We start from the raw sequence: 72089 nt of genomic DNA, 5'->3' as shown, positions 1-72089 counted from the left end.
AATTTTCTAGGAAAACAATTTTCCAAAAGCCATCCCAGAAAACTAAGTGAATATAGAAGAAATAGAGAACATATAACACCATGGTAAGTAAATGAATATTTGTTATCATTTATGTGTCTTATTAGAATAAGAGTTAAATTTCGCAAATGCTTTTTCAGTGTGTATGAAGGTATAAATACAACTGTAATATCAATAGACCCCAATGTCTAAAACAATCTTGAAAATGAATGAGTTGGAGGACTCACACTTCCTTGTTTGAAAACATCAAAAAGATAGAGTTTTCAAAACATTTTGATACTGGTATAAAGATGGATGTGTAAATTATTGGAATAAAGTAGACAGTCCAGAAATAAATCCTTTTGAACAGTAGTGCCAAGATCAGTTAATGGGGGAAGAATGGTAACTTTAATAAGTGTTATTAGGAAAACTTGACATGTGTCTACAAAAGAATAATGTTGAATTCTTACCTTAGAACTTAAAAAATGATCTGAAAGTAGATTAAGATCTAAACATAGATCCAAAAGTTCAAAACAAAAAAGTTCATAAAAAGAAAAGATTGGGGAGGAATTGTGTGAAATATGTTCTTGGCCACAACTCTTAAGACATACTGAGTGAACAAAAGATAAAAAGTAGGAAAAGCAGGACACATCAAAGTTAACTTTTGCTTATTAGATGATATGATTAACAAAGTGAAAGGCAACCTACAAGGGGCAAATATTTGCAAATCATCATCCAATGAAAATGTAATATACAGAATGGTTACAACTCTACAACAGCAAATCAAATGACCCAAATTAACCTGGGCAACAGTTCTTGAATAAACATTTCTACAGGGCTGGGAATATGGCCTAGTGGCAAGAGTGCTTGCCTCCTACACATGAAGCTCTAGGTTCGATTCCCCAGCACCACATATATGGAAAACGGCCAGAAGGGGCACTGTGGCTCAGGTGGCAGAGTGCTAGCCTTGAGCAGGAAGAAGCCAGGGATGGTGCTCAGGCCCTGAGTCCGGGGGCCCAGGACTGGCCAAAAAAAAAAAAAGAAGAGAAACAATTGAAACAAGAGGAGTTAAAAAAAAAAAAATTCTACAAAAGGCCGAAATGCATAGGAAAAGATGCTTAATCATCACCAACCATAAGAGAATTGTAAACCCAAACCCCAATGAAGTTATCAGCCAACATCCAGTAGATGCTTAATATAAGAAAAAAAGAAAAGAAAATATCAGGTGTTCACAGAGATATGAAATAGCGGGAACCCATGTAAGTCAAAAACAGAGGCTGCTGCCACCACTACCAGAGATAAGTGAAACAAAGATGGCAGAGGAAATGAATAGACAGACTGAGCAATGGAACAATAAAGCAAGTCTACAAATAGATCCTTGAGATTTGTTCAGCTATCAAGGTAACATATCACTAGGGGGAAATGGCCCATTAAAAACAAATGTTGGGAGCCAGAAGGCCACTTAGTAAAATATAGCAATGGCAAAGCTTACACTATCCATCAGCACAAATTCCAAATTAATCAGTCTACAACTTTAAAAAGAAAGGTCATGAAATGTAGGTAAATTTGCATATAAACTGAGAATAGAGGAAATGCTCCTGAATATGACTAAAAACTTCCATGAAAAGACCAAGATGTAGTGACACTCTGTAGCAATGAGCACACTGAATCAGGGACACACATTAATTTCTGGGTATTATTTCTCTTCAGTGGATTCTGGCAATTTAGAGAAATGACTGTATCTTTGTCTGGGGCGGTGAATAGACAGAGAGGACATCTTGTTTGGGGGCTGAGAAGACAAGAAAGTTCTCCAAAGAGCCCAAACCAGAGCACTTACTTACCTTGGCACCTGCTCCAGACCACACCTCATGGCTAACTTAATTTAGGAAAATCTGTGCAGAAAAAGGAATAATCACTGTAAATGTTTACAAAATAATAAGTACATAAATTAAAATCTAGGAGTTTAGAGTGAGTTCTTTCACCCTATATCAAAATCACCATCTTTTCCACTTAGAAGTATTGGTTTCAATTGAGATTATGATTGTGCTTTCATCCTAAAACTCCACCATGGTTTCCATCTGGGACCTTTAATGTCTTCCAAGACCTGTTTCATATTTATTTACACCTTTATCTCCACTGTTCTCTGTCTTGCTCAGTGAACTCTAAAGGAACAGGCTTTCTTTGTATTCCCAGAACAAACCAAACCCCTGTGCTCCTTGGGAATTCCAGGCCTCATTTATTTCCTCTGTGACATGGTATAACAATATTCAATTTTCTGGTTGCTTCCTTTGTTTATTTATTTGTTATTTGACTGTCCCAGGGGAATGTACACCCTCAAAGGGCAGGAAAGTTTGCCTTTTTCAGGAAAGTTTTGCCTTTTCCAGCCAAGGATGGTGGACTGGCAAGTGGTACTGATTATTTCTGAATAAATCATTAATGACTGATGAATACATGAGTTGATTAGTTATTTTTGGCTTCTGGTTCCACTGTTCTTCCATAATATGTCTCAGTTGTTTCTTCTCCCTACTTAGCTCATCTCTGGATGGGTAAGGACCACCCTGCCTTTATGAATAAGATCCTTCTATGTAACTACCAATGAAATCACCATGTATTATTCCTGGGTTTTCCTCTAGAGGCTGATACTTGCTCCTGTATCTACAGATAAGAAAACTGACCCTTTCCAAGTTGTGGATATTGCCAAAAGTCATATAGCTAATTTGCCTTACACCTGAAAGTACAGCCCACATCTCCAAATTATCTAATATTTTTCTCTTCTTCATACTAGCTTATTCCTTTACCATAGGCTCCCTAATTCTCCCCAACACTCAGCTGGGAACAGGAGGAAATTATATGAGTGGGCATTTAAGTCCTGACAGTGTCTTAAAATCATCTGATGCCCCCAGGAGATAGAGTTTCATTGTGTTCCTAAGTATCATTAAACTCCTTACCAGCATTTTTGAAATCACTAGTGTGCCCTCCAAGTGAGATTGGCCTCGAATGACATTGTGTCTTAGGAGGCTAGATGCCAAGACATCCCCAGTGTAAGCATTTATTTCATCTGCGGTTCCCAAAGAACCATTCTGCCAACTGCAGAGATGGAAAAATCATACCCAAAATTCCATGGCAATTATTTCTGTATTTCCCATGTTTGTTCAAATGATAAATGTAAAACCATCATCTATTTTTAAGCTATGGAAGCCTATTGACTCAAACAAACAGGAAAGCCCTGTCAGAACATTTCTGTTAGATGAAATAGTATGGGTGGGGCTTTTTCTTTTTCTTTAAATAAGTAAAACGTTTAAGGATATTTTTCCACCCAAGATTTGTGTGGTGAATTGCAGTTGAATGGTCTTGCCTTGGTCCTCCGTGAAGCCCATTCTCAAGATAAAGGTGCTAATCCTAAGATTGGGAAGTCTCTGGGCCAATGATATGCAGTGAAGTATATATAAAATCAAAAATAGCAAAAATATGCTAGTCTGCCTGGGCACTGGTAGCTCATGTCTGTAATCCTAGCTACTCAGGAGGGTGAGATCTGAGGATAGTAGTTTGCCACCAGCCTTAGCAGACAAGTCAGGGGACTCTTTTCTCTACTTATGCACCAAACAGTCAGAAGCAGAGGTGTGGCTCAAGTGGTAGAGTGCCTTCCTTAAGTGAAAAAGCCAAGGGAGATCCTAAGGCCCTGAGTTCAAGACCCAGTACCAGGAAACAAACCAACAATCAAAATTCCAAAGGCATGGTACTCATCAAAGTAGCAAGACACTGTCTTCAAAAGGAAGTTTACTTTGTTATTCATCTACTGTCCTATTCTGGAATCCCTTATCTCACCCTCCATCTAAACTCAGCAATGCATTTATCAAGTCGTGTCCAGGATCATCTGTGCTGAGGGAAGTTCAGGCAAAAGCTTAAGACCTTATTTGGAAAACATGTAAAAGTAAAAGGAATATAGCATGGCCCAAGTGGTAAAGTGCTTGTCTGGAGAGTGTGAGGCCCTGAGTTCAATCCTCAATACTACCAAATAAATAAGTAAATGTTCTATTATAGTAAATATTGAATAAAATGAACTCTATAGACAGATTAACCAGTAATAGGCAAAGTCTTGGGCAAGGCCTTCTGCCTTAGCCGCACAATTTTTTGGAATTTTGTTTTGATTCTAGAGCCCTTCTTCAATCAAACAAATTGTAGACTACTTCAGACTTTCAGAGTCTTCTGACTGAGGATCACCCTACAAAGCTTAATCTATGGTCTTTCACAATTTTTATTTTTCACAAAAATATGTCCTTCTTGAACACAAAATATCCTATGTTTTATTCATTTTATTTAGAAAACAAATGAATTAGTGGAATGAGTGAATCAGTTGAATGAGTGAATAATTCCTAACTCTTTGGAGACTCCTCAAACTCAAATAGACTCCACTTCAAACTTTGGCTATATGTCTACAATTCTGGTTGACCTTCTACTCTCCTGCAGTTTCTGCTAATGACAAGATATTCTGCTCAATTAAAACACCTTTTTGGTTCAGTGATGGTTGGATTTGTTTTAGAGTCCTAACGCCTTAAAACTAATGGTCCTCAAATAATGATAGGTGAAAATTTTTAATATGCCTTTTGACTTTTTTAAAATTGTGGATGAGGTGATAAAGATGTAAAATTTCTAAACTATGGAAGTTCTTTCTTCATCAATTTCCAAAGTGATTTGATAACAATATAACACTTGCCTTTATAGCAGATTTTTAAAAGACAAGAAATGGAAGCCCAAGAAATAGATTTTTCTCCAACAACTAAACTACAAATATCTCAATATTTCATCTGCTATAAACTCATTATATTCTGATTAGAGCACTGACATTGGTCCTTAATGAATTACTTTCCAGTATATTGGCTTTTGGTTAGTTAAAATAAGTTCTGGCTGGATATTGTGGCATTTACACCTGTAAATCTTCACACTTGTAAATACTCACAAAGCTGAAATCAGAATTATTGTCCAAGATAGCCAGGAGGGTGGGGGGATCGCAACATCCCAACTCAGCCAACAAGAATTGGCACCCACATCCCAGCTACAGAGGAAGAATAAACAGAAGGATCACAGTTCAGGCTGGCTGGAACAATAAGAAATGCCTATTCAAAAGGTAAAAGCCAGAAGCAGTAAAATCATGGCTTAAGTGGGGAGAGCACCTGCCTAGTAGGCACAAAGCTCTGAATTCAAACCCCAACACCACCAAGATGTAAAGTAAGTCAGTGCCTACTATGTACAACATGATATTAATTATTACGGACAGTTTAAGTATGTGAATCAGAGATTTCTTCCTTAAAGTAGCTTATTAGTACATCAGGAAAGCCATTCCACTCATGCCAAAAAAGTAATAATACGAGTCAGTAATAAATGAGGGTTAGCTAGAGTACAGACAACAAGAGACCCTCGTGTTCATGCAAGAAGGCTTTCATGGTTGTGATAGCAACAGTTAGTGTCAAAGAAAGGAGATCATATCCCTAACAGGAAAATGACTCGATAAAAAAGAGTTCAAGTAGTATAATTATTTAGAAAGACTAAGTCAAAGCCAATCAAAATAAGTACCAGGGAATGGGTACTTTGCAAGTGGAGAGGTAGAGCCAAAGGGAGAGGGGTAGAGAAATGAAGGGGGGAAAGATGGGAGAATGTAGTGAAAATCCATTGTGTATACCACAAAATTAAGAAAAATAACAGAAGAGGTGGGGTAAAGGGAGGGTGAAAATGTTGCCTGGATGACACAGATCTAGATGAATTATATACATAAACTGCTTTGTTAAATGACAAAAATTCAATTTATATCTTAAACATTTAGAAAAATGAGTGAAGAGGTAGATTGGGAGTAGTGGATGAGAATGTTGAAAGAGGTGACATTGATCAAGATATGTTATATTCACAAAGTGCTTTGTTGAATGGCAACTCCTTAGTACAACTACTTAAAAGTAATAAAATATGTTTAATGAATAAAAGATCTCAATAGATAACCTTACCAAAGGTATACAGATGGACAAAAAGCAAAGGAAAGATGTCCAACATTGTATTTCAGTAGAGAAGTGCAAACTGCACAAGGATTATAGTGACTTAATTCAAAACACCTCCAACACCAAATGCTGGTGAGGATGTGGCACAAAAACTCTTGGTATTTCTTGAGGACACACAAAATGGTGTAGCCATTTGGAAAGACAGTATGGCAGTTTCTCACAAATCCAAACGTATTCTCAACATACAACCTTGAAGTCACATTTCTAGGTATCTATGTAAAAGAGTTGAAAATTTATATTTGCACAAAATCCTCCACGCAAATAGTTTATGGTTGCTTTCTTCACAATTTGCCAAACCTGGCAACAACCAATTTTCCCTTCAATAGGTGAAATGAAAAGTGAACTATGGGGGCTGGGAATATGGCCTACTGGTAAAGTGCTCGCCTCGTATACATGAAGCCCTGGATTTGATTCCTCAGCACCACATGTATAGAAAAAAGCTGGAAGTGGCGCTGTGGCTCAAGAGGTAGAGTGCTAGCCTTGAGCAAAAAGAAGTCAGGAACAGTGCTCAGGCCCTGAGTCCATGCCCCAGGACTGGCAACAAAAACAAAACAAATAAACGAAAAGTGAACTATGTATGTATGCTATAATGAAATGTTGCTCAGTAATAGTGGGAGTCTAAAATGAAGTGTACCATGAAAAGACATGAAGGAATCTTAAAACACAAATTTCCAGTGAAAGAAGCTAATCTGTAATGGTTACATTCTCTATAATTCCAACTTTATAACATTGTGGACTAGAAAAAACTATAAAGGTTGTTACAATGACCAGTAGTTGCCTGGAGTTATAATGGAGGAAGGGAAGGACAAATATGTATAGGATTGGATATTTATGACAGTCAAAAGCCTGCGCGACATGGTAATGGTGGATACAAATCACTATACATTTGTCAAAATCAGTAGAACGTACAACACGGATTGAACATTATTGTAAACTATAGACTTTAGTTGGTTATAATGTATCCATGTTGGCTCATCAGTTAACAAATGTGTCACATGAATAGAAGACCTAAATAGTAGAGACGTTGTCCATAGAACTCAAACTCTCTGTATTTTCTCATCAGTTTTTCTATAAAGCTTAGCTTCTATAACACTAGCATTGTTTTACATTGTAATTTGTAAAGTCTTCTTGGCCTACATGAGATGAATGTAGGACCAAGGGTTTGGGAGGAAGAATTAGGCCAGGGATGCAGCAGAGTCTAAAACTTCAAGCAAAGAGGCTGTTTTCACAGTGAGCCAGACAGCAAGAAACATCACCAGACAGCTTGGTCTGCTCACTCTATGTCTCTGTAGCTCTGAGTGTTTCAAACTTGCTGCTGCATTTGGGTTTTGGTTCCACTTTTTCTGGGATGATGTATGAACTTTATGAAACCTTTCATCTTTCTATCTTGCCAACAATGGAGAAAATAATATATACAGGACGATAGACAGGCTCAGGTGAGATAATGTATGCAGAATTTCATTTTCAGTTTTGAGTGCTGTAGAAATGCTTTATCATACAAGATGAGATTGCTTTCTCGGTGATTCTCTTTTGACTATCATGTGACAGAGAAGATTTATCCAGTTGGAATAGAATCACCTGTTTCATCTGTCTTACAGTGAAGTTTCTCCTCAAGATTGTCTTTGCTACCTCTCTTATATATGTATATTTGGCCCGTCTCTTGCTGGCACTCAATTTCCGGATGGCCTCAGATATCCCCAAAGTAATTTCAGGGAAATTAACTGGTAGAGACTTGGAAATGCTAGGAATAGGCTTTGAACTTGATCTTAATAATTGTTTTCTCACCACTTCCCAGTGCTTTCCCCACTACCATTCTCTGTACTCCTTCCTTCTGCTAACAGTTGTATAATGTTCTCTGCTCAAAACCTCTATTTGTGAAAGCATCAAAAGATAATTAGAGACAGGAATAGTTATTTTTACACAAACACACACACACAGTCTTTAGATTAAAAATGTCAGAGTAACACTTCTCTTTTACGATTGAGAAACATTATATCAGGTAAAAGAGTTCAAAATTGCCCTCGTGTAATCTCCACAAATGTGGCATACCCATTACCTGAGAAACGAAGTGATCTTGTGTCATTTTTGCAAATGTTGGGCCAAGTGTGCTTTACTTACCAACCAAATTCTACTGATGATCAAACAGCTTCAGAGCTTCTCTGTGACTCACCTTAAGTTTAGACTCATTCCAAAGAGAAGGAAACCCCACTCCATTTCTGCTGCCTGTAAGATCGTCCTGTCTTTTACAGTATCCCCCGCCACTCCTTTCCCTATAGACTTAGTGGTGTTTTTGGTTGTAACAGTCTCTCAAGCAAAAGAATTAAAAAAATTAAAAATCTAGGCAATTGAGTAGGATATGTCTGTAGCACAATATTTTCAATCAGCATACAACAAAACATTTAAAGTGGTCTACTTTGTACCAAACTTGTGATAAGGACTGTCATTTTAATGTTAAACAAGACATGCTTCCTAGCATCTTGAGACTTTCAAACATATTTCTCATAAGGTCACTTAACAGTACAGATTGGTGACAATGGAAGCCAAAGATTGTTGTTAAGAACAAGAGAGAGGGGTCAGAACTGATTTCATGTAGGAGTAGGAGCAGAATATGAGGACAAAGGAGATGGGTGAGTTGTCTAAGTATATGCTTATGGGGTTTTGATTTCTGAACCACACAAATATTGTACATGTTTAAAAATGAAATTGGCTTAAGAAAAAAAGAGCTCATCATAGAACTTCAAAGTCAATACTTTTGTTGTGTCATTTTTAAATTGATTTTCAGGCATTGTATCATAGTTTTAAAAGATAAGTTAATGACTGAATGGTGAAACTGCAGTCAGTACATTTTTCTCCAATCAGACAAAATATCTCTACAACCTTCTCAAACAGGAGATTGCACAAGGAAGAGCAGGGCTGAAAAAGATGTAAGAAGATGCTATCCTATGCTTTAAAGTGTGACTCCTGGAAAAACCTTTTCTCTCTCTCAGCAATACTTAACAATTGAGCACAACTTCCTAGGTAATCTTAACGACATATCATTTTCTATGCTAGGTGTCTACACTGAATTGCCCAAAACCTATTCCTTACCCTACAGTTATCACTTTAAAGAGTGACTCTTAAGTCAACAACTGGTTATCTTTCACAATTCGAATAAATACCTAGGTCTGAAATTTATGAATTGATCTTCACTGGTGTGGTATTTACCATAATATATTCACAACCTATGTCTTATAACCAACCCTTGGCCTTTCTTTCTCACAGGATGGAGAGAGAATTGCTTAGAAGAATAACCTTCCCATTTGGGTCAACAAGAGCTGCAACTGGTTCTAAGGAGGGTGTCTTATTGCTGTCAAATTGACCGGGGTTGTCACTTGTGAAGCCTGCTGTCACTGCATCTTGCTCACAACCAGCCCCTTAGCTGGCTGAGTCAAGCTGTGCTGACTACCGGTGATAGAATTTTAATGTGAGGGATGACAGAGGCCTTGGAGTTAATGTGTGCATGGAGGTGACAGTTTTGAATGTCAGCCAAAGCACAAAGACCTGTCGGAAATTAATTTTGGGGGAATGGCAGAAAGTCAGGGAAAGATGGAGAGAAATAGCATAGTGGAGAATTGAGATAGGTTGAGTCAAATCTACCACCATCTGCTACAATGAAAGCATCCTTCTGTGTTACAGTTACAGGGTAGCTGAGCTTGGGCAGTGAGTGAAGTGCCGGCCTCAGATAATTCTGTTGGTTGAAGTTTTTAATCGACCTAGTTCACAATTTGCCACTCTTGGAGGTCAGTGACCCCTTTATTAAGATAGAGTAACAGAGTGACTATGGATCTCCTGATAATATGATTCAGAAATTAATCATTTCAAGGGGAAATCTCACATTTCTGATGGAAAAAAGAAGTCAAACTGTACATTAGGTACCTCTAATTCCCTCTGTATGGTCACTGGTTAAAAAAATTGTCCCTACTATGAAGAGGAAGGCATTTAGGCCAAAATATGTACCTATCTGAGTCCCTACAACCTGTGAGTACATTATATTTCATCACCATTGCTCCATTTTGGTACCTATCTTTCTAGACTGACACTCTATTTCTGAAGTATTCATACACACACAAACACACACACAGATATGCACACACACAGACACTTGGCCTTCCTTATCTGTGGGTTCCACATCTCAGTATTAAACCAAGGTTCTGATGGAAAGTTATATTTGTACTGAGCATGTGCTGATCATTTTCTTCTTGTTCCTAAAACAATATAATAAGTGCTTACATGACACTTGCATTCTATTATTACAGTTAGAAGTAAATTTACTTCTAATTTCAAGTGTGTGGGAAGAAATGCACAAAATATTTCCTATAAGAGATTTGAATACTCCACAGACTTTGTATTGGGAGAGTGTCCTAAAACCAATGACAAGAGAAGAGAGTATATATATATGTAAATGTAGTTCATCTGTATTCTCTAAAATAAAAAATGTGGCACAAAATTGTACATAATAAAAATTTTTGTCAAGTTTACCATATGTTAGCTGAAATAAAAATTATTGGTCAATCATAATGCATATTCTTATATGCATTATATTCTTAAATATGCATTTTACCTGTACATGGTTTTTCAACACAGTCAATTGCAGATACTTTGAGGCAAAATAGAATAATTTTGTGTATATTTCCTCCTGCATTGATATCACACATAGTACATTGTACATTTCATAGGATAAATGAATATGCATTGGTTAACAGTTGTGCATTGAAAATGCTAGAAATGCTTCCTTCCATCGGATGGATAGTATTTACTATTGGTAGACTTCCAAATGTTAACAAGTAAACCCACCAATTATTTCTGTACAAAAAGAATCTTCTAAAACTTGACCATAGAGTCATTTTCATAGTGACTAGGTTATTATAAATCCAGAGATTTGTCAATTAGCATCAGAATTACTTGTTAAAATGGGAAAGGAGATAAACAGAGATAGAGTCCTTGTTAACTCATTAATATTCCCTATAATGAAAAATGTTGCAGGAAAGAAATGGCCACAGTAATACGTGTAATCAATCTAGCCAGAGAAAGTGATGCAATTTGTTATCTTTACAGAGTTGCTCTGTCCGCTAGTCAGCTTGCGGGCATATTTATCAAATGTCCGGTCGGTGCATAATAGTGTACTGCTTCTCAGACCTGCACATAACTTGTACTTCATTCATTCATTCATTCACATTTTACTCTTCATTTATTTACTTGTTACCCTGAATTTTTGTGTGTTATATGAAGTGCACTGTTACAAATGCTGGAAAAATAAAAGGCAAGACAGTATAGCTGGACTCATGTCTCTTCTGGAGCCATGGCTTATGTGGCAGAGTACCTGCCTAGCAAATGCAAGGTGGAGTTCACACCCCAGTAAGAGGGAGAGGGCAAGAGAGGGTGAAAAGAAGGGACAGGGAAGGGTAAGGAGAGCAAGGGGGAAAACAGGGAGAGAGGGAATGGGAGAGTGTTAGTGGGATGGAAAGTCTCAAAAACAGACAAAATGTGAAAATGTAGAAATGAGTATTATATGTGTGTTAATATTTTTATTGTTATTATAAAGGTGATGTACAGAGGGGTTACAGTTTTGTAAGTGAGGTAAAAAGTACATTTCTTTTGGGAAAATGTGGACATGAATTTTGATGAGACAAAGCAATCCAGCTCATTGTGACCCTCAGAGAGTTCAAAGCCGAGAAGCAGGATGCTACCCAATGTGGTCTTCTGCCTGCAAATCCAGGTTGAGATGAACTGATTTGGGCAACAACAGAATCCTGAAATGGGCTCGGTCCTTAGCGAAGACTGAACTTCAGTGGCCAGGCTTTGTGACTCAGAAGATGCCACAGAAGGCAGCAAAAGAGGCAAGGATTTATACAGAAATGTGTATGCATGCATGCATGCATAATGAAATATATGTCAGGCTGTATTCTGTGAGTGAACTGCTGTAGCTGGAATGGAGAGGATTTAGAGGTATACTGGAAAGATTGGGAATATAATCAGTTCTAAAGGTGATATTGTTTTACAGGCGAAATTTCCCTCTATAGGAAGAGAACCCAGATTATTGAGTAAGGTTGTCTTTAGGATGGTTTGTAATTTGCCTTTTGATAATCCTTAAAGTAGATCATCTCTTCCTTTAAATAATTCACCCTTCACTTTAGAGCCCATATTATACATTGTGGGTCTCTATTTTATCCTTATAGTGTAATTTTATTAAGAGATTCATTAAATTTTTGACCAGTATAGACCAAGTGTATATTTCAACATATTTTGGGAATCACTTGTCACACCTGAGTTTGCTTATATTGTATCTAATCAATATGTAAGGAATAATGGTCCACATTAGAGAAATCCCAGTAGGATTTCTCAAATATTAGCTATCCCTTTTACAGATGATTTGAGAATATCTCTTGACTTTTACTAGGAGAGCTACACATGAGGGAATCTGTCTTCACAGGAAATGACTGAGCTGCCACTTTTTCCATCTCCCTCTGAAGTCAGGTGAGAAAACTAGAAAGACTTCCCAGCCTCCCTCTGACAATCTTAGGCAACTGTCAATGCTCCCAATATCTTCTTCTTCAGCTTTCTCACGAGTTTCCTTGATCTGCCACCTTTCTGACATCCATTGCCTTAATGACTTTCCTTTGGGGAAGCCACTCATGAGCGGGCCTGGTTGTGTCTCTCTTCTCGAGTAGTTACTTCTCTGTCGGCCTTGCTGGTTGTCATCATGCTGGGCATTTCCAGCTTCCTAATCAAGATTTCTGTATTCAGTTGATGTTGTCTCATCAGGTCTTCTTTTAAATTAATGAAGGATCCTTTCTCTGCAACACTTGATATCATTACTACTTATCTTACGAACATGACTTGTAGTTTGTCTTTCAGGAAGCATTCTGTGAGATAGCTGTTGCTGACAAGTACACATAGTGAAGATGGAGAAGGAAAGATATTCCAGAACCAGGGGCTTCCTCATCAGACATTCCTTGTCTAGTGGTCTTTATCCAATAGGGTCTTCCATAGCATTCAGGAAGTAAATGGTGAAGTTCCTGATAAACTTGCCTCTAATTTTTCTATGGCTATTGCATGGATTCTCTTTATTTCATACTTTAAAAATAGATTGCAAGTGAGCTCTATACTGCATGCTTAGTTGGGGGTGTAATTAAGACAAAGGCATTCACAGGCAATTCTAGAGGCATCAAAATAGCAGAAATTTAGTGGCATATTTCTTCTCCTGCGTGTTTTATGAAGAGAGGAACCATTCATGGCTATCTGCTCTTGTATTCTCAAAACCTAACTGTAATACAACAATCTAAAACTCAGTCCATTTCTTTTCACTCCAGATTGTATAATAGATGTTACTAATGCACTCTAGTAGTATTTATGTAACAGAATGTGTGCTTGCCCTCACAACACTGCCCCAGGAAGCTTCTGCAAATTGATTGAAGCTGGCAACTTGAAACCTATTTACCATTCCCATACGTAGCACTCTATAAATATTTCTTAATGATTGGAAGAATATTTTCCCTTATGCACAGCCCCTTTAGCATCATCTTTGACGAATTACCATTCTACTTCTATTTAAACACCTCCACATGATGAAGAACATATTATTTCACAAGACAGGTTCTCCCACTGTGATATAAATTAAACACAAAGTTATTTATATTGAGCAAAATCTTACCTTTGTTAATGTATGAATCTAGCTTTACTAACACCAAGAGTAATCTGCTATAGTTAGTTTACCTTTTAGTTATGAAAAGATTAGCTATTACCAGATACCTTCTTGTAAGAGTTAGTCATCTCTGGCTATCCTGAGTAGCCCTTTAAAGTTTCAATCAACTTTATTTCCTTTTATTTAATAATTTTAAGTTGAAATTTTTCAGAGGCAGCCAAAAATCCAAAAAAAGTATATAAATATATGTTATATAAAATGGAAAAAACATTATGAGATAAAAAATTTATGAAATAAAATATGTAACCACTTAAAATACATAAGCATTTTAAAATATTGTACAGATATGCATGCTAGTGACTCCTGTAATTTTAACTACTCTGAAGGCTGGGATCTGAAGGTCTTGGGTCAAGACAGACTGGAGACTCCATCTTCAATTAACAAGTAAAAAGCAAGGTTGGAGGTGTGGCTCAAGTAGTGGAGCAGCACCTGAGCAAACCAACCCAGCACAAATGCAAGTCCCTGAGTTCAAACCCTGGTATTGGAAAGTAATTGAAAATAAAACTACATAGATATGAATGCCATGAACTTCTAGAGTTTACTATGCAAAATCTTCACTCGAGGTTTTGGTTAAGTATTCAGCCTAGGTTCTGGGAAAATCACCCCCTTTATCTCTCTCTTTCTTTTCTTTGTCTGCTTGATTCCTTCTATTGCTTAGTTGTTAATCTCTTAAAAATTACCAGTTCTGATGTCCAAAATGCTAAGTATGAGCAATAGTCATTCTGCTATGGTACCATGTTCTTTCTTGCCACATAGAATTCCTCAACAGTATTTCCAAGGATTGTGCATTCTCTAGATCTTCTTTGTATTGTTCCCACACATCTCTGCAAACTGCTGCTGCAATGAGAAGGGTTGTAGAGACCTCGCTGTGTCATATGAGAGAAAAGAAAGTATGGGAATATCTGTCTGGGAGACTCAAATATTAATCCAAGGGCTTTCTTTTTTCTCTTTTGCTTCACATAAATGACCAACTTGAAATGACCAAATGAAAACAACTACCTGTATTTAGGATTGAGGGCAGAGGGCATGAACAAGGCTGGAGTTTTCATATTCAAATCTGCTTCATCTCTACATGAAGAGGTTATATGTTCTTCCAGTGAAAGTGATTCTAATGATGACTTTTCTCTTTATCTACGTGACTTGGATGATAGGGAAGATTAGAGATTTCCCCTCCCTTTTTGTTACTGTGTTTAATAGTTGGTGAAAGAAATAGCCTAAGCCTTCTGTTGCTTAGCCTATTACTAGCCCACTATAATTACTAGTCACTCTTATGGAAAGTTAGGCAAACCTGTTTTCCCCTTTTATCTATAAGCATCCTAACTCCAGGGAAATTGAAAGTAGGACCTGCAACAAAGCATTCCTCATTTCCAAGCCTGGCAGAGGACACCCAATCAACAGTTGTGATATGAATGAGGCACAGTAAGTGTTTTACAGGCAAATGGCGAAAAGAATGGAACTATGTCTGAGCATCAGCAGTTGAACTCAGAACCTGTGAAGGCAGAGCATGCCTGTATAACTGTTAACACCTAACTGCCTCTTAACACAGGGCCAGCTTCTGACTCACAGATGACAAGACAGAGTTACTTCATTTCTAGGACCAAGAATAATTGGCTTATATATCCCTGTGATACTTAAAGCTGGAGTAACAAAGTAACCTTGGTCTGGTATCTGTATAGTGAGGTGAATCCTGGGGGAGGTAAGGCTGGGGGATGGGAAAGAAGGAAGGAGAAAGCAAGCACCCAGACATTGTCAGAACCACTCCTTCCTACTTTCCCCCTCTGGCATGCTAATTTAAGCATTCTTCATCCTTCATTGGATCAGGCAGATCGGGCTTTATTTCTCCAAAAATGCTATTTCCTAACTTTGTATCTCTCAAAGGCATGCATTTTGGAAATAAGATCTCACTCCTCAGGGAAGCTGGGATCTCAGAGTTTTGCCACCAAACAAAGCCTTGTCTGCCTTAATGAGCTGCCTGTCTTCCAGGCAGTCTGGAGAACTTTTCTTGAGTTTTTTTTTCCTTTTTCTCTCCTCTTGACACCCCTGAGAGATGACAGGTGGCAAACACTATTAATCCCATTTTGCAGATGAAGCAGTGCTGTGAATCTTCTATTTGTATTTGAAGAACATGACATGCCCTGGAGTATGTGTCAATTTATACATCTGTTTGCTTCCACCAAACATCTGAGAAATACCATCTATAAGCTCTGAATTCTCTTTTTTTTTCTTCTCCAGCTTTTAATTTGTCATTTACGTCTTTGAATTTCTGAGAATTGCTAAATTTAGGTGCTAAATGACATGGTCTGAAAAGAAAGGAAGAACTATTATGAAGTAGGGAGACTTTTTTCTGATATACTTAGCAATGTAAGATGGGAATTCATATTAGAAGAACAAATCTGAAGGGCAATTTAAAATTTATTTTAATCAGAAATGAGGGAAACTCATGAAGACAGTGGCTGACACTGAATGAGCTAGAGCTTAAATGGATGACATGCGCCCTTTCATCAATGGAATGATACAAATTCCTCTACACCTGGCTCAGAAATAAGCAGTGGTGACTTAAACTGGGTTTAGGCAAAGGGAGAGGTCAATATAATCATACCAAAGTTCTTAGAAAACATGGTCTTAAAAATCACATTCAGAAATTGTCAGTATTTGGCATTAGCTTATCCATAAAAGCAACATCTATTAATAATGAATAGATGCTCTAGGCCCAGAATCTCGGCTAACTTGGGTTATCTTGAGTTAAGAAGGGAGTGGAAAGAGCTACAATTGAACAATGTGATCTCCACAAGCTGGAGTAAGCATTCTGCTGCCACAGAGTTGTACTAAAACCATATGATCATATAAAGCAGTAATGAAATACCCTTGGATACCCTCACTTTCTTGGTGGAGGTGGACTGTAAATGTAGGAAATGTTCTTTAGAAACCAGAATTTTAAATACCAAGTCAATGCATGGAGACTATAGTTGTATTTTGAACACTGAAACAATGCGGAATTGCTGTACTGGATTCGTGGTGAGCCACTAGAAAACATTTGTCACCTTTCAAGCGAGTTGTTTTAGTCATCTTTTCACTGGTTTCCCAGGCTGTGCACACTTCCCACTCGAATTCATTCTCATCTGCTGACAATATGAGCTTTCTAAAATAAGAATATTGTTATTTCCCTCTTGTCTTAAATATAGTCTTTACAAAATAAGGATTTGATGTCACTCCATTGTCTCTTGGATCAAATGCAGGCTCCTTCTTTAGTATCTAAGGAAACATCCTCATTTCCCACATCTGGTCACAAACTGTGTTTGTCAACTATTGATTTAACATCACCTCCACACAACCTATGATTCAGCCAAACTAAAGTATATTTGGAACTTCTGTATCTTTTTCTTTTACGGTTATACCTTCTCTATTTCTTTATCTTTTTCTCCTTTGAAGTATGATCTTATGAGATGTACATTCAAAGCATACAGTTTTCTGCGGTCTGGTATGTGTGTGGGGGAGGGTAGTATTGAACATTTGTACACAAAGTGGAGCATTGGGAGGTTTGCTATTTCAACGCTAGCTTGAGCTATATGCAGAATTCAAGACATGCCTGGGATACATAGTAAGATTATCAGGAAGGTTGAAGGAAGGAAGGAAGGAAGCAAGGAAGGAAGGAAGGAAGGAAGTCAAGGAAGGCTGAGGCTATATCTCAATGGTAGAATACCATTGGTAGAATAGCATGTGCAAGGCTCTTGGGTTCAGATCCTTAGCCATATACAAAACGTATTATTCAATGATGGTATTCTCACTACAGTTGTGCAACCATTACTGCAATAGATTTTTGTCACTGCTCACCTCCCTGCCAAAGGATATACATACCCATTAACAATCAATCTCTAACACTTTCTACTTCCATCCCACCCTCAACTTTCAGCCTAGTCAACTCCTTTCTGGCTCTAAAGATTTGTCTATTCTGGACATTTGACATTGGAGTTGTGAAATATGTGGTCTCTAAATACTAGATTCTTTAATTTTGTATGCTATTTTTACAGTTCATGTAATGTAGTTACATCAATATGTATTCATTAATTTTCCTTAGGACAAAAGGTAGCAGGAATAAAACACAGGACCTTGTGAATGCTAGGTAAACACACTACCACCAACCTACATTTGTAACCCCTTAGCACTGTATTTCTATTGACAAATAATATTCCATTGTATGAATTTAACCATACTTTACATGTCCAGAACTTAGTTGATTTGTAATGTGGATTTTTCTACTTTTTCTCTGTTATGAACTGGATTTTATAAACAGTCATATACAAGTTTTTTGAATGGATATGTGCTTTAATTTCACATAGGTATATATCTAGGATGAAATTGTTAAATCTCCTAGACTTCTTGAGGGACTGCCAAGCTGTTTTCAAAGCACCTATATCATTATAGATTTCTACCATCAATGGAGGACTCCAATTTCACCATAGCTTTGACAACATTCCGACTGGGTGCAAAGCATCTCATTGTGGTTTTGACTTGCATTTCTCTAATGATATGAAGTTTTATTAATGTATTTCCTCTGAAGATATCTTTGTTGAGATTCTTTACCATGTTAAAATTGGGTCCTACCTCTTTTATTTTTAAAATTGCTTTTTTAGTATAGATTATATATAGATTATAAATTATAGATAATTAACTTTATTGTTATTATAGGTTATAATTACATGAGTCAGGTAATGAGTACATTTTCTTTCATACACTGTGTTCCATTCCCTTACTCTCTCCCAGTGCTTCCTCCTGTCTCTACCCAAGCGTTGTATAGTTCACTTTCTTTTTATTTTCTCTTTTGTTTTCTCATTTATTGTCAAAGTGATGTACAGAGAGGTTACAGTTTCATACGTTAGGCCTTGGGTACATTTCTTGTACTGTTTGTTACCTCCTCCCTCATTCCCCCCTTTTCCCTCCCCCTTTCCCTCTCCCCACATGAGTTGTTTAGTTGGTTTACACCAAATGGTTTTGCAAGTATTGCTTGTGGAGTCATTTGTCTTTTTATCCTTTGTCTCTCGATTTTGATATTCCCTTTCACTTCCCAAGTTCTAATACCAGTATATACACTATCCAGTGTACTCAGATGAGATACAGTGATTGTGCAGGTACAACCACAGGAAGGGGTTACAAGAGGAGGATCATCAACAATAGAAGCTACGGTTTCACATGGCATGTTGAAAGTAATTACAACAGTGATATAACAGTTGCTTTCATAACAAGGAGTTCATTTCACTTAGCATTGTCTTATGCGTTCCTAGGGGCATAGCTATTAGGCTCTTGTGATCCTCTGCTGTGACTAGCCTAAACCTGTGCAATTCCTCTGAGGGAGACCATAGAGTCCATGTTTCTTTGTGTCTGGCTCACTTCACTTAGTATAATTTTCCCAAGTCTTTCCTTATGAATGGGGTAATGTCATTCTTTCTGATAGAGGCATAAAAATCCATTGTGTATATGTACCACATTTTCCTGATCCATTCGTCTGCTGAGGGGCATCTAGGGTGGCTCCATATTTTAGCTATGACAAATTGTGCTGCAATGAACATTGTTGTGTATAGTTCACTTTTACCAGTATCCAGTGAGTTCCACTGCTGCCCTCTTTCTTTTCCACTTGAGTTCTGTACCCTTCTCCAAACCCTCTTGAGGATATACACTTGAATACACCATGCATAAACAAAAGAAGACAGAATCATCAAAAGATAAAAATAAAAAATATTTTAAAAAAAGAAGAAGAGAGGTCTTTTGTTTCCATACCTTTGTGTGTTAATATGAAGAGGCACATAGGCATTGTGCCTTTGTTTTTCTCTTAGAAGTATCCTCTTTTGGTTTCACTATGTGTATCTAGAATCCTGAATAATTTATCATGTCCCAGTGTAGTTTAGATCTAATTTCTGCCTATCAGAGAGAACATGCATTGATTTTCTTTCTGAGCTTGGCTTGTTCTAATTCCATTCATTTCCCTAAAAATTACATTGTTTTATTTATTCTTCCTGATAGCTGTGTAAAATTCCATTGTGTATAGGTATTACATTTTGGGATCCACTCATCTATTGTGGCATGCGGGCTGTTTCCATATCTTGGCTATTGTGAACAGTGCAGCAATGCATTGTAAATAAAAACAAAAACAACAACAACAAATCTGTGTCTTTCCTCCATTGAATTGTTTGAAAGAAAATTTTTCAAGTTTTTCAGAAAAGTTAAAGCACCAAACTTAAACTTCTTTGTTAAGTTTATTGCTTAATAACACATTTGTTTTACTGCTATTGTAAATTGAAATATTTTTTGAAATCTCCTTTTCCATTACTCATTCTTAGTTTGTATTAATAAAAAGATATTTTTGTGCATTGATCTTCTATCCTGAAGCCATATTAATCATTGGTAAGTACTAATAATTGCCTTACTGTATTCCTTAGTATAGTCCTATCTAGATAATGTCACCTGTTAGCGAATTGGCACTTTCCCTTTCAGCATGGTTTTATTTAATTTTTTTTCTGTTGTTTGATTACCCTCTTAAGAAACCAGAACAAAGTTGAACAAAGTGGTAAAGATGCATATTTTTGGCATATTCCAGTTCTTGAGAGAGAACAGCCAATCTTTCACTACTGAGTTGATGCTAATTGTAAGGTTAGATGAGTGTTTTTGTCAGATGCTTTATCAGGGTGAATAAATGCTCTAACACTAGACTGTGCAGGGAGATTTTTATTCTTTTTTTCATGGATAAAGGCCTTCTATATACTACATTTTATACAATTCCTGATTTCACATTAGTCCTAGATATTTATTACAGTTATTTGCAAACATAATTTGGAAAAACAAAGAAAGTAACTTTATTCCTCATAATGTAGATCAATAGATGTAACAAATAAGGCCACTAAATATCCGCTTAAAAAACACTGTGCACACTCAACAGATATTATAATTCATAATCTGAAATTAAAAGGATCAAATAATTCATTAGGAAAGTGAAATGTTTCAAGATATTATGGAGATTTTTATTCTTATCATAAAGGAGTGCTTCATTTTATCAAGTACTTTTTTTTTTTTTTTTGGCCAGTCCTGGGGCTTGGACTCAGGGCCTGAGCACTGTCCCTGGCTTCTTTTTTGCTCAAGGCTAGCACTCTGCCACTTGAGCCACAGAGCCACTTCTGGCCATTTTCTATATATGTGGTGCTGGGGAATCGAACCCAGGGCTTCATGTATGTGAGGCAAGCACTCTTGCCACTAGGCCATATTCCCAGCCCTCAAGTACTTTTTCTTAAATGCATTGAGATGATTATATGGCTTTTATTTTATATTTTATTTCTGATGTTAAACCAACCTTAGGTGCTTGGGAGTAAACCTACTCAGTAATAGTTTATCACCATGATTTTTTTTGATGGCTTACAAATTTCAGTTTGCTACTATATTATTGAAGGCTTCCATGTATATCCATAAAAGATAATGATCTATAGCTTTCTTTTCCTTTGATATCTTTGCCAGCATGTATTTCAGACTGACAATGGACATATAAACTGTATTAAAAGTTTCTCCTCTTATTTTTAGGAGGAGTTTGTAAGGCATCTCATACTTTATTTTAAATATTTTTATAGTTTAAATCTTTTGTCAAATTCACAAATGAAATCTTATTACTCTGAGGTTTTCTTCATGAATTGTTTAACTTGCTAATTCAATCTATTTCTTTTTGAGTCACTTAGCATTCACCTTTCTTGAATATGTCCATTTCATGTTAATTTTTAAATCAATTAAATTTTGATGTACTATTGCTCATTGGTAACAGTCTCACTTCTTTCATTCCCTTTTCTCAGATAAGCTTTTTATATACACATGTATGTATGTATGTGTCATTATGTAGGCATTTATTTTTGTAACTGGTGCTTAAAAGCTACTTTTGCTGAAAAGTACTGACTCTTTTATCCCTTCCATCAGAAAATCCATTAATATTGCCCAATCTCAGCAGAGAAAAAGCCAGAAGACACCTTTTCTACAGATATGAAAGGCAAAAATTGGCAGTGAGGAAGATAAAACAAGGATGGGAAAGACACCTCATTATGCTTATAACTACAGCGTAGAAACTGAATCCTTTCAATTGTCCAGTTACCCATCTAATATTCTCCTCCTCTTTCCCCTGCTCTTCCCCCTCCTCCTTGTCCTGCTCCTTCCACTCCTCCTCCACATCCTTCTTCTCCTCCTCTTCCTCCTTTACGTGGTTTATTTTACTTCTTTGAACATAATTACACAGGCGTTTTAGAAGATTTCTGCTGTTTCTGTACTCCCTTCACATTCTCTCAAGGACAATTTCTGTTATCTGCTTACCTGCCCTAGAGATGGGTTACATGTTTATAGCTTTTTTTCTCTCCCCTTAATATTTATTTTTATGTTATTATGGAAATTTTGAATAGCAAGTGTGACAATTGTTCCTTCTTCCTATCTGGGTTGGTGAAGTTTTCCTCTGGTTGTTTGCTTGTGTGTGGTTTTGATGATTCAGTTGGACTAGTTCAGGGAAGACTGGTCTCCTGGAATTGCAGCCTCTGGTGTTTTGTCTGTAGCTTCTAGATGCTGGCACATTCAAAGGTTCTGGACATCAGAAAGAAATGTGGCACTCTCTGTGCTCTCTTTATCTCCATTTCCTTGTCTATTTACGTATCTGCCTCATGTCTGTAACTGCAGACACCTAAAGATGTGCTAAAGTGTCATCTCCCCATGGAATTCCATTCTTCCACCTTATAAAGCTTCTTTCCCTATTGCTCACCATGTCCTTTTCTTTCTCTGCTCTACCTATTAGAGCTGATTCATCCTTATATTAGAAGCATTCTTTCATACACACACACACACATATACATATATGTACATACATACACACATATTTATATACATACATACGTATATTATATATGTATATATAGATATATCATTACCCTTGTCAAATCCTACTGCATTCAAAGGCTGACCCTGAAAAGGTCAGTCTTTGAGATTTGCACTGATGCTTCTTGGGGGCATATATAACATCTCTGAACTATGGAACATAAGATGGAGGTAAGTGGTAGAGGCCTTATATCCAGCGTTTTTTGTTTGTTTACTTGCTTGTTTTGTGTATGGAGAGTGGGAGTGTAATATGTGGTGTGTGTGTGTGTGTGTGTGTGTGTGTGTAACTTTCTTGGAGCTAGAGTGTATATAGGGGTGTGATGCTGGAATAGGTTACAGCTACCTTCTATTGTAGTAGACTACTGGTTTCTGTGGCTATATGGTTCTAAAGCAGCTGTCACACATGCTGGGAATGTATAGAGTTCAATGCTATAATACAGATGTTTGGTTCATTTTTCCAATATTGTCAACCCAATTTCTACTAAAGACATGATCCCTTTCATCAAATCTAAAAAAAAAACAATTCCTTTATCCCTTTGGCTTTTTCTTTTTTTACTGTACATAATTTTTCTCATGCTTTTGAGAGTCACCACTTCTGTTTTGGGAAGCAGACTTTCATAAGATTAAAGGCAAGGAAGCACGCACATCACTCTATAATTGAAACATAGTGGATGATCATTCACACTGAGATCTTTTCCACATTAACTGAGCTGTGAAATGCACATGGGAACTTAAAGTTTTTGTTTCCGAAGTTCTTTCATTTTTCTTCATTTATTCTTAGTATTTTGGCTACCCTTGGCCTGACACTGCTTGCTATGAATGAGCAAATAAAGCAGCAGTCTCACTGGATAGAGCCTACATTCAGGAGAAGATAGAAATTACCAATGTACAACAGCTAACACAACTAACTAGAGTAAGTCCTCTACTGGAAGGTGATGGAAGAGATGGGAACTGCCCATTGGAACATGCTTCCACCAAGAGAACTGTGCAGGAAAGAAGATTCTGTCTTTACTAGTTGCCTTGCTAAGTTCCATTCTGTGTTGCATGCATTTAGCATGAAGGAGTAGTACCCATGGGTGATTCCTTGGCTTCTCAGTTATAGTCTTTCTACAAGATGGAGCTACAAAATGTCAGCTCCATGATGTCCACTGGTTGTCCAAGTCACTCAAAATAAATTTCTACCCCAGGGAACTGAGGAAGATGGGAACTACCCTTCAGCTGCTGAACTTGCTGGAATATTCTAGATACAGACTACAGCTGTAGAGGATTATATGTGGTATCTACTGGTCAAACCAGGTACAGCCTACCAAATTATTGTTGAAAAAGTGTTTGTGATTTATTTTGATCATGTTAATACATGCTTCTGTGGAAAGAGGTTTCTCCAAACTACATCACCATTACAGAATTCTTTTATCTTATTTCTTTTGTTTTCAGTGATTTCCTGACTCCTCTGCATGCTCAAGGCAAATACCCTAATAAACTCTCTATGCCTCCCATGGAATTCTACCTAATTAAATCACACTGATTATTAATCATCTAGATATCGAAATACCTATCTACCTGCATGCATAATATATATTGTGCATTAAACCATTGATAAAAGATTCCTAAATGTTGTATGTGGCATAAAATAACCAGATATAATTCAGATATATATGGCAGAGATATTAGAACTTAAGGCACTTAGAATCAGACCTATTTGGTTTACACCTTTGTTCTACTACTTAATAACTCTGTGATCTTAAGTAATTTGCTTAATCCTCTAGAATATTTTTCCTCATTTATAAAACGAGAAGAGTGATAATAGTGCCTCATAGAGTTGTTATGAAGATTTAGAAGAATAATTCATATAAAGTAGCTACCACATTCCAATTTCACAGTAGAGATTTGTACTTATTAAGACTTCATAACTTCTTGACTATTTTTATTAATAAAAGAATAAATAATAAAAGATAAAATTAAATCTATGTGTATGAAAAAGTAAAAAGATGCTTTGGGCTGAGAAGTGATCATGTATCACATCTTTGTTCTTTGAAGGCGAGGTGCATATCTGATTGCATAATTTAATATTTTATCTATTAAAATCATACTAGTGTACTCACAACTTTGTGCTTCATTTAATGAAATACCAGTTCAATTATGACCCTGTTAAAGTCTTTCCTTATATAGGTTGTCATGGCTTTGTGTTTTAACTTGTAACATTGACATTTGACTTATCTTTGTAGTATTAATTCTTTACTAAATCCCCCTCCTGCATGTGTATGCAGACCAGCTCCTCACTACAGCCTTTAATTTAATACTCACAGTTACTTTATATATTCTGTCCGGGAATTCCAAGTATCTTGGCCTTATATACATATTATTTTGTTGATTCTTAAGCCTCTTAGTACTGTATTGGTTATTTTCTCCCTCCACTTACCTTGCTTACATTACTTGCTAATATTTCTTTTTGGTAGAAAGCCAGATATTCCATATAAATAAATAGAAACTGGGTTAAACTGTATTTATTTCTGGAAAGAGAGCTTCTAGCTCATGGTTAGTAGGTAGGATTGATTCACTGTAGTCCCAAAGAGGTTTGGGTCGGGTTTGTTGTTGATGTGATTATCTTGAAGGTTTCACCAGGTTCCCATTGCTCAGCGTGGTATATATTGAGTGATCTGTGCAGGCAGCCGTTTCTACTACCACAGTTTCTGTGAGCAACCCTATAGGATGGCATGCAAAAGAAGGAAGTTTTTTGGTGTTTCTTTCCTTTTTAATCCTCTTGTTTATCTTTTCTATCTTTCCTCTTCTATTTTTGGTGGTACTAGGGTTTGAACGCAGGTCTTTATGTTTCTTAAGTGTTCTATTACTTCAAGCAGTATCCCTAGCCCCTTCTGCCTTGACTTTTTCTACCTGGTCTCCCCCTCTTCACGGTGAGGATTGGCATTTGCTGGCAGGCCCAGTCAGTGAGTAAGATGATGAAGTCTCATGAACTTTTATACCTGGCTAGACTTGAATTGAGATTCCTCCAATCTCCACCTCCCAAGTAAATGAGATTACAAGCGTGAGCCAGTGAGCCTGGCCTTCCCAGTCTTTCTTGTAAATGTGAGGCTCATGGGAAAATGCCAGCAAGTGAGATCAACTCCTCTTAGGCCATGGCCCCCAGAAACATGGCCACTCTTGAGTGTTAGTAATTGGTTTAAAAATGAGGTGGAATTTTCAATCAAAAGTGTGACTTGCAGGGCATTGTGTTCTGCCAATAGGAAGCTTGTGTTTTGGTGCTAATTTTCTTTGTCAATGACTGTCTTTCCTTAGATGTGAAGTAGGTTGTTTATCCTGCGACTTAAGTTCTCTAATGGCAAGAAAAATTGTGACTTTAGAAACTGACTTTTTTCCTGTTATGATGGAAGCACCATTTGAGATATACTTATGTCACATACAAATGTAAGCTGGAAAGTCCTCCTGTAGTTTGATTTCACATATGGAACAAATTATTGAGAATTTCCAGTTATCAAGAAACATTAACAGTGAATAGAGAGATGACCAACTCATGAATTGAGAAGTCAGAGAACTTGACTTGTATTCTTAGATATTTTTTTTACCAGTTACAACAATAAAATTATAGATGCATTTAGTGCTTTCTTATCATTAATATTTATCTCATAATGACCAATAAAAGAAGCATAACAGTATTACATATGAACGTGGAGGCTCAGAGGTCCTTCAAATGACTTTACAGATATCTAGTGTTAAAATGAATACAAAGGCTAGTTTGGTGGCTGACATAGCTGTTAAATAATGAAAGACAGACAAAATGAGTGAAATGGCAGGGATTGAATAAGAATTCAGGTATTTTTTTCCTCCTAAATCTGAAGGAGTCTTTTTCTTAATAAATTTAACACTTCTGGAATATTTATAATTGGATATGAGTGATTAGCAGTTGCTGTGAAGTATGTTTATAATTTGGAGAAAAGGTGCAATTTACATCTAAAGGTATTTATCCATAGCCAGTTTTCTACAATTAGGTTTTCCCTTACTTTTTTCTTTTGATTGACACCTAATTTGCCACATTTGCTAGTGACTCTGTGTGTGTGTGTGTGTGTGTGTGTGTGTGTGTAATTTGGTCAGTGCTCTTATTAAATGTTAGTGGGAAAATTGCTATGTAATTCCTTTCTAAAGCATATGTATCCAAGAGTAGAAACTGTGTCTAATTTTTCTTTATCACACTGATTTCCATAAACTCAAATAGACACTCAATAAATGTAGCTGTGATGGAATGGGATTCGCATACATGAGGTCCATGGTAAGGATAACAAAAGTGTTTCCTTGTTGAGGTGAGATCGCAAGTCATTTCCAAAGTAAGCCTCTGTTACTCAGCTTCAGAATGCAGATTGTAGAGATTTTTTTTTTGAGTTTAAAACAGTGATGCCTTCTTGGTCTTATATAGCCAACTACAAAAGTTTCCATGCATGTAATCAATCGTGTTTATTTTCCCTCCACTGTCTGTTTTTGTTTCTCACATGTAGAAATCTCAAGGCCAATACTTACAGTCTACAGGCTTGTGAAAGGAAATTGGGAGTGATAGTGACACACCCTTTTTCTCTATCTTGCATTTGTTGCATGTGAATGAATGTCATTGAATTGAGGATGGCTTTAGTTATTTCCCTGCTAAAATTCTTCACTTGACCTCCAATGCTGAGAACTAGAACTTGACCTTTTCCATTTTAGTTAATAATTGAAAGCATGGCTTTTCATTTTCTTTACCTTTGCAGCCGGGTATCACTTGTGTTTTTACCTCCTCATGATTCAGGCATTTTTAGTTACTGAACAGTTGGCCTGGAAATTCAATTTTTATGTGTTTGGTTTTACCAGTGACATTTCTCCAACCATCTAACCTGTTCAACTGGAAGGTGTGGAGGAGTCAGATTACTAGAGCAATTGATTAAGTAAAATCTCAACTATATTACTTAGCAAAACACAATATGCAGCGATTTCTATAGCTTCCATAAAGTATCCAGAATCTTGAGACATTTCCCAGGGAGGACTTTTACACATAGACTGACAGGTGGAATATTAGAGGGATGTAGACACAGACCTTTGAAGTAACCCTTATGTATCCCTTTAGATTTTTTAAATAGAAACAATTTCAAACTAAGATATCTGCTTTGTGAGTATACAAATTAGTGAGATAAACATGTTTGGGTATTCCAAAATCTTGAATATCAACAGATAAAAATTTATTTTTAATCCTGACTTTTGATTCATTTTTCTATATGTAGATATTAGCCACTTAATCACCATGATTTTCAGAAGTCTGGAGCAATATCACCACCACTGAACCTGTTGCAGTTGCAACTGAATTCATCAATAAAAATGTAGCTAAATTTAATCAGTAAATACAATTATCAGGTCCCATTGAGAAACCTAAGTGTGACACATCCTATCTATGGAAAAAAGAATATAGAAATAAAGAAGATGGGGCCTGAAATCACAGCACCAGTCCCACAGATGAAAACACCTACAGATGTGTTTGAAAAGTTAGTAAGTGAAAGCAGTTAGAATGTTGATCCCATAAGAAAATATAATTCTTCTTGGACACAAAGACAGAAAAGGGGAAAAGAAGAGGGGAAAAGGATCTTAAGTGGAAATTAAGTCAAAGAGAAAGGCAATAATTGATACTGGTCACACACAGTACCATATCACAAGCATTGATTCACTCAACTGTCATGTACTAAGAATCACAGTAGGCCAAATATACAAAAAAAAACAATGAACCTAACAAAAAGTAATGTTTAAGCTAGGTGCTAGTGGCTAACACTTGTAATCCTACCTACTCAAGAGGTTAAGATTAGAGGGTCATGGTTAGAAGCCAGCCTCCAGGAAAGCCTATAATATTCTTATCTCCAATTAACCACCATAGGACAGGAACTGGAACTGGTGCAGTGGCTCAAGTGCTAGAGCTGATTAGTTTTCGTCTTGAAAAGATATGACAACTGAGAGCAATCCCTGCAAAGATGGGAAGATATTCCAGAAGCAACTTGTGCAGCCTCTAAAGCAGAGAGACACCACCAGCCCTGGTTTTTCACTTCTGCCCAGTGCTCCTAAGTCCTTTTTCATCTTTCTGAATTGGAAGGCTTAATAAAACATTATTGTATAATACCTTGTCTCTATTATGTCTTTGGGTGTCCGGATTTTTGTTGATTAGTAACAAAACATGTCTGAGAGAGATAACCTTAAAAGTTACCAGCAAAACTCAAGGCTGGAGATGTGGCTCAGTAGTAAGAGGGTGTGCCTAACCAAAAATAACAACAACAAAAACCTTAGTACCCTACTTGTTGGTACTAACTTCATAATACAGAAATTGATGGAGTTGAAATCACATTTGGTTTCAGAGAAAGGCAATATCACATAGCTATGATCTTCAGTTTTGAGAGGATTTTTTTTTCTGATTTTGTCCTTTGTCATTTTGTTCACTGAATCAATATAGTACAAGTATGAGCTAAGGCTACAGACTCGGAAATCATTACATGGAATTTATCTCTTCCTTTGGCTTATTATGAGATCTTTCCTTAGCTCTCTCTGTCTTAAGATGTCCCTTCAGAAATGTTTTGGGAAGAGAATTATGAAAAAAGGTTCACATAATTCTAAAATAGTTTCAAATATTATTGTTGTTGTTTTGGTAGACAAAGGATTCTTTTTTATTCTCCTTAATTCGGCCTACTGAACAATTTTGAAGTGAAAGGTCACATCCTGCTATTTTACTGTCAACTTTATAAAGTTCAGGGAGGATGAAGCTCACATAAGTCAAGAAAGATCTTCTACTTCTTTAAAAATATTATTATCTTTAAGCAGTTGTATGAAAGAATTGCCATTCACCAAGGCAGTTTATGAAGATAGTGCATCTTGATCAATGTCACCCCTTTCAACATTCTCACCCACCACTCCCAACTCTCCCAGCAATGTAAGAGGTGAGAATGCAGGCAAAACCTTCCTCCACCTCTTACACATTGTCCCTCATTGCATTGTGTTGGCCCTTTTAATGCTTCCCATACAATTTCCTGAACTACTTACAGCTCTTACACTTCTTGCTCTTTTAATTTGGTTTACTCTTTCCCCATTATTTCTCATTCTGCCTTTCTTCCTTTATCCCTAATCACTGACCCTGGGTCAATCCCTGTCGTCACTGATGCTTATGCTTATGAATGTCAGATGGAGGAATGTATATGCTAAAAGGAAGACCTGGAACCAATGCTTTTCTAACTTTGTAATTTTTTCATACTCTTCAGCAATCTTAGTACTAGATGATAGGTTCTTTAAGGCCTTTCAGTTCAGTAGCCTGGCAAAAGTTGGCTTCCATAAATTTCACAGAATTATATTGAATTGAATTAAACTTATTAAAGGTCACAGTTGACAAGAATGAAGGAATTCATACTCCGAAGTGCCCGCCAGCCCAAACATTGCAGTAGAGACAAGCTGGCTTCAGCTTTTGCTAGCTTGAAGAGTGTTTTAATCTAGTCTTGCATATGCTTTCTAAAATCAGCAAAATGGCCAACATTCTGTTGGCATTGTCCTTACCCAATTCAACATTGCCAGCTCCTCTCTCTCTCTTCATCAATCCCTGGTTTCTCTTCCATCAGTTTCCTAGCCTGAATGAACCAACATTTGCCTGCATTCAAATTCAGTGCATTTTGTCCTGAAACATGTCATGTAACACCAAATTGTGTAACACCAATTCCAACCAAGTTGATTTAGGTCTATAGAATCTATCAGGCTTATAACAAGGAGACTGCCAACTTTGCCCATTTTTGTCATAGAAAGAGTAGAAAAAGAGCCAAAGGAGATTAGAATGTGGTGCAGTGAAATTAGGGGGGAAAAAACGGAATATTTAAAAAAATAAAAATATGGAGTAGTTTCATTATGTCTAACTCAGTATTCTTCCTCCAACCCAAATTCAATGTTAAGATGTGTTTTCAATATTTGAGAAAAATCTAACAATATCATTTTTGAAGTTTCTTTTTTTATCACTTGCATTAAGTCTCCTTATCACAGTTTCTAATTTTGTATGTTGACCGCATGACCTGACTGATGTTTATTTGTTTCCTTGCTTGGACTGCAATGCTGGGTTGAGTTAAACATTTGTGGATAGCTTTGCTGTGCAGCATAGAGCTGGACTATGAGGGAAGTGGAGAGAGTTGGAGGGATCATCAGCAACTTCTTCAGCTTCTAGCACCATGTGTCTCATAGAAAGAAAGCAGCCATGATCCCTGGCATGGTAGAACAAGTAGAGGCCTTAGATGTTCCTTGGCTTTCACAGGAAGATCTCTTTCCTCTTTTCCAGAAAAAAATAATTCATGGTTCAGGACTCAGGCTTTGCATATCCCAAGGATTTGAGCTAGACCAGAGAAAGAAGACACCATTAGCCCCAGATCTATACAGCACAAAACTGAGAGTTATGTGTGTCACTGAGATCAAAGTCAGACAGAAAAGGTAACAGTGTCAATCATCTGAAGGAAAGAGAAGAAGAGAAAGACAGAGACTAACTCTGTTAGGTAAAAGTAAGAAAAACAGATTCACATATCTAAGAATAGGAAAAAATTACCATAAAAATCTAAGGAAAGCCTGGGAATGTGCCTTATTGGTTGAGTGCTTGCCCAGCAGGCATGAAGCCCTGGGTTCAAGTCCTCAGCACCATAGAAACAGAAAAAGCTGAAAATGGCATTGTGGCTCAACTGGTAGAGTGCTAGCCTTGAGCAAAAGAAGCTCAGGGACAGTGCCCAGGCCCTGAGTTCAAGCCCCAGGACTGGAAAAAATTGAAGGAAAATTTAAGAGAGAGTGTATAATGATTGTTTTCAAAATCATGAAAGTTAAAACCATACACTGAGAACATATGAAGAAATGAAGTAAGACTACAGAGTAAAGGAAAATAACAAGGCAAGTATTTGAAAGCACTTGAGGATGATAGTGGAAAGTCTTCCAGATAGTTTTGAATACTTGGACAATATTCTGTTTTAGGCTAGGTAGATATTGTGAATATTGTTGAAACTATACATGTGCATTAATGTAGTCTTCTGTACCATAATTTGTATATATATATGTTTGCACACTATTTATGTATGTGCCTATATACTCATGTGTGCACAGGCACGTATATCAAAGAAATGGAACAGTGATGTTATGAACCATACTTAAACTCAAGTGTTTCAGCTATGTTCCACTGAAGAGGAGCTGCAGGCTGGGAAATTCCCTGAGCCATAGAATATAGTTACAGCCCCTTTCACAGGGCACTTAGAGTTTTGCACATGAGCAGGTATAGAGCTGTTATGAGCAATGACCCATTTGGACCATAAAATATGAAAGGGAGCTGAAGGAAAACCTGGAAGTAAACTGAAAAATATATTTAAAGAATAATTTCTAAAATGAAATGCTCTTTTAATCTATCATCATGCACTTTCCCTCTGAAGATGAATAAAGCAGCTACTTTTTTTTAACCTATCTCTGTGTCACTTCTAAATAGTTGAAACATTATAAAACTGGTCATCTTTACTTCCACATTTAATCTTGATTGAGATTTCTTTTTATCAAAATGTAGCTTGGCTCAGGAATATTGTGTGTTGAAAGAAAAATGTTCCTGCCTCTAGTAGTCAGGAAGAATGTGAGGACTGGGAATGCGGAGTTGTGGCTGTTTCACTCTGACCCCTAAGGAGACTATTGGTAGATTCAATAGAGTGTATGGAAGTAAACCAGTGAAGTCAGATTAATTTGGAACAACTGTTGTTATTAGATCAAGGAATGAGGCCTCACCTAGCAGACAAGGACAAGAGCAAAAAGAATTGTATGAACCGTGTGGTGAGACCTTACTAGCTAAACAAGTAGATTGCCACAATTTCAGGGATGCTAGCAAAAGATAGGAAACACCTGAGTCAGAGATAAAAGACTTACTTACTACAGAAGTGGTAGTCGGTGTGTCAACATTTGTACTGAGTTTTCTCTAAGTCAAATTTCCACAGTTTAATACAAAGAGAGCCGGGTGTCACCTGCACATGCTGTGGGTTCTCTAACAAAGAAACTTGGAGCTGTGGAGCTAAGAATGCCTGTACATTAGCTCATACAGATCACAGGATTCCTAGGGAGAATCTAGATCTAAGACACCAGGGCTCTTAGCTTCAGAGAACTTTTCTATCTTCAAGTAAGGACAGGAGAGAGTCAAGTGCTGAACTCAGTATGGTTGTACAGGCTGAGTCAGTGGCTATCTTGGTGCTAATCAGTTTGACATAACTACTGGAGTCTCCTTGCCTCATGTTTGTTACAAGCAAGATACCTCAAGATCTGTGAACACAGTCTTGGGTAGTGAAGGAAGGAAGTCATGGCTTCTGTGGAGTCCTAGCAGCAATGAGCTCAGATTTAATTCAATGAAAAGAAAGCAGATAAAAAATGCTGGTTTAGTGGTATAAAATAAAAGCTATAAGATGCCAATGTATAAAGTAGGCAAAAGGTAAGTGGGTAGAAAGTGTAGCTTGGATTTTATAAATGTACAGGTGGTCCTTGATTTACAGTGATTTGACACTTTTAAAAAACTTTACATTGGTGTGAAAACAAAAGCAATATGCATTTAGTAGACATCACATATTTAACTTTGAAGTCTGCTCCTCTCTTGGGCTACCAATGTGTGATACCAATACTCCCTTGTGATTCTGAGCACCAGCATCAAACTTCAGCCAACTGCAGTGCAAGGCAGGCTGTACATGCATGAAAATAAATACTCGGCCTGGTACTGTGTTGTTACATTATATGATCATTTAACTCCTGGTATTTCTAATTTCCAATGAACTGATAACCCCATTAGCAATCCATTATTAACCAAAGAACATCTGTAGTTTCCAAGAGGATATGTCTATCGGCAGTGATGCTTATTCCAGATGCACCTAGGTGAGATGGTGAGGTTTAGTTTATACTGCATATCATTGCCAGGATGTTCAGGTTTAGGACAGGTTGGAATCTTGGGACACCTACCTAGTCAACTGTAGGAAGGACACTGTAGGGAAAAGAGGGAAAAGAAGGCCTGAAGGATTTATCCCTCCTGTGGCTTTCATACCTGCCAACAGTTTGAGTCTTGGGTTGTCTGGAGATTGGTTTGTGGTTGCTTAATATCTCAGAGAAATACTTTAATCACATGTAGATGAATCCATCAAAGCCAGATCACTCTTCAGAAGATAGTTAATCTGATGGATGAAAACAATTTTAGGGCCACAAAAACCTCTGAAAATCGAGACACAAAGGAAAGACAAATGATTCCAAAAGTAATACATACAAAACCATTTGGTGTAAACCAACTGTACAATTCATGGAGGGAGAGGGGAAGAGGGAGGGGGGTGGCGGGGGAAAATGAGGGAGGAGGTAACAAGTTGAACAAGAAATATACTCACTGCCTTACATATGAAACTGTAACCCCTCTCTACTTTACGTTGACAATAAAGGGGGAAAATAATTTTTAAAAATCAATAAAAATACCCTCTGAGATGCTCATGAAAGCTACGGAACTTGTCTCTGGCAATCGTATGAGATTTTAGCTGCAGTTTGGAACTTCTAAGGAGACTTTGAAACCTATCCCCAGGCCTCATCCAACAAGACTTCTTAAATGTTAGTGTGCCCTTTAAGAAACATTTTAGAGCACTTCTTTAAATGGAGAATCAGCCATATCCCTTGCTGTCGGGTCTAGAATAGGAATCTGAGCATAAATGTAAATATTTTGCAAAGAAGCGATAAGCCGGGCAGAACTAAGCCACACACTATTGTAAGAGAATGCGTATCTTCAAAATGTGTGGGTTCCTTCTCCTCAAACACAAGTAAGGCATCATTTGCTAAATGCTAAATATGTTTTTTGGAGTATTTTCAAAGCAGCTGCTCTTTGCAAGTATCATTGTGGATGTAAGGCCAATATATTCACAGACTAGAGCCACATTACAGAATAACCCTCGCTAAGCCTGACTTGGTGAAGTTTGATGGGAGGTTCTGGTGCTCTGGTACAGGGACTTCTTTCTCCACCAGATGTAGTTGAGTTGTGGAGTGCATGGCAACCAGAGATACAAACCTTCAGCCCTCAGCCTCAGATACTGCAATGGAGTCAGTCTGCTTCCATATGAATCTAAATAGGGAAAAAAATGATTCTGTTCTTGCTGTGCTTGTTTACCTTGGACCTAAAAGCTGGCTGTACTTCCTCAATTTTCAGCAAAGAATTCCACTTTATTATGAGAGCAGCTGCATGGGTTTTGTTGGCCTATAATCACATCTTTACAGACAGCCACGCCAGCAATTGTGGGGGGCAGCCCTTGAGCCATGATTACCCTGCAATGATTATTTGCTGTTTTGTCAGTCGTTTCCTAAAACAGGATCTTCCTGGCATCTCCCCACACCATGTTATTCTGTGTAAGGTGCAGCTGCATGGCTAGAGCTTACATCTGTCTTCAACACATATTCATTGTGTTTATATTAAGGGCAATCCTGTGATTTTTTTTATTTACTGGACAATTATCATAATAGGACATAATAGAGTGTAATGGGAGGAGGTTGAAATGCCTAAAGGAAAGGTTAAAAATGAACAAGAACCCTCATAAAGACATCCTATAACTGGATGATGATATATACATGTGTAAATCTTGCTTCTGTTTGTTGTTTTTTAAGTTATCCTGGAATGATCAAGAATAAATGAGTGTGAAGTAGTTCTGCATTGCTGATTAGAAAAGTCCAGAAGAAATCTAACTATGAAAACCTTCCTTCTTTTCCTTCCTTCCTTCCTTCCTTCCTTCCTTCCTTCCTTCCTTCCTTCCTTCCTTCCTTCCTTCCTTCCTTCCTTCCTTCCTTCCTTCCCTCCCTCCTTCCTTCCTCTGGTTGCTCCTGTTTTTGTTGTCATTTAGTGTTATTCATTCTTTTCAAGTTTTCAACATTCACATGAGTAAGTATGTGGCTTTATCTCGGAGATATATCTGTGTCAGGTAAATGTATGGTGAATATTTTCTCCACGTATCTTGCTGCTTGAACAATTTTGTTGTAGAATCTTTAAAAAAGAGAGTTTATTTATGGAATCTAATTTATCAAGTAAGTCACTATGACACATCTAAGAATCCATTCTTGGAGCCCAGATTTCACTCATAAAAGTTAGAACATTTTTAGTATTTATGGATAAGTGAACAATCTTCTTTAAATTAACTTTTTGCACATAGTTTATATATATTTAACATATGCATATCCATTCACTCCAGCACCATTAGTTGAAAATATTTTCCCCCTCAATATTTTATGAATTAAGAACAATAAGGAATAAAATAAAACAAAACAATTGTCATATGACATGTCTAGTTTCATTTCTGGGCTTACTACAACTTTACTACAATAACTTACTTTTCAAATCTTATCATACTTATCATACTATCATGATTATTTTGACTTAATAAAAATATTGAAAATGAATACTGTTTACTCCCTAACTTTGTTCCTTTTCATTTTTCTGTAAATAGTGTGTTAGCTTTTGTGTTTTGAAATGCTGTGTTTTTATTATATATATATGAAATTTTTCTTTTTTTATTGTCAAAGTAATGTACAGAAGGGTTACAGATACATACGTAAGGCAGTGAGTACATTTCTCATCAAACCTTTTACCACGTCGTTCATTTTTCTCCCACCTTTTCCCCTCCTCAGTTCCCTCCCCACCCTCCACTGAGATGTACAGTTGGTTTACAGCATACTGTCTTGTAAGTATTGCTGTTGCATTGGTTTGCCTTTTACCCTTGGTCTCTTGCATTTTGGTGTTCCCCTTCCCTAGTTTCGATAAAGGTACATACAGGACCCAGTGTACCAAAGTCAGTTACAGTGACAACAGGGGTAAAAGCATGGGGAAGAAAGACAAAAGAAAAAGACACAATTTCTTCTTATTTTATATTTTATATTTTCCTCTTTGTTCCAGGAATTATTTAGACCTGTTATTTAATTTCTAAATTCTTTAGGACTTTTGCCTATAGGCTTCATTTATTAACTTCTAGCTTAATCCTATTGTAGTCAAGAAATGCTTTCTACATGATTTCAAACATACAAACTAAAGAGATTGTTTTATGGTGTATTATTATTCAGTCTATGTTGTTGAATGTCAAATTGTGCTTGAATGGAGTTTGCTTTCTATATTTGAAGTTTTATTAATTATTAATTAATGTTATTAATATTTGTAGTTTTATTAATATAGGCAAAGCAATAAACATTATTTGAATCATTATTCCTCTTCAGCTTGAAAAACAAATAAAAGAAATACTGGCATTTCTTGTATTACTCAACAAGTTTACATTTCTTTCATCCACCTGTCTTTATTTCTTTATTCCCCAAAGTATTTTATCACATATAAAATTCTGGGTTGACAGTTTTCCTTCTAGCATTTTGAAGATAATATTTCACAATCTCTAGACTCTCTAACTTTTTATTAGAAGTTAAGTATTAACTATTTTGCTGTTCTCCTTCAGGTAATTTGTAGTTTTACTTTTAATGCTGTTAAAATTTGCTCTTGTTAATCAGTAATTGATCATGATGTATCACGGCATGATGTTTGCCACATGTATTGGGAAAAAGATCATTGTGTATTATGAATTTGTAAATTTAAACCTTAATTTCTGAAAACATTTAAGCTATTATTTTTCTGATATAGTATCCCTGTTACATCCTATCTCTTTTCTTCTATACATATGCACATATGTATAAGACACATGCATATGTATAAGACTAATAATTATCGTCTGTCTGTCACTCTACAGATGCTATAGTTACCCTGTATGTTTAGCAATATACTATTGGTTTGACTTAAAATTAACTGAGCCTTTGTGCTACCATTGCCATTCATGGTATTTATTGTTTGTTTGTTTGTCTGTTTGTCAGTCATGGGGCTTGAACTCTGTGCCTGGGCAATATTCTTGAGCTATTTTTGCTCGAGGCTAGTGCTCTACCACTTTGAGGCACAACTTCACCTCCCTATTTCTGGTGGTTAATTGGAGATAAGAGTCTCAGGGAGTTTTCCTGCCCAGCTGATTTTGAATTGTGATCCTCAGATCTCAGTCTCTTGAGTAGCTAGGATTAAGGTTATGAGTCACTGGTGTTTGGAGTTAAAACTGTAGAATTTCTTGTAAAATGTAGAAGGCTTGTAACTCCAGAGCTCTGTTTATCATTTCCAAATCTCTAATTCTATATTTTATCATGGATATTAAATGTACATACTTTATTATCCCCAGAAGGCAATGTTTAATTAAATAAAGTGAAAAATATCTTGTAATTTAATAAAGCTGTGAGAAAAAAGGAGTCTTTTATATTTATACAGGTATTTCATTTTTAATTTCTTTTTGTAATTTCCCTTTAGACAAAAGAATTTCCCTTTTTCTTTCTTTGTGAAGCAGCGTTCACTGTGTTTTTCTGCTGTTCTTTGAAAAGCATTTCCTATTTATTCTATTCTATTTATTTATTTTTAGAGAATCTATGTTACCTAGGCTTGTGAGCTCAAATGATCTTTCTGCTTCAGCCTCTGGTCCCTGAGATTTCAGACCTGCACCACCATACTTACTTCCTTTTTGTCCCTAAATAGTATTTTTGCTAGACACAAAATGTAATGTCAGTAGGATTGTTTTTGCTTCCTTGTTTTTAAATTTTAATTTTGCCACCAATGACTTTGATCAGTGTGACTGTATTATTAGTGTTCTTTTCAAGAGTTTTTTTCTTTATGATTCAATATAAGCATCTTGATTGAGTTTGTGGATGCTTTTTAAATCAAAGTAGAAATGTTTTGCATGTATTTTTCCCACAATGTTTTCTGCTTCATTTCATCCTGTCTCCTCTCCTTCTGGTACTACAATTTAAAATACAATAGGGATTTTTCTCCCCTCATAAATGAATAAAATTCTATTTCCTAGCTACTCATGAGGCTGAGATCTGAGAATCACTGTTCAAAGCCAGTCAGGGCTGGAAAGTTGGTGAGACTCTTATCTCCAATTGACTGTAAAAAAATAAATAAAGGAAGGAAGTGAAGCTGTGGCTCAAGTGGTAGAGGGTTATCGTTGAGCACAAAAGCTCAGGGACAGTGCCCAGGCTCTAAGTTCAAGCCCCAGAATCAATATGTGAGTGCATGCACGCACACCCGCACACACACACATACATTCTATTTCCTACCTTCAATTCTATAATTAGCCTTCAATTCTGTACTTGGCCGTCTTCATCAGATTGACGAATGTCTGGTCTTTCTTCACTTTAAGGGGCTTAACTTTATTTCATCATCATGCTAACTCCTTTTAGTGAATATTGTATCTACTAAGTATTTTTAATTTTAGGATTTACATTCAGTTTTTAATTTTTTTTCCCCCTGACATTTTCTATCATTCTAACAATTCATTGTTATCCCATTTTTTATGTTATTGACCACTATTCTAATAACAGCTTTATAATTCTTCATTTTTGGTTGTCTCCTTTCTTCCCTTCTTCCTTCCCTCACCCCTTCCCTCCCTCCCTCCATCCCTCTCTCCTTCCTTCCTTCCTTCCTTCCTTGCCTCCTTCCTTTTCTTCCTTTCCTTCTTTCTTGTGGTTCTAGGAGTTGTACCCAGCATCTCACACATGCATGTGCTCTACCATCTGATCAATTCCTGAAACCCTTTTCTGTAAATTTTGTTTTTTTCTAGCAAGAGTCTTTTTTTACATTGCCCAGTTTAGCCTCAAACTCATGATCCTCCTGCTGCTACTTTCCAAGTAGCTGGGATTAGAGGCATATGCCACTAAGCCCAGATAAAATCCTTGGGTCTTCATTCAAATATCTGTGATATCATAGTAGTTCCTGTTCTTCTCACTTTGATTGAAATTGTGTTTTTCTTCCTGTCTTCCTTCCTTCCTGCCTTCCTTTCATCCTTCCTTCCTTTCCTTTTTCCATTTTTTTTCTTTCTTTCTAACTTCTGTGCATATAATGCCTTTTTGAATTTCATCCCAATCATTGGGAATGTTGTGTTACATAGATTCTGATTTGAAGTCTTGTTGTTTTGGTATGCAAGTAAGTTCATAGGACTCAAATTCAAATGCTATGTTTTGGATAGCCATTCCAATATGACTTCAGAGCCTTTGCCTGTGGCTGAACTGCTTTTATAAAAAAGTTTTATTTTCATTATCTTAAAGTACATGTACAAAGAAGTTACCACTCAACAAATCAATTTATAAACACAATACATCTTGATCCATGACACCTCTCTTGTCATTTTCCCCATTTATCCCAACCCCTCCCATCAGTTTTCTTAGTTTCATAGGATATGCATTGATTATTATGACTGTATCCCCCTTCCTTTCTTCATTCATCTCCCACTTCCCCTTAACATCCCACACACACCCAATTTCCTGCATGTAGGACTCAGAAAGCAACCAGAATTGGAGTTGAGGTTGTGCCCAGCATATGAGGGTTTTCTTTCTTTGGCTCTTTTCTTCTGAGTTGTTCCTTCACTTTACAGTATTTGGTTCACATTCTTCCCACTGGTTCTTCACAGCAGAATACTCCTGATGGTTAGTGTGTCTGTTCAGGATGCCCAGCACGGCACTGTCTATTGCCATCCATTGTAATACAAGATATAAAAACAAAACAGTAAGCTCACATTCATTTCTCTTGTATAATGTGTATTCCCTTCAAAATTTGTTTATGTTTATTCTCTCCCCAGTATCTCCAATAACCACGGGAACAGCAATACTTACAAGACAATATGTTGTAAACAAACTGTACATCTCAGGGGAGGGAAGCAAGGAAGGGGGAAGGTGGGATAAAAATGAAAGAGGAGGTAAAAAGTTTGATAAGAAATATACTCACTGCCTTACGTATGTAACTGTAACCCCCGTGTGCATTACTGTTACAATAAAAAATGAAAAAATACATTGTTCCAAGAATTTATTGGGTATTTTAAAAGTGAAATACATAACTATTAAGAACCTACTTATCCAATGCTTATCAGACCTATCTATTCAATTACACTGTGTAGTCTTTTGTCTATCTGCCACAGATGAGTGGCAGTTCAAGAATGTGTGCAGAATTCTATACAGCAGCTTCACCTTGAGTAGAGTAGGGGTAGGGAGATGGCCTCAGCACAAATGCCAAACTAAAAGATATAGGGTATTGGAGGGTATATATAGATAGGAGTAGGCAAGTTATGAATATGCTGCTAGGTTCTGCTAGGAATTTACCATTTGTTCTTTTTCTTCCATAAAGCTGTACATGGATGGTACGTTCTTCCCAGAGCAATTTGAACTAGGATTTATGGGGTTGGTAGCCATAATGTTCCCTGGGTACCAAGCAAAATACAACTATCAGGAGTTGTGTTTGCCATCGTAGAAAAAGAAAGTATCCTTATTAAGATTAAAGGACACATAGAGGAGGAAAAGGAGAATGAGAGTCCCAATAAAGATGAAGCCACTGATTGCATTATTTTCTTGGGTGGTAACTTTATTTTTTAACTAAAATATTTTAAAAAGATTTTCCCCCTCATATTCCCTCTTTGGGTTAATTTGGTTTAGTTTAGATACTCATTATAATTAGCATTTCTAACCAAGGCATTATAACATTGTTGAGGTTTTCCCTGTTAAACCCTCAGTGACAGTGCAATTAAGCATAACACTTCAGATTCTTCAGACCTTCTAGTATGTAGCAGTGAAACTGTGTTCTATTGAGTAGAATTGAATTATAATTCACTAAATTCCTTTGCACAACCTTTACCTACCATGTTTACAATAAAATGACCAAAATGAAAAGGATGGTTCCTCCATATATGTTTATTGCTTTAGCCCCAAGTCCTAAACAAATGTCTGACACATGATAATCTTATTTTACATTTGTTAATGAGTGATTGATTGAGATAGTTCCAGAAAAATAATAGCAAATCATTAGCCATAAATTTCAGGCTTCAAGGAAATGAAGATCTACAAGTTACCAAAGGAAATCTTCAGGATTATGAAGATATATGTATTTTCAGTGGCTTCCACCACAAGTGCACCACAATGGAAAGTTACTTAGCTCATTTAATTGTGGGATGGAGAACCAGAAAGCTAACTAAAACAATGCTATATAATATCAACATAAAATAGTGTTTATTGCGTAAAATTATTAATAATATAAATTATATTCTCTTATAGTTACTAATATAGTTGTATAAAAACAGTGGGACGAAGACATCAATGTTGCTATAACAGTATCTTTGATGATAATGACTAGCTTGTTTTCTTTTCATTTTGTATGATTCCTAAATTAAGCCGAATTTGTTTTGCTTTATTATACCAGGAACAAGATTTGAAATCAGGGACTCATACTTGTTTGGATTGTTTGTTCAGCTACTCTCTACAACTTGAGCATACCTACAGTCTAGCTTCTTACTGGGTATTTTGGAGATGGAATTTCACAGACTTTTCTGCTCAACATACCTCCAATTACCATCCTCTAGATAGCAGCCTCCTAAGCAGATACAGATATATAGGAGCCACCAGTGCTTGGCTGAATTAGATGTATAATTAGCAAAATTAAATACCTCGAAATCCATATCACTAATGAGATCCCAGTCAGATACCAGCACGCCTACTAATTAAAATAATTCTGGGTTCCGAGTATAAAGAGTTACCATCAGTAGACTGTAGTAAAGATTTAACTGGTCTTTGCTAAACCATTAAAAATCATATTGAAAGAGTAGAATTCCATTGTACATATATGCACTACATTTTTTGGATCCATTCATTCACTGAGGGGCATCTGTGTTGATCCTATATCTTGGCTATGGTAAACAATGCTGCAATGAACACAGGTGGGCTACTAGCTTTAGTGTGTCCTTGCTTGTGGTATATTGGATAAATGCCCAAGAGTGGAATTGTTGGTTTACAGGGAAACTTTATGTTGAGTCTTTTGAGGGACCTCCATGCTGTCATCAAGAGTGGTGGAATAAGCTTACCTTCTCACCAACTGTGTAGTAGAGTTCCCTTTTGGCCTCATCCCTGCCAGTATTTGTTATTGTTAGTTTTCTTGATAATGGCCATTCTAACTAGGGTGAGGTAGAATCTCAATATTGTTTTGATTTGCATTTCCTTTAGGCCACAGATGTTGGACATTTCTTCCTGTTTGTCTTTGGGAAGGAGGGTAAGGGGGAGGGCACAGAAAAAATGAGACTTAAGGTGAACAACAGTGCAGTAATACTCACTGGACACTAAGTGGAAAATGAACTATACAATTTGTGGGTGGGGATGGGAGGGAAAAACTGGGAGAGAATGAGGGAAGGGTGACATGGTTCAAAAAGAAATGTACTCACTACCTTACTTATGTAACTTTAACCTCTCTGTACATCACCTCTACAATAACAATAAATATATTTTAGTATTTAATATAGGCAGTATCTTAAAATTTCCATGGTGCAAATTCTCCTACCATGGCTAAATACCAGCAATCAACATGATGTCATTGGATCTGAGAAGTGAGGTATATACTTAGCATCAATGAGCTGAACAGGCCTTGCCACATAGACTATGCCAGGCATGAGAGTTCCATTTCAAATTAATATAGATCACAGCTGTAAAACCTTTTCAAGAAAGGTATCAATAGTCAGTCAATTTTTCAGGATTTACTAGCACATGGCCTCTGCCACAACTACTTATATCTACCATCTGAGTGCAAATTCAGCCAGAGCCAAATGCGTTAAGTGAAAGAGAAATAGCATTGTTCCATAAAACATTGCTTACAAAAACAGATGGCAGGCCAGATTTGGCCCATGAGTCAGTTTGCTCAGCCAGCATAAAACATAACACACATGTAAACTAACTTGAAATTGAATTCATGGCAAGATAATCTTTAGAAATTCTGGACTGTTAAAGATATTACTTGACCTCAGAGTCAGGGCTCTGAACATCTGATATGATTTGACGGCCAGTGTATAGAAATGTGGGCTACGGGGTGTAGATGGTGGTGATTTGCCAATATAGTAAAATGTTTACTCAGCTCTGCTTTTAGGGAACTGAAGTGTGTTTCTATTGGTTCTACCAATTCTATCACACTAGAAAATGTGAGCAGACTGTGTAGAATAGGAAATACAGTAAATTTACTAGGTGTCCAGTCCACACTGACCCTATGTGGAAGATTATTCATATGATATATAGATTCTTTCTTGCGAAGTGTGTGATTATTAGTGAATATGGGCACAGACGCACCCCCTCACTCATTTTTCCCTACCATTATAGAAAGCCATCTTCAGCACTAAGTGATTGAGTATACCTTTGCAGGGCACATTTGGAAGAACAATTGACCTTATTTTTAGTGTCAGAGTCTATGAAATTCTTGACTTTTTATGGATGTTGGCCCATCAAAGCCACCCTGGGGAAGCTGTGCATAGATTGGACTAGGACTCTGCACACTCCAAACTCATCTTTCCCTTGTGAAGGATTCTCCATCTTGCCAGGAATCCTGGTGGCATATGCCTGTCATTCAAGCACTGGGAGGCAGGGTCGGGGGAGGGGGGGTGAGGAGCGACTGAGTCAGGGAATTATGAATTGCATGTTTGAACTACCTAGGAAAACTCTGAATAAAAAGCAAAACCAATACCCATGCCATTTCATCTTCCAATGCTTATGTGGAGAAGTTTGAGCTGAATAGCTTTTCCTCCTTCACTTCAATACCATTCTTATTTACTAGGGATTTGGTAATGGACAGAGGGATTGTGATATGAGAGCCCTAATGGGCAGAAGGACTGTTAAAAAGCACTTAACATTCCACTCACACCATGTAAGTATTGAATGAACAACAGAGTCATCAGTTCCACGAGGTTGCCTGCCCCTTCCTTTGGTAATGTTGGTTTGATAACATTAAATCACACACACACACACACACAAACACACACACACACACACACATCAACAAGAAGGCTCACTCAGCCCTACCCATCTTCCTTCAGTACATACAGAGTACATACAGTAAACCTCAACAATTCCCCTGGGGAATTCCTCTGTGAGTCATGAGAGGACTTGATATTTCTGTAATATCCTTTTATTAAGGTACTTCCACTTCACTGATTTTTATCTTCCTAATCTCTAGGGCGTCTGCAGGGAGCCAACTCCTTCAAATGTGGGAAAGCTGAGGCTCCGGAGAGGAGTCGAAGACTTGCCAAGAGTTGTTATGTCATTCATTAAGAAGAATAAGATTAGGATTTCATTTGTTGTACGAGTGCTAGTCTCAGTCTAAGAAACAATTTACCCTGAAATGTTTCCTTGAATCTACAAAGGCATTTAACCTCAGGGCCAAATCTGTGATTGCCTCCTTGTTAAATTGTTAGCAGTTTGCTTAGGGAATCCTCTTTCTGGCTTGTGCCTTGACCTGCAGTTCCAAGAAAGGGTGGCCATAAATCCTGCAAGAAAGGTTTATCTAGGAGGGAGAGGGAGAGATGGCTCTCTCCTTGAGATAGAACAGAGCTGGATCCTGGAAAGGTCTCAGAGTGTCCTTAGGCATAGTGTCGGAGAAAGTAAGAGGGTCTGGAATTTAGGATGTGGCTTTTAGGAAATCTCTCAGAGCCCATTTTAAAAGGGTACTATGTTTTGACTTATGGAAACATTTTCCTAGAAACCAAAGTTGAATACAGGTGTGTCTCATTTTTATGATAAAATATGGCTGTCCAAAACTCCATGGGAATCAAATGGGTGACAGCAAAAGTATAGGATCTTTACCCTTACTAACCATCCCAGCATGAACAGCTCCACCTATGAGAATGTTTTTAACCCACTTTCACCAGACTAATTTTACTTCTGAAACATTAAGAAAAAGACTTGGTTAGCATAAAGAATACTTTTTCTTTCCCTATGAAAACTTTTTGTAAGTTTTAAAGAAAATAATGGAATTGAAACAGGCAGATAAAGTAATTTTCTCAAAGGACACAATCACAGTATCAGCAGAAACATTCTTTGGGTTCCATTGAGGACTCTTCTGTTATAACATTTTGGAGAGTGTCACAACCATATCAGAGGTGTTTCTTAAATCCATAGTCCCAAAGGAACTGGAGGCACCTGAAGAGCGTTTGCTCTTCCAGGAAGCCAGCTTTCTGTAACTGAACTGTGAGGTTCAACTCTTGAAAGCTGAGTATTTTGTCTCCAGGCACACAAGTAGCCACAGAGAGCAAACCTAGCAACAAACTCACTTATGCATCTATTGCTTCGGTGGGGCACTGTTTGTCTGTTTCTTCCTTTGTCAGGGGCTCTTGAGTCCTTAGCTTCTAGTTTCTGTAACTTCTGATTCAAAGGCAAAGTTCTGAAAATCTAATGTTTAAAGACTTTTGCTAAAAGTAAGGTATGAAATTTGATAGGTTGGCTTGAAACCCTTTTCTACAACTCTTGAAAGATAATAAAGACAATTTAAATTAGATTATGATGTAAAATTTTGTTGTAGATTCTGACCACATGGTAGAGATGTTTTTTATCTTTGCAGGACGCTTTGTTATTTTTTTTAAAGGCCAAATAGTTCTTGCTTTATAAAAAAAAAAAAGTAAACCTTAAGAGTGATTTAGACATGGTGATCCCCACCTTTAGCCTCAACACTCAGCAGCAGTTCAGGGTCAGCCTGTTCTACATAGTCAAATCCTGTCTCCAAAGTTAATACAAATAGTGATTATGTGAGCAGAATTCTTTTGCACTACAACATGCTTGCCTTTGAAGTTTGTGAATACATCCTTATCATAGATATAAGCAGAGTGCACTCTGCCTCACTCCTTTATAAACCAGGTGAACATTTTAAAGACTGTGCCTAAGCTTGGCTATTTTTCTGAGCTTGATGACTCCTGATTTACACACCCAAAAGTGAAAGAAGGTATAAGCACTTAATTCTTGGAATGATGGTCATATATGTGAGATTCGAACATAACAGCTATGGACCTGTATCAGTAAAATGTGCATTTGTTAAGGGAAAAGAACACTAAAACAGCTTTCAGACATTTTATTCCCCCCGTCCAAGGTTTTTGTTTGTTTGTTTTGATGCTGAAGAAGAGGGAAATGGGATGTGGTGAGTTTTATCCCTTGTACACTTGTCCTTGTGACTTAGCATTTTTCCATTGGCCAGGTATAGTATGGGGATGAGAAGTACAAAGCATTTTAAAAATATTCATTAGTGTGGCACCTCCCATTATTCCATGGAAAATCAGAGAACATTCCTACTTTTGTAACTTTATATTCTACTTGATACTTAGTATCTAAACTCCAATCCAACTGGTTTCTGGCTGCCTTCAACCCCTCTTCATTTGCCCTGCCTCAAGGATAGTGTTTATAGTTTATTCAGTCTAGAATTCTCCAGTACCACATTTTCCTCTTGCCAGCTACTTCTCACTCTCTCAGATCTCTATATAAAAGAAATCTCCTCCAAAAGCATTTGTTGACTGTCTGATCTAGAATAACTACTCTTCATGCTAATGTTTAGTTTGACTTTTAAAAAACAGCAACATTATCTTATCTATTTATGCGTTGATCAATTTGTTTCTCCTCTTTTCTTGGTATGACTTTCTAGAGAACAGGGTCCTTAGTATCCCCAACCCTAGAATTTGAAATGTACTTACTATATAAAATAAGTACATTTCCTATGCAAAAAAATGTAAACTCATGAACTTTAGTCCATTTTGAAATGTCTGAAGCTGAGCAAAATTATGTGATTGGAACAAACCACACAGCGAATAGGCTGATTGAGTCTAAACTTGATCCCTACTTTTAACTATTAGGTTTGCATCCATGGAACTTTAGTGCTTTTTGTAAGACAAAAAAAAAACATTAAAAAAAGAAAGAATTAATAATGAATAAATCTGAGTACCCATGGCTCACATCTGTAATTCTAGCTATGTTGAGATCTGAGGATCACAGTTCAAAGCCAGCCCCAGCAGAAAAGTCCCCATGAGACTCTCATCTCCAATTGACCATTCAAACACTGAAGGTGGCACTGTAGCTCAAAGTGGTAGGGTGCTAGCCTTAAGCAAAAGAGCACAGGGACCACACTCAAGCCTTGAGTTCAAGCCCTACAAGAGACCAAAAAAATTTTTAACACTAATATTTTTAAGTATATTTTCTATGTCATTTAGGGTAATAAAAATAACTACCTCATGAGGTTATGGTAGCACTTTAATGTACTGGTATATGCAACACACTGAGGTGTTGATGGCTCACACCTGTAATACAAACTACTCTGGAGACTAAGGATTGAGGGTTGTAGTTTGAAGCCAGCCTGAAAACGTCTGCCAAAGTTTTTCCAGCGAGGAAAAGTCTGTGAGACTCCTATCTCCAGTTAACCACCAAAAAGCTAGAAGTAAAACTACCCTTGAGCATAAAAAAAGACAGTGCTTAGGCCTTGAGTTCAAATTCCAGTAACCCTGCAGGGGCACAATGAATAAATTAATTAATAAACAAACTAATACATAGAATTGAGAATGCAGCCTGAGACAAGGAATTCTACCATTCCTGTGGAGCCTCTTCATTGAAAATTTCCATTTGGTTGTTTACCAGTCATCTTTTCTTCAACTCCTTCCGAATGGTGCACTAAAAGAACAGAAGGCCTGAGTTCTAGTTCTGCTCCTACCTCTATGCATTTCATATTGACTCCCATCTCTTCTTCCTGGCTCTTGTACTTTTTCTCTGTTAAATGAAAGGGAAGATGGGGATTGGGAGTGTGCAGGTTGAGAGCTCTTTCCAAGGGGAAAAGCTACAGGAATGGGGTTTCTACCTATGTCTGGATGTATCTCATGGAACCATTCTATCCTAGTGTGGCTCAGTGGGCAAGTCTATTTCAGTTATCAGCTCTTAGAAAGTATGAATAGTATTTGAAAGTAGCATTGTTCCTCAACCTATCAAGGTGGTCTTTTTAGCTATTGGCAATAGTGGGGGGGGGCAGAAAACCAGAAAGAAGTAAGCACGAGTTAGCAATACATTTTTTTCAATAGCGAGACTACTTCTCAAGCATAGTTTGGCCCTCACAAGTAAAGAACAGCATGTGTGGCTCTTGTTTTCATTTTAGAGTATGAGAAAAGACTCCATACAAATCTTCCCCATACCACCCTTCCCATTGGCCTGCTGTCCTCAACATCATCCTGCCTCCTTGATGAAGTGGTATGACCCCCCTGACAAGAGTTTCCACACCATCTCTTCACGCCTTGTTGGTTTAGTTTCACATGATGGATGGTATGACACACAGTCGGCAGGGCTGTTGGTACCTGCTCTGTAAATGACGCTGGTATCAGGCTGCCAAAGGCAAAGTGACCATCTCTCAATTCTGACTGAGCATTTTGACTTCAAGTTTTCAGTATGGAGGCTAGTGATTTATGAGACACACAAGAAGCATAAATGGTCTTCCATTCCTTTTGACAAGGATAGACTCTGTGTAAAACCCCAATCCATGCTCGCTTGGCAGGATAATATTCCTCTGGCAGAAAGCTCAGAGCATCCCTTCTCTATCACAAAAGCCAAAGGTGTTTGCACAAGCCAATTGTGTGTAGACTTAGACCTGGCCTGACTGTAGACCATGCAGTGACTGGGTAACCAGTGTTGGTCCTACCCAAGTCATTTCTATTTGTCTCAACTAAGCGGCAGATGCTGCAAACAAGTCTTGCTCCAAACAGAGTTGATTTGGGAGATGATGAAAGGAGTGGCATTGATCAAGATTCACTATATTTATAAAATACTTTATTGATGGCAATTCCTTTGTACAACTAAAGATAAGAAAGGGGAAAAAAAGACTGATTTTCATGCTGTGAGTGGAGCTAACTGGTAGGGTACTTGCTTGCCATGTATGAGGACCTGGGCATAGTCGCAGGTCTGGGAGTTCATGCCTGCAATGCCAGCACTCAGAAGGTTGAGACAGGAAGACCATGAGGTCTAGATCAGCCTAAGATACTCACAAAGAGCTTATCCTAAACAAGAACAAAAATAAAATAAAACAAAAGACAAGGAAAGAGGGAAAAGAAAAATAAAATAAAAGGAGGACAGAGAAGGAAGGAGGGAGGAGAGTAAGAATGAGAAAGAGGAAGGAAGGAAAAAGAAAGGAAGGAAAGCAGGAAGGAAGGAAAGAAGGAAGGAAGGAAGGAAGGAAAGAAGGAAGGAAGGAAGGAAGAAAGGAAGGAAGGAAGAAAGGAAGGAAGGAATGAAGGAAGGGAAGGAAAGGAAAGAAGGAAGGATCTTCTCAGAAGGAATTGGTTTTTTTATGAATAAACCTGTATTATTTGGCCCCAGGCTGGGCACACTGTAACCACAAATACATCTTTGGCAATTGTCAGGTGGGTTGAATCTGTTATAAGCCTGTTGCTTCTTGTTCTGACTTTCAGAAGTGGTTGGTATTTCTTTCAGTGATAATTTCTTGTGAAAAAGAAATTCATTGTTTTTATTAGTGAATGAGCAGTACAAAACCATTTAGGGTTAGAAAAATATTTCAGACACCTTTTCAGTCAATAGACTTGCCTGGCCAAAAAAAATAAAAAAAAATTCAGAGTTCCTTTCTGTTCGTATGCTATGCATTCTTTGGAAGGTTATGTAATTGATTCTTTACTGATTTATTTCGCCTGGACTCATCTAAATGTGACTTTAATAAGATACACTAACTGCCTGAGAAGCAACTTGAGATTTAAAATAAGCCTTTAAAACATCTCTTGGCTTTAGGGGCAGGAAATGACATGTCATTCCAAACAAGCCTCTTTAACTCCACAAATGAAGAATAAAACAGAAAATATAAGACAACAGGAATGCATATGGAGATTCTAAACTTTAAAAACCTGTTCCCTAAAATGAGCTGAAGAACCAAAGAAACCTTTTCTAATTGTTTTCACTAATCTCTATGGCACCCAAACCAAGAAAACTGTTCCTTCCATGGAAACAAAAAGAGGTGAGAGTTTGATTCCTCCATATTCCTTAGTAAGTATTGAAATTCCAGCATCTAGAGGAGTGATTCCTAGACCTGAGAAGACGCTATGGTGGAATGATTTGGAACAGACACCTAGCACCCCGAGTTCCCATCCCAATTCTGTCACGATTCATAGCTGACACTCTGTACAGTGCATTAATGTGATTTTTGTTGTTGTTGTTGTTGTTATTGCTCTGTGCTTGCTTGCTTTCATTATTATATTGTTTAGAGATGGAATCTCCTAATGTATCCCAGCTGCCTCAGCTGCTCAAGTGCTGGGATGACAGGCATGTACAACCCATCCCTCCTGGATTACTGTTTTGGTCTCAGTTTCCTTGTCTGAGAAATGGGGAATCAGAAAAATACTTTCTCATGGAGTTGCCATGAGGAACAAACAAGTTTGCGTGGATAAAATACATAAAATAACGTCTTCCAGATGGGTGGCAAAGAAGCATTACTTACTAGTGTGTGTCAAACTTTTTTTTAAAAAACCCTGAGCTCTAAGACCCTATAAAGTCAGAATCTCTGGTCTAGTGAGTCTCAAATCTTATACACACATTAAAATTATTCACAGTGCTTTTAAGAACCCTGCTGTCTAGGCTTCACTGAGCAAAAGACACCTGGGTGACTATGGTGGAGCCTGAAATCTGTATTTATTTTTTCCAATGTGGGTTTCTGTGGTTTTTGAGGGAGAGAGAGTAACTGAGAAGATACTCCGAGCTTGAGCTTGAGAGCCAGTACTGAGGAAGGGCGCCTTGTGTCACACACCAAGCTGTTTGTAAGTGTGTTTAATTGTTTGAACTCCTAACATTTTCATGATTCACGCATCCTTTCAAAGCCTTTGAGTGGGCCTACATTATTGTGTCTAAGGCTGTAATTTTCCTGATGCTAGGGTTTCCCCCTCTTGCCACTCACCCTTGGGGATCTAACACAGAAACATGTACTATAATGGTGATGGCAAAGAAGCAGGAGCAAAAGAAATCATAGTTGAATTTGACCATCTGTCTTCAAGATCATGCTAACAGGGCTTTTTTAAGAAAAAAAAATGTAAATAAAGAAGGTTGGGCCAAGCACAAAGCAAGTCATCAGCTTTTCTTTGAGAGGAGTTGCTCTTTCCAGTGCTTAGTCCACATCCTCATCCAATCTCCATGTACATACCCTCACCTCCCAAGTCAAAAGCAGATACCATTTGTTAGCCTCTGTAACCACAAGCTTTCCCCTGCCTGGGCTATGGCATGCAGGGAGGGCTTGCTCTCCTTTGGTGCCAAGCAGCCACCAGAAGTAGGTGTGCAGGTGGCTATGTCATGGCCATCAGGAAGAGGACTTTGGTTTAGCAGGCAAAAACAATCGCAGGATCTAGGGCTTCATATGACTTAATCATTCTACTCAAGTTCACCTCAGTAAATTCTAAACAAACTGCTGGGTATGTGGCTTAGCAGTAGAGTGCTTAGCATGCATAAAACCTTTGGTTTGATTCCTCAGCACCAAATGAAGCAGAAAAGGCCGGAAGTGGCGCTCTGGCTCAAGAGGTAGAGTGCTAGCCTTGAGTAAAAGGAAGCCAGGGACAGTGCTCAGGCCCTGAGTTCAAGCGACTGGCAAAAAAAAAAAAAAAAAAAAAAGAAAAAAAAAGAAAGGAAAGGAAAAGAAAAGAAAATCTAAACAAGCTGTAACACTACCAGACCTTGTCTTGTTCTTGGCCACATTTACCAAGCAAGTCACTCAGAAGTATCTGGAGTGACAACTGTCAACTGTCAACACTGGTGAATCATTTCTTGTGCAAGCTTCTCCAGGCAAATGCTTCAAGTCTTTCCTTTTTATTTTATGGTCCAGAGGGGTTCACACTTACTCAGCTGATACTCTACCACTTGAGTTGTTTCCAGCCTAGATTTTTGCTGGGATATTTGAGGGAGAGGGATTCAGGGTCCTATGAACCTTTCTGTCAGGACTGGCTTCAAATTGAGATCCTTTAGATCTCAGCCTCCTGAATAGCTAGGACTATAGGAGTGAGACATGGCACAGTTTCAAGTCCTTTTTTATATGGGCTCTGAGACTTCACCTAGTAGTTAACTGCAGTTTTATCCTGTAAGGATCATTGTAAAGTTCATACAAAGCTCATAATTGTATGTGTCACCTATTTTATAAAAAAAAAAAGTTCATATGATTTTCCATCAAATCACTAACTACTTTCTAATGTGGCTGGAAGCAGATAAGATGTAATTGTTATTGGCTGGGTAGGCTCTTTAATGTGGAGAAAACAAATAAACAAGTGGATTTTTGGCTGCAATAATCTAGTGACCTGAGATCTCCACACAGATGGTAGAAAATGAACAATCCAATGCTGTGACTCACAAATGGTTGGTCACAACCAGAATGCTTCAACAGCAAATAACAGAGGAAGTCAGGATTTCCCAGTACTGCTGTTCTAATTGTTCTGGAATGCTGGAATCACCAGTCTAGAGCATCATGATACAAGTGGTCACTGTCACCAGAGGAGAGATGTGGGTGTGGAAACAGAACAGAGATAGAGGGAGGGAAACAGGGAGAGAGAGAGAGAGAGAGAGAGAGAGAGAGAGAGAGAGAGAGAAGAAAAAAGGAAAGAGAAAAGCCCAAAGGAACAAATCCATGCACCACTCCTATAGTAACCTAGCAATCAAAGCATTAGCAGCCAAAAAGCTTTTCTTGTGGAGGGGGAGTTAATGGATTTATATTATTTGTGGTTATCTGGATTTCAGATTGATACCATAAATATTCAGACTCTGAACTCAGCTGGAAGCAGCCGCCACTGACTTTTCTGTGACCTAGCTGGAAACTCTAAATCAGCTGTCTCCTCCTTGACTTTCAAGGGAATGACATACTCCAAACCCAAGAGATAGCATCTCCTTAGTGTTTTATTGCCTCTAGAGGACTAAGTTCAGCATGGTCTGTAACTAGGGCCTCTTTTAAGAATGTTGGGTCCAGTAAAAATTGTTAAATCACAAATTGCTCCATGTGGGAGTAGAGAGGATATAAACACTGAGCATAAACGCAAGCTTATCCTACAAAATACACAGGGCAAAGCTGCATCCGAAGCAAGCCCTGAAACACATCATTGATAGAGTGGACATGGAGCTCCATCTATGGCTTTCTGCCCAATAGATCTTGCCCCAAGTACTTTCTGTGTCTTTTTCTTCCTGTTTGGATTCATCTCTGAGAGATCAATTTCCAGAGCTGCTATACAGGTACAGGACCATTTTCTTCTCCATGCATTGTGGGGCCTTTCTAGCTTGTGTGGTCAACTTTTGACAAAAGTGTAATTCCCCTTTCTAAAATGGGGGTTGAATCTCTTTGCTTTACTTCAGAGTTGGCAATAGGATTTTGGTGACAGGGAAATGAAAAAAAAAATAGGAGAATGGTTCTCTGCCTTGCCAGGATTGAGGAACCTTCAACTGGCAACAGGCTTCCTTTTGCCCCATGACAAATTGTGTTGAAGGTTTGACAACACCAAATCCATCATAAAGATCGGCCAGCTCCTTCTCCCTGTCAGCTTAACAGATGTGGCAGCAGCCACAATGTCAATAAAGGTTATGTCCTGCTTCAGAGAAAAAAGGGCCAAAACACCATTTAAGTAATTGCTTGGGTGGGGGAGAATCAAGCTATCCTTCTAGTCCGGCGATCACATTATCTGGATGGCTTTCACACATGGACTGCTTCCCCTTTTCTTTCCCCACTTTGTTAAAAGGTATTCTCAGGAGAAGATATGTGGGTCTATTACCAGGAGGAACGGCAAAGTATGAGCAATTGCAAGTTGTGACTCCTCAAGTCCCATCTACTCAGTGTTTGGAAATTCACCAAGAGCTCTTATTCTACCATTGAACCAGACCTTAATTCACCCCAGATGTTATAGAACTTCCTTTGGGTATTCGATATAATGCAGAGTGGAGGAGAGTAGGGCTCATTAAGGGAATCAGCAGAATGTAAGACTTGTTTCATATATTTATGTTGTTAAATTCTGAATTTTACATGATACACTTCACGTTTTTTTAAAAAGAAATCATGCTTAGGACCATTGAATATCTTTACCCTGAATCAAATAAAGATTATTCTAGAAAGAAATGGGAATGCGATGAGCAAGAGGCTGCATCTAGAGTGAAAACTCATATATAGGGGCTGGCAGGTCAGGGCAGTGGAAGGTAGGCAGCAACAAAGCCCAGCCCAGTGACGGTCTGATGGAACCTGGCCTGGCTGTCATTCCAGTATTCCTTTGATGATGGGACACCCCTGCACAATTTTTAATAGGAAAGTAACAGGATTGTACTCGCACTTCTGACAAATCTCTGTGACAATTGTGTCAGATATGGATCAGAGGAGAACAGAATGGAGGCAGGATGACAAGTTGAAGGGATGTTGAGCTAGACTTGGTAAAAATATGATGAGTCTTAACCAGGGAGCTAGAGACAAGGATGGAAAGGAATGGTCAAATGTACATGAGTGTTGTTAAAGGTTAAGCCTGATAAGATGGTACAGGGTGAGATGCTGTTATTGAGGAGCTGAGGAAGAAACCTCTACTAAGAAACCCTCACACCTCAGTTTGTGTGGTGAGTGTGTTGTGATTCAGAGTGATGAACATAGCTCTAGAAAGGTTTAATTGAAAATTCTGGTAACACAATTTCCCAAATCAACTTCCAAATAGTTGTTTCATTTGCTGATCTATCAACATTACTGGAAAGAAATGTCCCTTCTATAGTAGAAGCACATTTTTGTAGTCAGTATTTCATTCTCTTTGTAGCCTATATTTTGAAGACTGTATGCTTGGGATTATTGAGACAGTATGTTGCTGCCTCTGCTTGAAGAACTGACAAGCAATGGCCACCCAGCACTCTGCTGTGGTCTGCTCTAGCTTACTGCAGCTTGGGTGACATCATGAGGCAAGCATTAACACTAGGTCCTTGAAGTCTGCAAGAGTAGACTGTACTTGTAGGTTAGTGGATTGATACCATACCAAGTGTGAATAGATTCTACTTCAGAGAGAAATCCTATTGTTGGCTATATTGGCCATCTATATTTGGTGAGGCTTTTCAATACAAGAAGCAAATGGCGATTTCACTTAGCTGAGATAGAAACTGAAATATTTTGGGACCATAATCAACAGGATGGAGTATAGAGGCAAGTTTAAGCTTCAGAGGTAACTGAAACCAAGGTTTCCAGCTCCAACTTGCTCTTGCTCTTGCTTTCTCTCTCTCTTACTCATTTTTGTTCATCTTTTGTTCCTACTGCATTCTCCTAACCAGAGTTCCTTGAAGAGCCATAAGCATGTTTATCAGCAGGTCGCAGGCTTGCATAAAATCTTCCTACTTAGTAAAGACTATTTTTCCTTATCTCATCCTCCTCCCCCCTACTATGTTTTGGAGTTTGAACTCTTGCTTTGCAAATACTCTGCAAACTGAGCCGGTATACTCCAGCCCTCTTCTCATATCTTCAATTGAAGAACTCTGGGCCTCACTGGGTGGTACTGTGCTTTATTATCTCTAGTAGAATTACAGAAGTAGAGGACAATACTTCTGTCCCCCAAAGAAATGTTGGTCTCAGAAGAAAGAGCATACCTACTAGATAAATCCATAAAGATATGCTAAACTATCTGTTAGAAAAGTTCACAAAGCCTTGAAGGCACTGTATCATCTCAAAATGTTCCATAAGAACAAGTATTTAGTTATGCAAGCACCAAGTGCAGCCTGGCTCTGAACAGGATATAAAATTGGGTAGGAACGATTACTGAACACCTCACTCAGATTCATGACTCACTCACCCATGATCCAATACCATCAGATATGTGCATCTGGCGAACTACTTAATAAAACGTTGTATAATTATTATTTATGTGCCTGTCTTCATTTCCAGACAGTGAGATCCTTGAAATCAGTGACTGTGTCTTCATTACTTTTGTCTACCCAGTGCCTGGCACAGAACTTGGCACATTAATTCAATGGCATTTCACTGCCTGCTAGAAGAGGGAATAAAATTAAGTATTTCTTGGTTTGAAACCATGAAGTCACAGAAACATCCAGACTTTTCAAGCAACAATGTGAAAAAGGGGGTAAAAAAGCTTTCTACTACATTTCAGATAAATAATGCTATTGAAAAATAAGATTATTCCTAAATGTACAGTGTTTCTCCCATAGAGACCCCTAAGGGATATTTACCAATGTAGTGAAAAGATAGAACTGAAGAACAGGAAGTTATTGGTAGCCTTCTTATGCATTTTACACATGGATAATATTGAAATAAATAAATATGATGCTATTAAATTACTACTTACACATAGTTGTATTTGGGTAAAGTTTTACTAGCAGTTTTTACTAGTTTTTAGTAGTAAATAAATATGAGTTACCGGTGGGCACTGTAATTCTGGCTACTCAAGAGGCTGAGATCTGATGATCATGGTCTAAATCTAGCCGAGAATGGAAAATCCCTGAAACTCTTATCTCCAATTAACCAGCAATAAAGCTGGAAGTGGAGCTTCACTCTAGTTGAAGAGCACCAGCTTTGAGCTAAAAGGCTAAGAGAGGCAGTGCCCAGGCCCTGATCTTAAGCCCTACTGCCAGCACACACACAGACACACACACACACACACACACACGATAAGTGTTGTGACATTCACATTCTACCTTCTTTTCTTTATTTAAAACAACACATAACTGTAACACCACTGACCATTGTGCAAGGTACCCTCGCGAAGCTAATTGCAAGACAGATCAACACGTTTTTTTCCTCACCAGCATTATCTCATAACCAATAGAGCTAATCAAACACAAGAGGGTGAAAGGAATGTCTAAAAGTGCTGCAATTTTTTTTTAATTTTGAACTGTTCCTTGCCATTACTAGTTCATGCACATTTACACTGAAAGAGAGGACAAGACCTTCTTTATGGCATCTTCAATACCTTGGGCCTATGAGAGAGACTGCTCTCTTTTTTCTCCTCCTATTTCTAACACATTAAAACCTAGGAAATTAATTTGAGTTGATCAATGGACTAGCTTCCACCCCACTGAGGAGCTTGTCATTTGCAAGAGCAACACTTAGAATGAAAAATCTTGCCATATGTAGATTCCTAGTTTTATTCCCAAAATAACTCCTGGTGTTGTTGGCTTCTCTCCTTCATCTCGTTACCATCTGGGGTTTGTGTGTGTCTGTGTGTGCACACGCGGGAGCAATAATACCTCCTCCCCACAATCTGCCAGGCACAGACACCCTCCTTCCACCTCTCCCACGCTGTATTTTCACTGAATCAGGGATGCGGAAAGAATTCCAGACCCACTGAAAAGCTGGTTTCTCCCTTCCTGCCATAGGCCCTGAATGTACTTCATACTTGCCTTTAAGGGAAAAAAAAGAGAAAGAAAGAAAAGAAAGTTGATTTGTGAGCAGAAGCCAAGGAGACTGGTAGCAATAAGAATAAATTTGTGAAGGTCTAGGGAATAGGTGGCTTCTTAGTAATTAAGCCAATGTATGGAAGTCCTTAACAACGTGGAGAATACAGGTATTTTTTTGGTATAAACTTAAAGGCTAACTCAAACCATAACCTGTTTCCTTTTTGCTTCAGGATCATATTTATTTCACATTTCTTCAGTTCCGAAATGACCTGGGCATTGAACTAATTAAAAAAAATAATTTAATATGTAGGAATAAATCCTATCCTGGCTGAGACCTTGTCAGCCAATTTCAACCTGGAGTGCAACCTCAGAACAGAATAGTAAATCTCCTATAATAGGGGCTTCCAGATCCACTATATCACAGAATGCTTTGCATACTTGTCACTGAGCACAATTCACCTCCCCAGCTGCCCTCACAAACTTCCTGAAACATGAGGTGCTCTGGGTGTTAATGGAGAAGTACAGGGACTTGTGGAGGGTACCTGGGGGTCGGGGGAGGCTGATGTAAGCGCTGACACCAGAGAAAAAGCAGGGTTCACCCAGGGGGAGTCAGAAGGAGCTAGGGACTCAATAGAAGTGAAAAATGGAGATGAAGGAGGATGAAACCAGAGACCATTCTCCCTTCTTTTCCTCTGGTGGACACAACTAACTCACTCAGGAAGTAGTCATCCCAGTCTTTGGTTCATTTATCCCAGAAAACAGGTCAGAAAAAGGACAACCCTGCTATGCTGCAAAACATCAGAAGAGGTGAGAGAGAGAAAGGCTCTATTCATAAGCAGGGAAGTCTGCTACTTTGAATAAAGGACAGTAAAAGGTAGGCTGCTCTCTGGTTTTACTGGTGTGAAATAAACAATTTTGCCTGACAGTCCCCATATGTGCTAGAAAGGAACTCTGTGGTAGTTAGTGCTTATTGCATACCTTCCTTCAGCACCCACCCCCCCCCACACTAGATTATCCTTCTTTGAAATATGTGTGGCTCATCGCATAGGGACAAACTATAAGGATCTGGAATTCTGAACTATGAAAAAGTTCTGTGACCTTGGATTCCTGTTGGCTAGTGTCAAACATACTCCATTTGAGCATCGACTTTCCTGGTCAAGTCTTCATCCATGATTAAAAACAATAATAATAAAGAGAAGAACTGACTAACTTATGAGTGAATAGTTTTCAAGGACACTTCCTGATTGCGATAGTCAGATATAAGAAAGAATACCTTTGACAAACAAGGTGAAATTTGAGGGAGTTAGTGTTCATTATACTTTAGGAAAAAAAAAGTCCTGTAGATCTGGTATAGACAATGGACAGCATTTCCAATTTTATTTTAGTTTTAGGATGATCCTAGCTTCCTATTCTTTGGACTCCATTACCTTCCAAATAAATGTGATCAGATTTAAATCATACGCACTTAACTAGGGGTATAGGAATGCAGGACAATTTCTGATTCTAGCCGGTCTGCGGGGTTTTCAGTCATACAGCTCATCACGTGACTAGCAAACATCCAATTTCTGTGGAAGTCACGGATATGAAATAGGTTTCTAAATCCACACCATTATTCATTAAAGTGTCATTTCTCTTTGGAAATTTCCAGTTCAGAGGGAAATGATACATGGTCATAGGGCAGAGAAAGCAAAATCAGATACCAGCTGTTCCTGCAAAGCCTCTTGAAGATGACCATTTATGTATTTGGCTTATCAATAAGATTTCAAGCTCTTAGAGCAACAACAGGTTATGAGGGCTACACAAGGAGACACCTTTCTTTAATATTAATGGCACAGTAAATCCTGGGACTTACACCGAGCACATGATTTAATTTTGACTATAACGAAGAAATCACAAGCACGAAGATTTATCTGCCTGGTGCCTTGACTCCTTCGTCAGAGAATTATTTGGAATTGACTTGAGATTGCTTGGCCCCATGATCCACGCGAGAGCAGTGTCAACCTTGACACAACACTAGTCATGAGCGTGTGGGGATTTCTATGTGATATGGGCCTTCCACATAGGCCTTTCCCTTAAGTTCTATGGTCTTCTACATTTTTCCTTTTGAAGCATGCCAGAAAATGGGTCTCAGAAAGAAAAGACCAGCAACTCATCGTTTAGAGGACATCTGCAGAATCTACAGGAAAAAGAATGATTCTTTGCTAGGATTAATAGGGCAAATTCCATACTATCCACATCATTTCCACATCATTTCTTTCTCTAGAATAAAACGTTGTCATTGAGGATGATACAGATAAAACATACAAAAGGAGGGGAAATGTGTAGGAATAACAGTTTGGTGATATATTTTTAAGCTTGAATTTATAATTTTATTCTAAATGTGTACTAGTTACAGATGCCAGATCTGCAGTAATGTTAGTGCAATTATAGATCAACTATTAGGAAAGACTATATCTTGCTGGATAGAGAGACTTACAAACACTACATAATATCCAACAATAAAGGTTTACATAGCATTTCCAGTTTATGCCAACAGGGATTTTACTAGCCTTTCGAGACAACAGTGCCTGTATTTTAAAAGGATACTTACGATTAATTACTAAACAGATTTTGCAGGCAATGACTGCTGAAATATTTCCGAGAATGGCAAAATTCCTTTAGACTGGCACTGACAGGGCCATGATTAAGGAAAATAAAATGTTTTAGTTGACTCTTCGAAGGGTAGGAGGTGATTTGGGTAAGTAGTGAAGTATTGTGAATCTTTATTATCAAGTGAAATGCAAAGAAATGATTATTTACCTGGTGCATATTACAGATGTAGTTCAGTGCTATATACTTTCATCACAAAATGCAGTAAAATGGATATTATTATGATTCTCAATTCATAAGAGACTGAGAGTAATGGAGGCAGATAACTTTGCTCAAGGTAGCTATCAGAAATAAAAGAATGGTGACTATCTAATATGATATATTAATGGATTAAAGAGAAAACCACATAAAATACAGGAAACCAGGTAACACTACTTTTAATCATTGGACAATAGAAAACCAAGGACTGCGATCCCTAAGAAGTGTCTATATATGAAAAAACAAAAAACAACAACTCTGTCTTGTCCCAGCTTGCTAGTAGAACTTTCAGTAGGAGGACACAGCAGAGGCTCATGGTCTTGTGTAATGGCAAAGATTGCTCTTTGGGGACGGTGTCTAGATCTTTTCAAACAGTGCCAGAGGGGAAGGAATTTATAGAGCATGGTCTGCAAATCTTTCATAGAGTACTTCTGAGTCACTGATTGAGTAATAAACCAGTGGATGCATAAAATAAGGAACCCAAAACTTCCAAGGTACAAGCAAGCAACTGGGGAAGGAGAGTATGCTGATATCTTTAGAGGTGCCAGAACACTGAGAGCAGTTTCTATTTTCAACACCCAGAGTAGAAGAATATGGTCAAATATGGGTCATTTGGCAATGCTTCAAATTAATTGCCTTATTAGGAGGAATAGATTAGCTCTAGACGAAAAATGTCCTTGATTTTCTCTAACAAAGAATAAAAGCAAGATTCTAAAGCCTCAAACAAATAAATACTGCCTTCTGGAGCACAATCTAAAACTGAATAAAGAATAACTCCAACATCCAGCATTTCAACCTAAAATTTAAACTGTCCAATGTAAAACAAGAAATATCAAGCACTCATATAAGCAGGGAAATGTGCTCACACAAGGAGAAAATCAATACAAATAGACTTAGATGTGAAAAAGATAATAGAATTCATAGCAAAAGAAAGCAAAAGACATATAATATGGTTTCTATGTAAAGAAGCAAAGTTGAATATTATATAATAAAAATAAAATGGATATGTGTAAAAATGGTCCAAGCAGAAATCTAAGGGGTAAAAATTGCAACAATGATTACAAATACATTAGATATAATGGACTGGCATTTCTATAGGCATCACTATTACAAAAGAAGGGATCAGAAAAGCTGATAAGGAGGAATTGGAATACAGTGGACAAAAAGAAAATTTGTTCAAAGTATACTTTGTGCATATATGGAAATATCACAGTGAAACCTCACACTAAAAAGTGTACACTAATCCAAAAATCAATTTTTAAAAATAAATAAAATAAGATTATACAGATTATAGAAGCAGCAAGCAAACTAGATAAACCCATCATTGTGAAATTAAGATTACAAAACTATATCTAATAGAACAGGAAGAATATATTCATATTTATTATGAAATATGCTTATAGGTTCTTGTAGAATATTGATAAATAACATGCAATACTGACTAATTGGCATTTATTGATCATTACATCCAATAGGAGGATGTTACACATGTAACATTTATCAAGATAGGACATAATTATGGATAAAAATGCTTCTTCAGAATTTTAAAGGATTCAAATCATATTTTAAATAAAATAAAAATTAAGAAGATATCTGGAAAACTTCCTGGTTTAGAAAGTGGACAAACACAATTTGAAATAAAACATAGATGGAAGAAGTCACCATAAAAGAAATAATGGTGCATATTTTAAAACATTTATCATTATCAGTGTTAACACCAAATAAATAATACATGCTCAAATTGTAAACACTGATAAGAGTGACATTCGCAATTGTTCTAATCTCGTTCTAATCTCATTATACAAAACTAGACATTTCTTATAAAGTTCTGCACATATAAATTTCCTTTATAATCCAACCAATGACTCTCAGATTTGTTTGCAAATGAAATAAAGCAAATCTTTACAAGGACATGTATTTCAATTGTTCATAGTAGGTATATTTGTAATTGTCAAACTTTCTATTTAGCTTAAAGCTATTCTTTAATTATAGCAGTGTTTGCCATCTGGAATCACTGGGAATTTTCAAAGCTAGCAATTCCTGACTAATTTACATTAAATAGCCCCCCCCCCTTTTTTTTTAGCTTGGCACTTTTCTTTGTCTTTCTTCAATATAAAATATGGAAGTAGGATATACACAAAGGTATCTACACTCAAACTCATTAGAATAAAAATGTTGCAAGAGAAAGATGAGGCTTAGCCTAGAAAGCAGCAAGGGAAAATAAGGTCATGGATAATAGGATGTTATATTCGAAGTTTTGAAATAAAAGACAAAATGAAAAATTAAATTTATATCCATGAAAGTTAAAATTTTTTAAACTGAAGAAGATTGCACTGAAGAAAGCATTTACATAATAAGTCTGCCTAAGGAAGATATTCAGTTATGTTTTATCACTAGGAGATTTTACATTTAAACAATAATTAGTTATAGCTACTCACCTATTACAATGGTAAAAGAGCAGTACACTGACAATGCCAAATGCTAGCAGTGATGTGGGTATTGATGTTGAAAGACAATCCATGTTGGGAGAAGATATTTAAAAATCATGTGTCTGACAAAACACATATCTAGAATATATTTAAACAAGGCTTATCAACTTGGAAATAAAAAGATAAATGACACAATTTTAAAAAATGAACAAAACACCTGAATAAATACTCCTTCCAAGAAGGTATACAAAGCCATAGGAAAAGATGCTCAACTTCAGTACACATCAGAGAAAGGAGAATCAGAGCACAATAACACTTGCCAGGAGAGTAACAATGCAAACATCTAACACCCATAAAAACAACAGATGTAACAGGTGTTGCTGTAGAAGTGGAAGGGTAGGGATCCTCATTCATTGCTGGTGAAATATAAATTGGTTCAACCACTTTAAAAAGTTGGCAGTTCATCAAAAGAATTAAACACAATCATATATCCCAATGATGCTAATTATAATCCACACAAAATTTGTATACATGTTCATGCCAACATGGTTTATAATATCCAAAAGTTAGCAAGAACCCAAATGTCCATAAGCTATAAATAGATAAAATGTGATACAATCAAATATTAGACTCATATCATGCTGTTAATAATGGATCACTAATACATGGTTCAACACGAATGAACTCAGAATACTTACACTAAGTAAAAGGCACCATTCATAAAAAGACATATATTACAGGAGTACATTTATATGCAATGCTGAGTAGAAGGAAATCCATGGAGACAGTATGTAGATTAAATTAGTGTTGTCTGACACATGGTGACTAAAATATTCTAAAATTTGATTATGGCTATAGTGGTACATCATTGAAAACATTGCATTGTAAACCGTAAATAAGTGAATTGCATAGAACATGAATTAAATCTCAATAAAGTTGTTGAAATAGAGTTGATTTGCTTCAGAGAAAAGAGAGGATGGTTTTGTTGTTGTTGTTGTTATTATTCAGGCCATTTGATATATTATCTCAATTTGTTAAAAACTCTGTTTGGATAAATGGGACATGGGCTTGATGGCCCTGGTAATTATCCTTTAATGATTCTTCTATCTTTAAAAATTAGAATGATACCTTTGCTTCGTTCAGTGATGACCTCTTATAAGGTACTAAAAGTGCAATGCTTTCCTATGCATAAAGAAGCTAGATATATTCTTTCTTTTTAACTATTTTAAATCTCCTAGGAAAATATTCAGTGTCTAACCAGTCCTGCATATGATATCATTTATAGCCATGTTTAATGATTCAAAGTTGTAGGTTGTGAAGAACATTCAGCCAAAAATTAAGATTCTAGGATGTAAATTTTCACCTCCAGAAATTTGTTCTGTGTTCTTGGATTACGCCAATCTTTTAATCCCAGGTTGCTTCATCAATTCCAAAGAAACATTATACTTTGCTTTCTAGCAGATTTTTGGAATATTAATATCAATATATTGACTGCAAAAATATTAAAATGTAGAAAACTATTGTGCCTATAAGGCAAAATGACTAGGACTTATTATGATACCAAATTAAAAAAATAAAATAACAATAATGGTAGTTGTTAGGTCCTCTCCCTGAGGGCTCCATGTAGATGCCCCCACCTCATTAAGTCTCCACCCAGTTACCTGGGTAACCTGCAGACCTGGAGGCAGTTACCTCCCCTTTCCCTGAGGTCACATCCTAATCCACCTGGCCACACCCCTTGCCCCTGCCCTAGATATAAGGCCGGGCTGGGTGGGGGTTGCTCTCTCTCTCCCTTCTCTCCGGCCATGGATCATCTTGGCCACAGGCCAGCAGTTCAGTAATAAACGTTCTCTGCCTGAATACCGCCTGGTGTTCTCCTTTACTGGCTACCTACTTTAAAAACCTAACAGTAGTAACTATAAGGAGGCATACACAGAGTATGTTTACTACTTGCTTTCACCTTGAAGTTGACTTTGTACAAGCATGGTGCATGAAGAAGCACATGTTCCAGTTCTCAAGATAATGGTGCAGTGAATTATGTTTTCCTTATGTTAAGTTCTGCAATGGCTACTGTCAGTATGTTAATTATGTAGTTTGATTTCTCCCTCATAAACTCTTAAGTTCATCAGCATAAGGAGGGAGGTCAGTGTTATCTACCTTAGCAATCATTTCACTCACGATTGGTATGAACGGTTTCCAACCATGCAGCTTACAAGAAAGAACCAAGACCATTAATAGAATATATAACCAATTTCAGTATTTGATAATTCTCAGAGAAGAACATGGAATACATCACTAAGTAGAATATGTAACAGATTTCAATATTTGACAATTTTGAGAGAAGACTGCATGGAATATATCACTAGTCAGACTCACCATATGTAGTACTGCAAGGAAGGATTCCATAGAGTCGCAGGGGTTTGAAAGTAGAAACAAGAGCCCCTGCCTTATCTAGGCTCACTGACCAATAACAACCCCTGCATTATTTTAGTGGAATGACTGAAAATGTTGCAAAGGCCAAGGGGAGAAGACCTGGGCTGAAGTTTTAACCTTCATCAAGCACCTCTTGCTAACTACGCAATTCTTTTACTGTCCATTAGGTATTAGAACAGGTTCAGAGGGGTATTAAAGCCAACTAAGTCCAGCAAACACTGGGCTGCTGAGACATGTCAGTGAGTTCCTAAAACATTCTATATTTATTTATTCCAGCAGGCACCATTCTTAGCATGCTGAAACACAATTGCTTGTGTCAATTTTAAGCTCCTAAAAATCATTTTAACCTTTGTGCCTATGCATGCACCTATGAGAGAGAAGGTACTGAATAAAAACTTGATGAATAAATGATTATCTTTGTGGAAAGTGGGAAGTGATCTCTTGATCATTGCGTTGGAATCAATCTATTCTAATTCTGTAGCTCTTGCTGCATGCTTTCAACTCTTGCAAATACCATTCCCACATCCCGACTCAGCAGGGTTCCACTCCAACCCCCCAAAGTCCCAGTGGGCCTCTGGGTACTGCAGCCAATATGCTACAGCTTGAATATTAAAGCTCACTGCTCTCTCTCTCTCTCCAATTTAACCCTGGCTTCTCAGAGTTGGCCCTCTGGGATTTCTCCAAGCCTTTCAAATGACATCCAAGCAAACCAGGCTGAATTATGAAATCATAGCATTACTAATATCAAATCCCAAGCCTCATATTTTTAATACCCTATATGAAGTTCTGTCTAAAGACCAAGATTAATTTAATATGTAAAACAATAGATACCTCCAATTAATACAAAACATTGTAATACAAATGACTTTTATTCAGACTTGAATCCTGCACACAAAGGCTATAAGTAAATTAGTTTTATTGATCTATATTCATAGAATTATTTAAATGCACCCTCTGGTCTTGAGAGCCAAGGGTTTTCTGATGCTTGCCATTAATGCATTTTTCATTAGTGGCTAGTGCTGGGAAGCCCAAATTTCATTTGGCTTCAAAAGATTAATTTGCTCTTGACAACCATGGCCAGATTAAAAAAGAATGGGAGAGCTGAAACAGTAACCTCCAGGACAGTTCTCAGAACTATGAATTAGAGAACCAGGAAAACACAGATTTAAAATGTAAAAAAAAATGTTTAAATTTAAAAAATAGTCAAAACTATGTAGTGGTGCATTTTCTTGTTGTTTTTGTTTCTTGTCAGTGTTTGTACTAGGGTGGAAAGAGACATTTTGAAGAAAAATACATCAGTGTCTGTTGTTGCTGATCCTGTGTGGAATATGATTGTATGTCACATTGGCAACTGATCTATTGTTAATCTCAGATATATAAGTAAGAAGGCACATAGGCAATTGATTTGCAAGGTTTCTGTTTGTTTGTTTTACCTCTTCTCACCTTCATTTGCCGTTAGGTTGTTTCTCTGAAAGTATTTTCTCATCAACTTTGTAAAAGAAAAAAAAGCATATTTAATAATAGTATTAATATAATGTAGGCCAATTAAAGCCATTCAAATTAATTTTATTTGAAGATTTATTGAAAAAATTGGATCTCCCATTAAGATGATTGATACTCACTGAGGAGTCATGAAACTAAGCCACTGAGCTTGAGTGCTGCATGAGTATCCTCATGCTGACTGACGTGGCTCTCTGTCTTTGCTCCCTCTCTGGGTGGGGTAAGCTTTGTATCAACTCCTCAGGGACCCTCCATCCTGGAACCCCACACCACTAACCTATTCAGAGAGAAATACTGATGTAGACCATGAAAACCAAAATGGGAAATATTTTTACAAGTAGACAGAACAAGCAGTCATTTTTATAATGTGATTTGTGAGACATTAAATGTCTCTTTACTTAAAATGTCTTTCTCTCTCTCACAGACTGTCCCTGTGCTAGAAACCCCCAACCCCTGCCTACCTCCTTAAGGAAATATTCCAGAGGTAGAAAAAGGTCTGTGTGTTTTAGAAAAATATCTTGGAGGTGCAGATTCCTCTGAGAGTACTAACCTTATCTATAAGCCACAACCAATGATTAATACGAATTGCATTTTAAACATATGGCTTTTTCAGACTTCTGTAGGCAGAAAAATAGTCAATCAAACATATCCACATTCATCCCTGTGCTGAGGATCCACAGTTGTAATCCTAGCTACTCAGGTTGCTAAAACTGAGGATTGAGGTTTGAACCAGACTGGCAGAAAAGTCAATAGCATTTCTATCTCCCATAACCACCTACAAAAAGAAGAGGGGGAGGAGTGGCCTGAAGCAGAGCTGTGGCTCAAATGGTAGAATACCAGATTTAAGAAAAAAAAAAAAAGCCAAACAAGAGTTTAAGACTCTGAGTTCAAGCCCCAGGACTTTACATGCGCATGCACGTGCATGAGCGCACGGGCGCACACGCGCACATTCTGTTTTTCAGCTGTTACAAAGTTACATGACAAAAGAAAATGGAATTTTTAGATAGAATTAAGATTATTCTTCAGGTAACCTGTATAAGAAGGTTTTCCTGTATTAACTGATAGGGTTTGATCTAATCACATGACCCCTTGTAAGGACACACCTCAATGTTGTTGGAGGGATGGGGCGGTAAGCCAAGGAATGTGGGTTCCTTACAGATACTAGAATATTCAAGGACATCACTTATTCCCTAGAACCACAGGAAAGCCCTACTGAAACTTGGAGGTTAGCCCTAACTTTAGCAGTATCCAATAATTTATTTATGTGGTTTTAAGGCAGTAACTTTGATTCATTTGTAATAGTTGCAGAGGGAGAGAAGGAAGATGGCACCATCACAATAGGGAGGCACCCCGACTCGCTCCAACCAAATAGTGAGCTGGGAACTCCAACACCTGATGCCCCATCAAGAGACCACCAAACCCAACAACCAGAGAAAACGGAGAAACACAGGAAATGAAAAAACACAAAACCAAGAAAGAAAAGCCTATAATCTGCACAGAGCCAGAAAATCTCTGGGGTATTCCCCCCCACCACTACCCCTGGCTCTGGCCCGAACAGGGCTAGGCTGGGAAAGCATCCCCAGCACAGGTGAATAGGAACACAGACCATCAGCGACCACAGAAGCAACAGCGGAAAAGTTGCATAGCGAGTGCAGAGAGCAGACAGTAGGAGCTCCATGGGCCCCAGACTGTGTACAGACAGGATCAAGCCAGACGGTGGTGTGGGACCAGTGACGCTGAACCTGTGGTATGGGACCTGCAGCACAGGATGGAAAGGCCGGGACCAGACAACAGCAAGGGAGCTGGGGCTGTTGCCGCCACCAAAGGATCGCCACACCCCAGCCCAGAAAAGCCCACAGTATCACAGGATACACACACAATCCAGGACCAGTAAGTTCCCCATTGCCCCCAACCCCCCTCCCCCCAAATGGGAGATCAGCTCTGGCAGAGACACAAAACCTAATGTAGAGCTCATCACAAGGGGAAAAGAAGCTAGAGCTCCCTCCCTCCCCCTCTCTGCCCTGAGGGAACAAAAGAGCCCCATATTTGGCAGCTCTATGACCCTACAGCTCCTGGGAGAACACAGGAGCTAGCAGCAGCGAAGCAGCTCCCAACAAAGTGGCCAGGAGACACATTAGGCCTGTGTCCCCCAAAGCCCCAGCTGGGGAGCCTGAATCTGCCCACACCAGCCCCCCCCCCCCCCCCCCAGCAGGGACCCGGGGAATGGTAGGCATTTGACCTCCACTTGAGGTGCCCTAGTTTGCGCGGACTTTTTGAACAACAGTTGCAGGCTTGCTGATGTGCAATACCAGCCCAGCAGGGTTACCTGGACCTAGTACATGCCCCCTCCCTCACAGTGGAGGTGCAGAGAGTCCGTGAGCACCAACCCATGCCCAGACACTGGAACCTGCTGGGGACCACACATACCGCCCCCACAACAGATTCATGAGAGGGCACAAGCACCCTCCAACAATCCGGGACAGTGCACACCCCCCAAAAGAAGCGAAAAAGCTCACACACCCGCGCCCCCCAGAAGGCCCACATGGGTCAGCATTCTAGCCCTCCAGCAAATGGGTCCTGCACCCACTTCCCTGCGGGAGCGGACAGCTGGGCAAGCTGCCCCTCAGCTGCAACGCCCACTCTGATAGGTACACTCCACACAGGTGGGCAGGCTGCACCTCAACAGCAACACCTGCTCTGACAGGAACACTCCACACAGGTGGGCGAGCCACCCATCAGCGGCAATACTCAATCTGAGAGGTGAGTTCTCTTGACCCACAGCAACTAGCCGGAAAAGAATCAAAGAAGAGAAAAGTCTCCACGCCACACTGAATCAGCGACCCAACAGGGGCCCACAAGGGTCAGCACAATATGGCAGCAGATCATGGTCCTGCAGAAAAAGCCACAGAACCTACCCACCCCTAACTGTGGTGAGGGTAACTGCGTTGACAACAACCAAGGTGGTCACGCTCACCCATAGGGCAGTAAGGTTCAACAGCAGAACTCAGGATACAAACAAGTCCCTGTAGGCGGACCAGCAGGAACCACCACAAAGCCAACCCAAGACCTACAGTCTCCCAAAAGGAAGTACAAGAATCAATAATTGCTTCATCCCAGATGCGTAAATCGCAAAGAAATACTACAAATTTTATAAAAGGTCAAGCCAACTCATCAGCTCCAAAAAGCAGTATGACCGAAGAGGAGATGGAAAATAAAAAACAAACAAACAAACAAACAAAAAACCTGAGGCTAAGATAGCAGAAATGATCGAAAGCCTCAGGAACGAATTAAAGAAACAGTTCCAGGAATTTAGGATAGAAGTCTCAAAGGATCTTCAGGAAGTCAAGAAAGAAATGGAAGCAAAAATAGATAAAGTCTACTCCTCCGTTAAAGAAGAAAATAGACTCAAACACAACTCATTAAAAGAAGAAATTACCACAATGAGAGCTGATCTGGCAACCATAAGCAGCTCACTTGCCTCAATGCAAACCACACTCAAAGCCACATCACAAAGAGTTGATCATGTTGAATTTCGAGTCTCTCTTTTGGATGATGATTCAGCTGATAAGGACCAGAAGATTACCACACTCCCATAAGCAGTCAAACTCCAGGGCAGTTAATCCAGGAGATAGTGGGCAAGGAGAAGAGATATAATCTGCATATAATTGGAATATATGGAGAGGAGTATCAGAGCAGAGGTATACAACACATATTCAATAGAATTATTGCAGAAAACTTTCCCAGTCTCACAAGGGAAAACCTCACCCAAATAACAGAAGCATATAGAACATTTGGCAGACTGGACCCTAGAAGAAACACCCCCAGAAACATTATAGTCAAGGCCTTAGATTTCAACAACAAAGATCATATTCTGAATGTAGTTAAACCAAAAAAAGAACTATATTACAACGGAAAAAAGATCAGAATCATGGCAGACCGCTCCACACAAATTTACAATGCACGAAGAGCCTGGAAGAACACAATGCAAGTCCTACAGGCCAACAACTGCCAATCCAGAATTAGATACCCAGAAAAATTAGAATTTACCTTTGAGGGAAAAACCAGATCTTTCCATAGCAAAGAGGAACTAAAGGAATATGTGAATAAAAAACAGCCTTACAGCGAATTCTAAGAGGGGAACCCGACCCACCAGAAAATGTACAGGACCTCCACACAGAAACAGAAAGAAACTACAATAGCCAGAGCCCAAAGGAATAGCAGCTCAGTAACGACAAGAAAGAAGGGAGAGGAAAAACAGCCTACCAGGGAAATGGAAGGGAAAAAAACCACACCTATCCATGATCTCTTTGAACATAAATCGTATTAATTCTCTGATAAAGAAGAGCAGACTGACAGAGTTGATCCATAAACAAAAAATTGCTATCTGTTGTCTTCAAGAGACCCATCTTACAGCAAGGGACAAAAATAGGCTCCAAATGAAAGGATGGAGCAAGATCTTTTGAGCAAATGCACCTACCAAAATGGCAGGGGTAGCCATCCTGATTTCAGACAAGCTGGACTTCTCATTAAAATCAGCTCAAAAACATAAAGAAGGACACTACATTTAAATACAAGGAAAAATCAAGAATCAAGATATCATGGTGATAAATTTATACTCACTGAACAAAAGAGGCCCTAAATATGTTAAACAAATTCTTTCAGAACTACAGAACAGGATAGACCCAAATACAATCATAGTGGGATATTTTAATACTCCACTCTCTCCAAGGGACAGATCCAACACACAGAGGATTAACAAGGGAGCTGAAGACCTAAGGAACACCATATCTCACATGGACCTGACAGATCTGTACAGAGTTTTTCACCCTACAGAGACCCAATACACATTCTTCTCAGCAGCCCATGGAATGTACTCCAAAATAGATTATGTCATAGTCCACACAAAGAACCTCAGCAAATATAAGAGTATTGACATTATCCCATGTAATGTATTCTATCTGATCACAGTGGAATCAAGGTAGCCCT

The sequence above is a fragment of the Perognathus longimembris genome, chromosome 11 (genome assembly GCF_023159225.1).
Source record: "Perognathus longimembris pacificus isolate PPM17 chromosome 11, ASM2315922v1, whole genome shotgun sequence".
Classification (NCBI taxonomy): Eukaryota; Metazoa; Chordata; class Mammalia; order Rodentia; family Heteromyidae; genus Perognathus; species Perognathus longimembris.
Note: the sequence above shows the minus strand (reverse complement) of the source record.